Source organism: Zingiber officinale, chromosome 1A, assembly GCF_018446385.1.
Source record: "Zingiber officinale cultivar Zhangliang chromosome 1A, Zo_v1.1, whole genome shotgun sequence".
NCBI classification, from domain to species: Eukaryota; Viridiplantae; Streptophyta; class Magnoliopsida; order Zingiberales; family Zingiberaceae; genus Zingiber; species Zingiber officinale.
Genome location: NC_055987.1, coordinates 163,654,110 through 163,726,198, shown reverse-complemented (window position 1 = coordinate 163,726,198; position 72,089 = coordinate 163,654,110). Strand labels below are relative to the sequence as shown.

At 40.6% G+C, this 72,089-nt stretch overlaps 2 protein-coding genes and 1 pseudogene across 2 annotated transcripts; all 3 read right to left on the bottom strand.

Annotated features, from left to right (window-relative positions):
* Window positions 1–34,070: 34,070 nt before the first annotated feature.
* Window positions 34,071–37,879, bottom strand: LOC122038248 (receptor kinase-like protein Xa21). The gene is made up of 2 exons (XM_042597893.1): window positions 35,070–37,879; window positions 34,071–34,602 (listed from the first exon to the last, which is right to left on the bottom strand). Exons 1-2 carry the CDS (start codon window positions 37,177–37,179, stop codon window positions 34,223–34,225), a joined length of 2,490 nt encoding a protein of 829 aa, XP_042453827.1. The 5' UTR covers window positions 37,180–37,879; the 3' UTR covers window positions 34,071–34,222.
* Window positions 37,880–55,077: 17,198 nt separating this feature from the next.
* Window positions 55,078–55,449, bottom strand: LOC122006148 (receptor kinase-like protein Xa21). Its single transcript, XM_042561528.1, has one exon. The coding sequence runs from the start codon at window positions 55,447–55,449 to the stop codon at window positions 55,078–55,080; it is 372 nt and encodes a 123-aa protein (XP_042417462.1).
* Window positions 55,450–55,890: 441 nt separating this feature from the next.
* LOC122006142 lies at window positions 55,891–56,686 on the bottom strand (annotated as a pseudogene).
* Between the last annotated feature and the right edge of the window lie 15,403 nt (window positions 56,687–72,089).

Here is a 72,089-nt window from a genome sequence, read left to right as displayed (position 1 = left end):
TCTTCGTTGAATCAAAATTATGACTTGGTTCTGTTCATTTTTGCTGGGCGCAATCACGACTAAGTCGTGATCAGCGATAATAATCGCTGCCCTGAACGGAGTCGGTCTCTGTCTAGTTTTGTCGTAGCCGAGCAAGATTGCGTCCATGTTGCAATTTGCCACAGTCGCCGACATCAAAAGCAGCCGTAATCAACGACTGTTATAAGGCCTCGAATGAACACTCATGGAGTTTGTCTCTGTGTGTTGGCCGGCGGCGTACTCGAGGTTGCCTCTTGCAATTTCTGCACAAAAGGGGAGGCGGTGTGTGGCAACCAGCGTTCGTCGCTGTGAGATGGTGTGCGGCGTGGGTTCGTGGCGAAGAAACGAGCGGAGGCGGTATAGAACGTGGAGTTGCAGAAGATAATTTTTAGAGTTCATGGTATAAACTGAATTTTTATCAGTTTAATGCATGATGTGAAGAATAAAATACATTTAAAAAAAAATATAGTAATGTTTCATTATAAATCTGCATGCATTTACAATTAAGAAACATAATATATTTATGTTTTTAATTAAAATATATCTTTTGCTAAATAATGCCTACTGTAGCATTAATTTTGTTCGCTCGTTAATTAATTGAAAATTGAGTTCAATTAATTTCATCATTAATGATAAATGATCAAGAATAGTTTTGGTCCACAAAGATCCGGTTCAGGTTTAAATCATTAGTTGGTTTAACCGAACCAATTTGATCGAAACCCGAAATCAATTTGGGTTAATTAATTGGACTTTGACCAAATATGATCAAATGACCAGATTTGTTCTATTAGGTCAGATTTGATCAAAACAATTAGATTTGTTCTAATTGGTCGAACTTAAACCAATGGGTATTGGTTTGATCAAACGGACCTGAGTTTGATCAATAAGTCTGAAATTGGTAGAATGGACCTAGAGAAAAAGTAACAGAACATAGGCACAAAATCTCTGTCCAATTAGATTAGTTCTAATTAAGGACAATGGACCAAGCTTAGGAACTGGATCCCTAATCAACCGATCCGATGGGTCTGACCAATTAGATTAGTTCTAATTGTCGACTTAACTCCTGAAAATCGAGAAGATTTGTTTTTCTTGATTTATTATGTTGGTACTATTCCTGTATAAATTGAAATAAGCCGGTTTTGTACTGGTTAGTCGATTTTGTACTGACTTATTTATTTTCAATTTTTCAGATGGCACGGACGATTACCACATTGACTCGTCGCGAAGTGTGACGAAATCAGCTCAGGGAGGAGATTCAGGAGATAGAGTACAACTCTACTTATGGAGTCGACAGACACATTGGACGGCTCGATGATCTGTTTTGGAAACTTGAGCGAGAAGAGTTTCCAGTCCTGGACAGTTATAGGATTTGGGCTTTGATGCAATCATTGCTAGAAAATCCTAGGATGATAGCAGATATATTGGGGGGCGTCATCAAGGACGCATCACATATTCTGTATTATGTGAGGAGTTGATTCATCATATGACTGAAGAGGATCCGGAAGAGTTCAAAGAGGAACCAGAAATGCTCGAGGAGGAGCCAGAAGAGGATCCAATTGTGGATTCAATTGAAAATCTTGAAGCTGTCCTGCCTGGGATTACCCCAAATAAGTCCAGGCTGAGAGGAATTATTTTGGTCACTGCACTAGTGTCTGTCCTAGTGGAGTGGTAGTGGTAGTTGCCTATCTAGTTTATTAGAGTTCTGTTATTTTTATTGTCGTTTTGTATGAACAATAGTTAGTCCATTTTATTCATGTCAGTTAGTTATATGTTAACAATATGCAGCATAATTTTATATTAATGATATGTTCATTTATTTATGCTGTTTGTTTGACATGATGCATGATTAGTTCATGATGTATTAAATGATTAGTTCATTTAATTAAAAAATATGATATATTAAATGATTAGTTCATTTAATTAAAGAATTCATGATATTATAAATGATTAGTTCATTTGTTGGGATGTATGTAATAGAATTGATTAATATTAATTTGATTGGTCATACAGATGATGAGTGAAAATATAGTTGTCACTTGATTTTGTAAACCAACTCAAAGTAATATTAAGTCGATCATAAATTACATACATATGATATACACTGAATACTAAATAATGTGTTTATTTATGATAGATTATGGCAACCAAAAACATAATAGTTGAACTCAATAAAGGTGAAAAACTTAATGGGGATAACTACAAGATCTGGCACCTCAGGATACAATATGTACTTGAGGAACAAGAAGTTCTAGAGACTGTAAATCAGGTTATGGAAGTACCTGTAGATGGTCCCACTGCACAACACAGACGAGATCTTGATGCCTATAAGGCATGGAAGAAAAAGGACTCCACTGCAAAGGATATATTGATTAGTTTAATGGTAGACGACCTAGCTTTTGAGTATGAGTCATATTTTACGGCTCATGTAGTCTGGGTAGCCCTTAAAGAAAAATACAGTGGAGTAAGTCTGAGCAAGCTTCGACAGCTGACAATTAAATTTAACAGCTATAAAAAGCGTCCGAATGTGTCAATGGTTCAACACCTTAGGGAGATGTCGAACATGATTCGGGAGCTTAAAACTGCTGGTCATGAGTTGACTGATGAACAACAGGTTCAAGCAGTTATTCGTTCACTTCCAGATTCTTGGGAGACCATGAAGCAGACCTTAACTCACAGTGAGAGTATCAAGACTTTCACTGACATCTCACGCCATGTAGAATTGGAGGCGGAGAGAGTTGAATCCGCAAGGATTTCTGGACAAGTCTATATGGCTGTAGGTTCTGCAGGATCATATGGATCCAAGAAAAAATGGTTCAAGAAAGGGAAGGGAAAGAAGAAGGAAGTTGCCGTTGTGGGACATGGCCCAATCAAGAAGATAGTCAAGAAGACTGGAAAGAAACCTAAAAACAAGTTGACTTGTTTTAACTGTGGCAAAAAGGGCCACTTTGCTCGGGAGTGCACTGAGCCAAAAAAGGTAAATCCAAGTGTGTCTTCTTTTCAAGAGCATTTTGTTGCTAGTTCAGTGTTGTTAGCTGATTCTTATCCTTTGTGGATTATAGATTCGGGAGCAACCAACCATGTAGCTCGGGAACGAGTTACATTTGTTGAGTACCGTTGGGTACCAGCTGGCAACAAGTGGATCTATGTGGGAAATAATGCAAGAGTTGAAGTCAAAGAGTCGGCACTTATAAACTCAACCTACGTGGTGGTAGAGTTTTATTTCTACATGATGTCCTGTATGCTCCTGAAATTCGATGGAATCTTATTTCCGTTACATGTCTTTTTGATTTAGGGTATTGTATTAATTTTTACAGTCGGTCTGTTGAACTTAAGATTGACTCAGTGTCAATCGGATATGATTTTTTAACAAATGATTTTATGGTTCTTGATGTAGAACCAGATGTCAATTATGCTATTGATGGTTGTTTTTCAAATATTGCTTTAACTAGTGATGCAGATAAAACTGATGAGGTTTGACATGCTAGATTATGACACATAGGACAAGAACGTATGAATCAGTTAGCTAGAGAGGGTCTATTGGGCACTCGGGCTAAGATTCAATTGTCTATATGTGAGCATTGTCTTGCTGGAAAAACAACTAGGAAACCATTTGGTAAGGCTATTAGATCTGAATCAACATTGCAGTTAATTCATTCGGATATTTGTGGTCCAATGAATGTGAAGGCTAGACATGGAGCTTCCTATTTCATTACATTTATTGATGATTTCTCTAGGTTCGGTCATGTGTATTTGATTTCTCACAAATCTGAAGTATTAGATTGCTTCATTTGTTATATGAACGAAGTTGAGAATCAAATAGAACGTAAAGTTAAGGCTTTACGCACTGACCGTGGAGGGGAGTATTTGGCTGATATGTTCGAGACAATATGTAATGATAGAGGGATTATTATATAACACCCACAAAATTATAAGATAAGTATATGGGTGTTATTTGCTTTAGAGCATAAAAGTAAGAAGAATCAAAAGAAAAAGAAATAAGAGAAATAAAAAGAAGAGGTGAAGGTTTGAACCTTGAACCTCTCACAAAGAATAGAAATAAAATTATGTATGATAACCACTAGGATAATGAATAACATATGAATGGAAAATGATGGGAATTGTAGTCAAAATTGAGGATATAATTAAGTGAGGGAACAAGAGAAAATCAAGTAGTTTTTCTTCCTCTTGTTTACCCCTTGGTTAAGGAAAAGGAGTAAGCAAAAGACAAGTTGTCTTTTCTATTTTTTTTCTCCTCATTTTCGTGGGGATTAAGAGAGGGAGGATGAGGAGAATTAAGGGAGATGAATGAGGACATATTCTCATTAGAAAAGTATATACATGAATTAAGGAGAAAGGGAAGCAAAGTTCATATTTGTTTCTTCCACCCACTTAGCATAAAAAGGAAAGAAAGAAAAGGATTTCATTTTCTTTCTTCTTCCTCACCATTGCCGAAACTAGAGTCCTTCTCCCTCATCACCACAAGCCAAGTTTAGGTTTTCTCCCTAAGAGAAAACTAAATTACAAGAAGGAGCCTCCAAGGTGTACCCTTCCAAGCAAGAGAAATCAAAAGGAGTGCTAAAAGGAGAAGCTCTTCTTCCTCTTCACCAAGGGTACCATTTCCTTAAGGATTAACAAGTGAACACTAGGTAAGCTTCCCCTCACCTGTGGTACAATAGCTTATAAGGTTTTCCATGAAGATAGATTGCTTAAAAACCTAGAGATTGCTTTATGGAAATTTCGGCCAAGACAAAAGGAAGAGTCTAAGAAATTTTAAACTAGATATGCTTATTATTTTTCTTGTGACATGTATCTTATGTAGGAGGTTAATCTAATGGTTCCATGCTAAAATGATTAATTAGAACTTAGATCCATGAACCTTAGACTCTCGGCCAAGCATGAACAAGAGGACTAGGTAAGCTAAAGACTCAAACTAAACATGCTCCCTTGTTATTGTGTTATGTACCCTATGATAATAGTGTGGTTAACTTTTTTGTGTCTCACTTGTATGTTGATTGAAACTCTATTTTCATGCTCATGATTATTCGGCCATGGAAGAACTAAAGACCTAGGAGAGCTTTAAACCTAAAATTAAGCATTCTATGATTTTTCCTAAGACAAGATATGAAGCTAAAGTATTATGTCATGATTGTATGTTGGTTTTGAATTCTATTTCATGCTTATGAAGATTCGGCCATGTTGAGATTTGAGGCCTAGGAAAGTTTAAACCAAGTCTAAGATGCTCATGACCTTCTTGATGAAATGTTATGAAACTAGTTTGATGTTCCTATGGTTGCTTGTTACATAGAAATTTGGTTACATGTAACTTTCGGCCACACTAAGTTTTAGGGCTAGGATGCTTAGATTTTTAAACTAAGTTTACACATGTTGTTTCTTGTAATGATGCCATAAAAATTGTGTAGGGTTTCCATGCTTTTAAGCCACATGAAAAATAATTCCATGCTCACATGTTTCGGCCACCATGGGTTTAAAGGCCTAAGGAAATTTAGAACTCAACTTAGATATGCTCATGATATTTCTTGTGATAAATGCTATGAAATGTAGTTGTGTTTTCCTTGCTCTTATGCCACTAGAAACCTAGTTTCCATGCTCACATGTTTCGGCCACCATGGGTTTAAAGGCCTAGGGAAATTTAGAACCCAACTTAGATATGCTCATGATATTTCTTGTGATAAATGCTATGAAATGTAGTTGTGTTTTCCTTGCTCTTATGCCACTAGAAACCTAGTTTCCATGCTCACATGTTTCGGCCACCATGGATTTAAAGGCCTAGGGAAATTTAGAACCCAACTTAGATATGCTCATGATGTTTCTTGTGATAAATGCTATGAAATGTAGTTGTGGTTTCCTTGCTCTTATGCCACTAGAAACCTAGTTTCCATGTTTAATATGTTTCGGCCACCTTGAGTTAATGGGTTTAGGAAGTTTGGAACTTGAACCAAATGTGCTTATGATGTTCCTCATGAAATGTGTAGGATATTGGCTTAAGGTTCAACCTTTTCATGCTACATGTAACCTAGAATAAGGCTTGCTAGGGTTCGGCCATGATAAGGTTAGAAGCTTAGGGAACTTAGAACCCAAATTAAACATGCTCAAGTTGTTCCTTATGAAATATGATGTGATATAAGTTTAGGGTTTACATGTTTGCATGTTGCTTAGAACTTGATTGCTCTTTATGAAGGTTTCGGCCATGAAAGAATTAGGAACCTAGGAGGGCTTAAAAATTTAGGTTAACATGCTTATGATCTTTCTTATGATAGGATAAGAAGTTATCATGAGTTTCTTATGTTTGTATGTTGCCTAGAGTTCATGTCCCTACTCTTGACTTTCGGCCATAAAAGGTTTAGTGACCTAGATGTACCTCCCATGCTATGTTATGAATTAGGAGATGTTATTTAAATGATTCCATGTATGATTATGTCTTTCTATGATAGTGATATGTCTATTATGTACGTTTATGATCCATGCATGTGTTGTGTGTCCAAATATGCATGCCTTATGATGTGATAAATGACATGTTCATTATGTATGCTTATGATCCATGCATGTGCTGTGTGCCCAAATATGCATGTTTTATGATATGTTAAGAAATATGATATGCATAAAATGATAAGAACTATGATATGTATGACATGCTACTTTACTTTATGTATGGCTTGTACCAAGGGTGGGCTCCATAAGCGCCCCGGGGTCGATGGACTAAGAAACGGTCCTCGTTAGGGATGGGCTCCTAAGTGCCCCTAGGTCGATGGACTAAGAAACGGGCCTAGTATATATGCCTTGTAGGGTTCAAGACTTGCTACCTTGGACCTACATAGGACGCGCGCATTTATGTATGTGGTATAAGCCGGGGCCCTAATCATGTTGAGATTATGTTTAAGTATGTATATTATAAGTTTTCAAAAGACATGTTGCATATGTTTTATGATACATGATTAGGAATTCACCTTGCATATACTTTATGATTATGCCATGATATTTATGATGATGTTATGCTATATCAGAATACATTTGATGATCATGTTATATTATGCCATGATACTTTATGATGATTATATGTCATGATATGTTGCTTGATATGATAGATTTGGTTCCATGCATTATGACTTATGATTTTGATATGCTATGCGATTTTTGTGAGTAGGAAAGGAACTTACTGAGCCATGAGTGCTCACAGCTTACTTTCTTGTACCACAGATAAAGGCAAGGAATGGATGTACTAGGGGAGCAGCAGGAGGGGCTAGAAGGATGTGTGTGGTAGTGGCTTGGCTAAAAGGGAAAGACCTGCTTTTTGTTAATAAAGAAATATGTCATGTTTATGTTATTTCATTATGACTCCATGATATTAATTATGTGTTTGGGTATTATGACTCAAAATTCACGATAAGTATGCTATGTGGTTTTATATGTTCATAGTGATTTTAAAGTAAGGAAAAGTTTTTAAATTCTCTAAGTAAGACTTCCGTTGTATTAAGTAGGTATGTATGTCCAAGTAACCCCCGTCGCTTTAGCAGGAGGGGCGGGGTGTTACAGTTTGGTATCAGAGCCAGGTTAGCCTTTCCACTACACACATGTCAAGCCTCCATCCTGCCGCTCCAAGTAAGATTCTACAGGCTTAATTTAATTTTTGTTTTGATGCTTTAATATTATGCATGTTTATTTATTCTTTGATTTAGTTTAGGTATGCATGAAGGTAGGATAGGAATAGTAATGACCTTATGACAGTCGAGTAGGAATAACGATAATTTGTTGCTATTTAATGAAGATAAGCATGGCTAGGAGACACACTACCCGAGCGGGCGAGACAGTAACTCCACCAGATCTGATTCACGTAGTTACTGACCTCCAACGTCAGATCACGGAACAACAACAGCTGATCACGACCTTGATGGGTCAACAAGGAACTCCTACCACCCCGCCAGTGATTTAGAACGCAGTGCCCGTCGTACCAATAGTTGCACCAGTACCACCGGTAGCCCCTGCCCCAGTGGTTCGACAGTAGACCTACTTGATACAGTGGCTGAGGGTGAAGCCGGAGAACTTCTCGGGTACTTGCGAGCCGTGGGATGCCCAGACCTGGTTCAAGACGGTAGAAAGCACAGTGGAACTACTAGACTGGCCTGAATCAGAGAAGATCAAATGCGTATCTTTCTGCTTCTCCGGAGATGCGAGAATGTGGTGGGAAAGAGTTAAAGCTAAGAGGCAAGTTAATCTGATGAATTGGACTGACTTTGAGACAGAGTTCTTCGAAGAGTTCTTCCATACGCAAGTGACGAACCGGCACTACGACGAGTTCACCGAGTTTCGGCAAAGTGACTTATCAGTAAACGAAGCAGTAAAGCGCTTGAACCGTCTAGCACGCCTTTGTCCCGAATTAGTGCGTACAGAAAGAGAAAGGGTCAGACTGATGCTGAAGATGCTTCGACCCGATATAGCACTGAACGTGACCGGCGGAGTTAATAGACCGCAGACTACAGAGGAATTAGTTAGCAGCGCACTGATTACGGAACATTATCAGAAAGCAATATAATGAATGAGAATAAAGGTCAGACCCGAGCTGAAGGACAGAAATCCCAGAGTACCAAATCAGGCTGGAAAGGAACTTCTACCGGAAAAAGAAAGCAGTGGGACAATGCAAAAAGTGGGTCAGTGAATAAGCAACCGAGATACCCCCAGTGTTCTATTTGTGGGAAGCTGCATTCCGGGATGTGTCACAAAGGTACAAGAAAATGCTATAATTGCGAACAAGAAGGACATTTGGCCAGAGACTGTCCTACTCAGTTCCAGGCACCATTCCAGCAGAATAATCAGAACAAGAGTGCCCCTTCACAGCTACACCAGATGCAAACTGCTATAGAAGGGACTTCGATCAGCCAAGGGAGATTGGAAGCCTCGCCAGCGACGACGAATGCCAGGGTTTTCGCGATCACTAGTGAAGATGTGGCGAACGCCTCTACTATCGTTACAGGTCAGCCGCTTATCTCTAGCCAACGTACTAAAGTTTTATTTAATACTGAAGGCAAACCAGTGGTCGAATCTATCGGGAAACCGAGAAACATTTCGTGTCATGGGGTCGAGACTATGTCTGGGCGACTCTCCACCCTGACTATAGCACCCACCCTATTTGACAATATATTAGAGAAGCAAACCAGTGACCAAAGTCTCCAAAGGATTAAACAAGAGATCTTAGAAGGAAAGAATGATGGATTTCGTACCGCGGACAGCGGAATATTATACCTCAGAGATCGATTATGTATTCCCGAGGACCCCGATTTGCGAAGAAAGATATTAGAAGAAGCTCATTCAACGCCCTATGCAATGCATCCGGGATCCACCAAAATGTACCAGGATTTGAAAAAGAAATTCTGATGGTCCGGTATGAAGAGAGATGTGGCTCAGTACATCAGTGCCTGCCTGACCTGTCAGAGGGTTAAAGCAGAACACCAGAGGCCTGGAGGATTACTACAGCCTGTCCAAATTTCGGAATGGAAATGGGAGGATATCTCTATGGACTTTATTTTAGGATTACCCAAGACAACAAACGGCTATGACGCTATATGGGTAATCGTGGATAGACTAACCAAATCCGCCCACTTCCTGGCAATTAAGATGACTCATTCAATTGAGCAACTGGCTCAATTATATGTCAAGGAAATTATTAGACTACATGGGATCCCTAAGACCATCATCTCTGACAGAGATGGTCGTTTTGTCTCGCATTTTTGGGAATGTGTTCAGAGGGCACTTGGCACAAAGCTATTATTTAGTACTGCCTTCCACCCTCAAACCGACGGACAGACAGAGAGGGTGAACCAAGTACTAGAAGACATGCTACGGGCTTGTGCCTTAGACTTCAAAGGAAGATGGTGCCGATATTTATGCTTAGCAGAATTCGCTTACAACAATAGCTACCAGGCTACTACTGGGATGACACCCTACGAGGCTCTGTATGGTAGGAAATGCAGATCACCTATATGTTGGTATGAAGGCGGAGAAAAGAAAGAGATGGGATTTCAAACAGAGCTTATCGATAACACCACCCGTGTTATATAGAATATCCGCCAAAGAATAGAAACTGCTCAGAGTCGACAGAAGAATTATGCGGATAAGCGACGAAGGCCATTGGAGTTCAGTGTCGGAGACTCAGTATTTCTCAAGGTAGCTCCTATGAAGGGAGTAATGAGGTTCGGTAAGAAAGGAAAGCTAAGCCCGCGCTATGTGGGACCATACCTGGTTCTGAAAAGAATCGGCAAGGTAGCGTATGAAATAGAGCTGCCTCAAGAGATGTCAGCCATTCACAACGTGTTCCACGTTTCGATGCTAAAGAAATGTATTCCGAACACGGGCCAAGTGATCGAACCCCAGACAGTACAAGTGCAAGAGGACCTAACCTACGAAAGCCGACCAATTCAAATATTGGATCGAGACGTCAAAAGACTAAGGAATAAAGTACCCTTAGTGAAGGTCCTATGGCAAAATCAACAGTACGAAGAAGCCACGTGGGAACGAGAAGATGATATGAAACAAAAGTATCCGGAGCTATTTTAAGTTCGAGGATGAACTTTCTTTGAGGTATGGGGTACTGTAACATCCACAAAATTATAAGATAAGTATATGAGTGTTATTTGTTTTAGAGCATAAAAGTAAGAAGAATCAAAAGAAAAAGAAATAAGAGAAATAAAAAGAAGAGGTGAAGGTTTGAACCTTGAACCTCTCACAAATGATAGAAATAAAATTATGTATGATAACCACTAGGATAATGAATAACATATGAATGAAAAATGATGGGAATTGTAGTTAAAATTGAGGATATAATTAAGTGAGGGAACAAGAGAAAATCAAGTAGTTTTTCTTCCTCTTGTTTACCCCTTGGTTAAGGAAAAGGAGTAAGCAAAAGACAAGTTGTCTTTTCTATTTTTTTCTCCTTATTTTCATGGGGATTAAGAGAGGGAGGATGAGGAGAATTAAGGAAGATGAATGAGGACATATTCTCATTAGAAAAGTATATACATGAATTAAGGAGAAAGGGAAGCAAAGTTCATATTTGTTTCTTCCACCCACTTAGCATAAAAAGGAAAGAAAGAAAAGGATTTCATTTTCTTTCTTCTTCCTCACCATTGCTGAAACTAGAGTCCTTCTCCCTCATCACCACAAGCCAAGTTTAGGTTTTCTCCCTAAGAGAAAACTAAACTACAAGAAGGAGCCTCCAAGGTGTACCCTTCCAAGCAAGAGAAATCAAAAGGAGTGCTAAAAGGAGAAGCTCTTCTTCCTCTTCACCAAGGGTACCATTTCCTTAAGGATTAACAAGTGAACACTAGGTAAGCTTCCCCTCACCTGTGGTACAATAGCTTATAAGGTTTTCCATGAAGATAGATTGCTTAAAAACCTAGGGATTGCTTTATGGAAATTTCGGCCAAGACAAAAGGAAGAGTCTAAGAAATTTTAAACTAGATATGCTTATTATTTTTCTTGTGACATGTATCTTATGTAGGAGGTTAATCTAATGGTTCCATGCTAAAATGATTAATTAGAACTTAGATCCATGAACCTTAGACTCTCGGCCAAGCATGAACAAGATGACTAGGTAAGCTAAAGACTCAAACTAAACATGCTCCCTTGTTCTTGTGTTATGTACCCTATGATAATGGTGTGGTTAACTTTTTTTCTCTCACTTGTATGTTGATTGAAACTCTATTTTCATGCTCATGATTATTCGGCCATGGGAGAACTAAAGGCCTAGGAGAGCTTTAAACCTAAAACTAAGCATGCTATGATTTTTCCTAAGACAAGATATGAAGCTAAAGTATTATGCCATGATTGTATGTTGGTTTTGAATTCTATTTCATGCTTATGAAGATTCGGCCATGTTGAGATTTGAGGCCTAGGAAAGTTTAAACCAAGTCTAAGATGCTCATGACCTTCTTGATGAAATGTTATGAAACTAGTTTGATGTTCCTATGGTTGCTTGTTACATAGAAATTTGGTTACATGTAACTTTCGGCCACACTAAGTTTTAGGGCTAGGATGCTTAGATTTTTAAACTAAGTTTACTCATGTTGTTTCTTGTAATGATGCCATAAAAATTGTGTAGGGTTTCCATGCTTTTAAGCCACATGAAAAACAATTCCATGCTCACATGTTTCGGCCACCATGGGTTTAAAGGCCTAAGGAAATTTAGAACCCAACTTAGATATGCTCATGATATTTCTTGTGATAAATGCTATGAAATGTAGTTGTGTTTTCCTTGCTCTTATGCCACTAGAAACCTAGTTTCCATGCTCACATGTTTCGGCCGCCATGGGTTTAAAGGCCTAGGGAAATTTAGAACCCAACTTAGATATGCTCATGATGTTTCTTGTGATAAATGCTATGAAATGTAGTTGTGTTTTCCTTGCTCTTATGCCACTAGAAACCTAGTTTCCATGCTCACATGTTTCGGCCACCATGGGTTTAAAGGCCTAGGGAAATTTAGAACTCAACTTAGATATGCTCATGATGTTTCTTGTGATAAATGCTATGAAATGTAGTTGTGGTTTCCTTGCTCTTATGCCACTAGAAACCTAGTTTCCATGTTTAATATGTTTCGGCCACCTTGAGTTAATGGGTTTAGGAAGTTTGGAACTTGAACCAAATGTGCTTATGATGTTCCTCATGAAATGTGTAAGATATTGGCTTAAGGTTCAACCTTTTCATGCTACATGTAACCTAGAATAAGGCTTGCTAGGGTTCGGCCATGATAAGGTTAGAAGCTTAGGGAACTTAGAACCCAAATAAACATGCTCAAGTTGTTCCTTATGAAATATGATGTGATATGAGTTTAGGGTTTACATGTTTGCATGTTGCTTAGAACTTGATTGCTCTTCATGAAGGTTTCGGCCATGAAAGAATTAGGAACCTAGGAGGGCTTAAAAATTTAGGTTAACATGCTTATGATCTTTCTTATGATAGGATGAGAAGTTATCATGAGTTTCTTATGTTTTTATATTGTCTAGAGTTCATGTCCCTACTCTTGACTTTCAGCCATAAAAGGTTTAGTGACTTAGATGTACCTCCCATGCTATGTTATGAATTAGGAGATGTTATTTAAATGATTCCATGTATGATTATGTCTTTCTATGATAAGTGATATGTCCATTATGTACGTTTATGATCCATGCATGTGCTGTGTGCCCAAATATGCATGTTTTATGATATGTTAAGAAATATGATATGCATGAAATGATAAGAACTATGATATGTATGACATGCTACTTTACTTTATGTATGGCTTGTACCAAGGGTGGGCTCCATAAGCGCCCCGGGGTCGATGGACTAAGAAACGGGCCTCGTTAGGGTTGGACTCCTAAGTACCCCTAGGTCGATGGACTAAGAAACGGGCCTAGTATATATGCTTTGTAGGGTTCAAGACTTGCTACCTTGGACCTACATAGGACGCGCGCATTTATGTATGTGGTACAAGCCGGGGCCCTAATCATGTTGAGATTATGTTTAAGCATGTATATTATAAGTTTTCAAAAGACAAGTTGCATATGTTTTATGATACATGATTAGGAATTCACCTTGCATATACTTTATGATTATGCCATGATATTTATGATGATGTTATGCTATATCAGAATACATTTGATGATCATGTTATATTATGCCATGATACTTTATGATGATTATATGCCATGATATGTTGCTTGATATGATAGATTTGGTTCCATGCATTATGACTTATAATTTTGATATGTTATGCGATTTTTGTGTGTAGGAAAGGAACTTACTGAGCCATGAGTGCTCACAGCTTACTTTCTTGTACCACAGATAAAGGCAAGGAATGGATGTACTAGGGGAGCAACAGGAGGGGATAGAAGGATGTGTGTGGTAGTGGCTTGGCTAAAAGGGAAAGACCTGCTTTTTGTTAATAAAGAAATATGCCATGTTTATGTTATTTCATTATGACTCCATGACATTAATTATGTGTTTGGGTATTATGACTCAAAATTCACGATAAGTATGCTATGTGGTTTTATATGTCCATAGTGATTTTAAAGTAAGGAAAAGTTTTTAAATTCTCTAAGTAAGACTTCCGCTGTATTAAGTAGGTATGTATGTCCAAGTAACCCCCGTCGCCATAGCAGGAGGGGCGGGACGTCACAGTTTGGTATCAGAGACAGGTTAGCCTTTCCACTACACATATGTCAAGCCTCCATCCTGCCGCTCCAAGTAAGATTCTACAGGCTTAATTTAATTTTTGTTTTGATGCTTTAATATTATGCATGTTTATTTATTCTTTGATTTAGTTTAGGTATGCATGAAGGTAGGATAGGAATAGTAATGACCTTATGACAGTCGAGTAGGAATAACGATAATTTGTTGCTATTTAATGAAGATAAGCATGGCTAGGAGACGCACTACCCGAGCGGGCGAGACAGTAACTCCACCAGATCTGACTCACGTAGTTACTGACCTCCAACGTCAGATCACGGAACAACAACAGCTGATCACGACCTTGATGGGTCAACAAGGAACTCCTACCACCCCGCCAGTGATTTAGAACGCAGTGCCCGTCGTACCAATAGTTGCACCAGTACCACCGGTAGCCCCTGCCCCAGTGGTTCGACAGTAGACCTACTTGATACAGTGGCTGAGGCTGAAGCCGGAGAACTTCTTGGGTACTTGCAAGCCGTGGGATGCCCAGACCTGGTTCAAGACGGTAGAAAGCACAGTGGAACTACTGGACTGGCCTGAATCAGAGAAGATCAAATGCGTATCTTTCTGCTTCTCTGGAGATGCGAGAATGTGGTGGGAAAGAGTTAAAGCTAAGAGGCAAGTTAATCTGATGAATTGGACTGACTTTGAGACAGAGTTCTTCGAAGAGTTCTTCCATACGCAAGTGACGAACCGGCACTACGACGAGTTCACCGAGTTTCGACAAGGTGACTTATCAGTAAACGAAGCAGTAAAGCACTTGAACCGTCTAGCACGCCTTTGTCCCGAATTAGTGCGTACAGAAAGAGAAAGGGTCAGACTGATGCTGAAGATGCTTCGACCCGAGATAGCACTGAACGTGGCCGGCGAAGTTAATAGACCGCAGACTACAGAGGAATTAGTCAGCAGCACACTGATTACGGAACATTATCAGAAAGCAATATAATGAATGAGAATAAAGGTCAGACCCGAGCTGAAGGACAGAAATCCCAGAGTACCAAATCAGGCTGGAAAGGAACTTCTACCGGAAAAAGAAAGCAGTGGGACAATGCAAAAAGTGGGTCAGTGAATAAGCAACCGAGATACCCCCAGTGTTCTATTTGTGGGAAGCTGCATTCCGGGATGTGTCACAAAGGTACAAGAAAATGCTATAATTGCGAACAGGAAGGACATTTGGCCAGAGACTGTCCTACTCAGTTCCGGGCACCATTCCAGCAGAATAATCAGAACAAGAGTGCCCCTTCACAGCTACACCAGATGCAAACTGCTATAGAAGGGACTTCGATCAGCCAAGGGAGATTGGAAGCCCCGCCAGCGACGACGAATGCCAGGGTTTTCGCGATCACTAGTGAAGATGTGGCGAACGCCTCTACTATCGTTACAGGTCAGCCGCCTATCTCTAGCCAACGTACTAAAGTTTTACTTAATACTGAAGGCAAACCAGTGGTCGAATCTATCGGGAAACCGAGAAACATTTCGTGTCATGGGGTCGAGACTATGTCCGGGCGACTCTCCACCCTGACTATAGCACCCACCCTATTTGACAATGTATTAGAGAAGTAAACCAGTGACCAAAGTCTCCAAAGGATTAAACAAGAGATCTTAGAAGGAAAGAATGATGGATTTCGAAATCCTCTCTCATTTCCAAACTATGTTCTCGACCAACCACTCAACATTAATGCTATGAAAATAAGACAAGTTAGTTAACAATACCGAAATCTCATTCATAATTCATTTTGATTATTGCTGCTTCCGTCTTTATCCTGGTGCACCAGTTTATCAATCAATTGTGTGTTTTTTCACCTTATAGAGTGTTCTGATTGTTAAATTTTTGTGTTTCTCACGGACATCCGAATCATGTGTCTTAGCTTTTCCTTGCTAAAATCAGTTGACTCGTATAACAACCTATCTGCATCGAATGTTGAATTGGTAATTGGTTTAATTGTAGCTTTTGAATATTTTTTTTTTAGTTCCTCTTATGTACTTTGGCGTTCAAGTGTAAATTCAGTCCGCCTTATAGTAATTCTTAATTGATTGCTAAATGAGGCTTAGCTGTTAAATTTCAGAAAATAATCATCCAATCAAGCTTCCAAGCATCACCAAAAAGAAGACGAAGTTTTTTCTTTTTTTTTTTTTAAAAATGCCTCAGTCACAGATTCTGTCTATTTCTGTCATTTGCTTTTTTCAATTCTTTCATATGACTTGAAAGTTGCACCTGATCTTTAGGATTCTCTACTCATCGGATTTGCCAATTATATGATTCAAGCATGAAGCATGAATAAGGGCATAAACAAAGAAGGGGTACCACCATGAACAAAGAAGGGGAGTAAGTATGTAAAATTCAAACTTAGCATGTCCCTTCAAGAATGATTAGAAACATGTATCATGAATCATCTAAACCTCTAAGGACATTTACATTGATAGGTATTTTAACACTCACCGTCTCATTAAAAATCATAAAATTCACATGTCACATATATATTATATTAACACTTTCATCCTCTCATATTCATTTTAACATTAATATTCATTATTTATGGGTCACGTTGTCCGTTCATTTATCTTTATTTGTATTATACATTAAATAAATATAATTCCAATTTTATTTATATAATTTAAATAATTATTATTTAAAATAAATAATATTATTATTTAAATTTAAATAAATAATAATATTAATATATATTTAAAATTAAAATATTATTATAAATTTAAAATGAAGGAATACAACATATAAAAAAAATTATACTTGCATAAATGTAATATTTTTTAGGATTGTTATTGTATTGTAACCAAATATGTTCAAGAGTAGGAGATGTGGGACCCAGTAGTTGATGAGTTATGTGGACGTTATTGAGCAAGAGATGTGGGACCTCACGTATGGACAAAGAAAAAAAAAATCAATGAACGTGTTCATTGAAATGAACACATTCAGCGCTTTGGGTGAGTCAGCCTTGTTCAAACATTTTCACCTATTGGTTTTAACACCCATTGAACGTTAACACTCCATTAATTCTTTGAATGTGGATGCTCTAATCATGTAAAGGATCATTGGGTCGAGTCCTTAATAATTTATCTCTCTCACAGTTCGCATAATGTTGTATTGGAGAGGTCTGGATGAGAATTGTCATCTTTTTCTACAATGAACAAAGATGGGGAGGGAATACGTAAAATTCAAATTTAGCATGTATAGAAATATGTACGAAATGGAAGTTAGAAGAAAATCCACTTAAAGATCTAGAGACTCTCATCCTTGTGGGCAAGAACTATTGCTGTAAATTTTGGATGATCCAGTTAATTCTTTTCCCCGCCTATATGAGTCCAGAGGTGTAGCCAGGATTTTGAAATAAGGGGTTAGAAAATTAAAATCTTAAGCTATAAATCACTATATCATTTTTAACATAATATAAAAATTTAAGTACAAATTATAAGTTTCTCAATAAAATAAGTAAATGAGTGCATTCAAAGAATTAATTCAATAAAATTAGTATAGACTACATAGATTAGTGGAGATAAATCAACTCACGAAGTGAATGATTAACTTTTTTTTATAGAGACGTAGCTTTTTGCCGTTCTGTTTTGTGGAGTAGAAAATTGTGATAAAGTTTGGGTAGAAGAAAATAATTAGGTGGACTTTGGTAAAATATATGCCTATATATATAAAAAAAATGTGGAACTGTACATCAACGGTCCCCCTAGAGTCGGTCCCACGGATATAGAGGGAGGTAAATACAGGTACACAGGTGAAAAGTGCATGACGGAGACGTTAACCCCAGGCAGTGACACCCCGGGGATCGACTCATGGACCTTTCGGCCACAGAACCATGCACTCCCTAACTGTGCTACGCCCTGGGGACAAAAATATACATATATATATATATATATATATATATATATATATATATATATATATATATATATATAACTTGTTATTAATCTTACTAGAACTATATAGCCAATTCCATTTACCTCTGATTGAAGTATAAAGAATTGTGAGCAAGCAGTAAAATAGAGTAATTTGTCACGCCCCAGAGGAGTCCCTGTTCGAAAAAATTTCGGCAGTACCTCCCTTGTACGGCGGACAATCTGAAACTTTCTACAATCACTATATACCTCAGCCACATGCGGCTGGAATAATAACATGTAAATAAACCATCACCACGTAGTTTATATAGATATAAGCAAACCAAAGTAGTAATACCATGACTCAAAATCAACTCTACTCAACTACACTCGTAAAGCTCAAATCCGAAGAACTCACCTCTTCTGCCGTCCAGGCAGGCATGTAGTAGAACAAAACCAAATCATACTAAAATCCATCGACAAATATAATCCATACAAGCTCCAAGTATCTAAACAATACAAGATCAAAACATAATCTAAAACATAAAATCAAAAGATAAGTAAACAGTCTCGTGGCTGCAGGGGACTAGCACTACGTGCAGTGGGGACTAGCACTACATGCAGTGGGGACTAGCGATTGGAACTGCTCCGGACAGCCTCAACCTGAAAATATAACAACAATGGAGGCGGGGTGAGTCCAACACTCAGCAGGTACAACTGATATGCAAAATAAAATAAATAACAGACAACACTAATCATGCGTACAGTCTCCTGAATACGAGAAGGATAAATGCACCTGGAACAAAAACAGGAGAAAACTGTACTAACGAAGATCAAGGTATAAAGGTAACTGGGTCGTCAGACCGAGAGTGTCATAATCCTGTATGCATGTCAATCATATGCATCCAAATAAATGCAGCAAGTAAATGCAGCAAACACAAACAATAAATGCATCATGCATATGATGCCAATGACATGGTCACAGCGATCGACCATCTCACATAATGGTGAGTCCAGGGTGGGGTTGTGACAAGTGCAATCGACATCACGCACGATGGTGGCCGGTGAGCGGGATCTTTGTCGAGTACATACATACTCCTACCCCAAATCATAAATGGGGGCTGATGCTCTCGTCTCCGTACGATGACGGGGAGGACTCTCTGCCGGCTACCACGCTGAGTCACACTACCCATGAGCGGACCAACGGAGCCAAACAAAGTCCAACTGTCTGTCGGCTACAACGCTGCTACACTAAACCAACGGAGCCAAACAGAGCGGAACTGACTGCCGGCTACCACGCTGAGTCACCAGACTAATGGAGCCAAACAGCAGAACTGTCACACACCTGTTTGATATACCACTAACCCATGAGTGGTGGTGTGTACAGATACATGTAACTGGCGATGTGCTCGACAATAATGGAGCAGACAATCGCACAGCATGCAATCATGCAAGATGATGCATGACACTAAACATGGCAATATCACGAATAACATAGCATGCTCCATACATAAATATAAAATGTGTACCACAAGAGCTTTTGATACGCAAGTTGAAGGTTTGGGAATCAGATGTATGGTAGCAGTTATGACAGCTTAGTCTTTTAGTATAAGTGGGAGATTGTTAGAATGTATACTAAAAGCCTAGCTTTTGGTATAAACATTTATCTAGAAATAAGAATCACATTGGTCAAATGTCTATATTTATGATAAATGTAGTTGTTCAATTAATTTATATTATAGATAACATGGTGCGTGGTGTCACACACAGAAGATCATGTTATTAGTACCTTATAAATTATAAACAGTAGCTCACGGCCAAAATGGAAAGGAACAAACCATTGGAAGGTCGTAGTGTAATTAGGAATTAGTTTATCTTAACTATATAATTACACTAGTACACTCAAAGTGTATTGAGTAGGATCATTAGAGGTAGTTTCTTTTATACTAACTTTATAAAGAAACAAAGACCTCAGTTATTATGGAAGTGTGTGCTCTTAATCCTAATATAATAACAAGCACATGTATTTGATATTTATTTCTTTAATTTATCAAAGGGTGAGATTTAGTTCGATGAATCAATAAGCCCGATAAGTTGGGAAATGATATCACTTATAGTGTGTGTTGTTGATTATAGAAGGAAGCTGTGTCCTAGAGATACTAGGTTGATAATGTCCCCAAGAGGAGCTCATAAGGATTGTCATGTTAAACCCTGCAGGTGGACTTAGTCCGACATGATGATAAGGTTGAGTGGTACTACTCTTGGACTAAGACATTAATTAAATGAGTTGTCAGTAACTCACTTAATTAGTGGACATTCGATATCTTAAACACAGGGAGATTAACACACTCATAATAAGAAGGAGCCCAAAAATATAATTTGGGATTGGTGCGGTAGTTCAATAATAGTTCTCTAGTGGAATGAATTATTATTGATAAAATTAAGTTGTGTGTTCGGGGCGAACACGGGATGCTTAATTTTATCGGGAGACCAAAACCAATTCCTCCTCTCGGTCCCTATCGTAGCCTCTTATTTATAGAGTACTATACCCACCTTCATACCCATGATAAGGGGGCCGGCCAAGCTAGCTTGTGGTTCAAGCTAGGGCCGGCCAAGCCTTGATTCATGGGTGGCCGACCCTAGCTTGAACCCAAGCTTAGGTGGCCGGCCCCCATTAAATTAAAATAATTTTAATTTTAAATTTTTATTATGTGGAAGATATAATTTATTAAAGAGAATTAAAATTAAAATATCTCTCTTAAAAAGGATCTAAAAAGGTTAAAGAAAGAGATTAGATCTCTTTCCTTATTTGTAAATTGGAAAGATATTTTATTTTTTCTCTTTGAAAATTATTCACATGTTGAAAAATTAAAATTATAGAAATTTCTTTTTATCAACTATGAAGGGATTTTAAAGGGAAATTTTATTTTTTAAAATTTCTAAAGACAAATAAGGAAGTTTTAATTGTTGATTGAAACTCTCCTAATTTATCTATTTGAGGTGACCGACCATGATTAATTGATTAAAAAATTTTATTTAATTTTTCTTAATTAATTGTTGGCAAGGAAAGTTAAGGAAATTTTATTATAAATAAATTTCCTTATTTGCCAAAGCCAAGGAATATAAAAGAAGGGGTTGGGATGCCTTCATGGGTAACAACTTCTATTATTTTCTCCCTCTTTTCCTTGGTGTTGTGGCCGGCCATCCTCCCTCCCTCTCTTCCTCTTTGTGGTGGCCGAAACCTATCTCTTGCTTAGAGCTCTTGTGGTGGCCGGATACTACTTGGAGAAGAAGAAGGAGAGAAAGCTTGCATCCCTTGGAGCTTGGTTGGTGTTATTCTTCATCCTTGGTGAAGCTTTTGTTTTGGCCGAACCTAGCAAGGAGGAGAAGAAGGTGCTTAGGTGGTTTCTCATCATGGAAGATCATTGCCCACACAACGTCCGAGGTTAGAAGAGAAATACGGTAGAAGATCAAGAGGTCTTTCTAAAAGGTATAACTAGTAATTTTTCTTTCCGCATCATACTAGTTATTTTTGGAAATAATACCAAATACAAGAGGCTTACGATTCTAGTATTTTGAATTTATTTTCGATGTAGTGTTCTTATGTTTTCTTCTTTTCCTTATGATTTGATTGTTCCTTTCGGTTGACCTAAAGTTATTTTAGGAAATTAAATATTAGCTTTCCTTAAAAGGTTTTGTCTAATCGGTGGTGGTTGTTCCCATATCCAAGAAGGTCATGTGCCTCGCCACGTCAGTACTAGGAACCAATTATGGAAATTAATATTTAATGGAATTAATAACTTAGGTGATTTGGATCGAACGTGTTAAGTTCCGCAGGAGATCCAAGTCTAAACCTAAAAGAACAAATAGATTAAGTTTTGGATCAAACGTGTTAAGTTCTGCAGGCGATCCAAAATTTAATTTAAAAGAACACATGGTAGCTAGGAAAAGGTTCAAACCTTTGTACAAAATTTTTGTACAGTGGAACCTATAGGTTTTCCGAGTAGCAACCAACAGCAAGTAAATGCAGCAAACACAAACAATAAATACATCATGCATATGATGCCAATGACATGGTCACCCCTGACGCCAGTCAGCCATCTCACACACAATGGTGAGTCCGAGTGGGTAGGGCTGTGACAACCGTGCACTCTGACATCACTGCCCCTAATGAGTGACCGAGTGAACGGGTTGCTGTCAGAGTACATACATACTCCTACCCCAAATCATAAATGGGGGAGCGCAATGCTCTCATCTCCCGGTACACGATGACGGGGAGGACTGTCTGCCGATTACCACGCTGAGTCACACTACCCATGAGCAGACCAACGGAGCCAAACAAAGTTCAACTGCCTGCCGGCTACAATGCTGCTACACTAAACCAACGGAGCCAAACAGAGCGGAACTGACTGCCGGCTACCACGCTGAGTCACCAGACCAACGGAGCCAAACAGCAGAACTGCCACACACCTGTCTGATATACCACTAACCCATGAGTGGTGGTGTGTACAGATACATGTAACTGGCGATGTGCTCGACAATAATGGAGCAGACAATCACACAGCATGCAATCATGCAAGATGATGCATGACACTAAACATGGCAATATCACGAATAACATAGCATGCTCCATACATAAATATAAAATGTGTACCACAAGATAATGAATTAAATGGAAGGTACACAGACAGATAGGGTAACAAATAACCCTAGGTCCTGAACATAATGTATCATATGGTTGGGTCACTACTTAAAGCATGTATGGTTAGATAAATAATAACATGCAGTGCATAATAAGTAAACAAGCAACATGTAACCGATCATGTAGTGACCAACCGAAACAAATGGAAAACACAATCATTGCTATATGTTAAACACTTTATTATGCATATCAAAAGACATAAGTCAAAGTACCCGCCTCCGATAAAATGGTGCAAATCTAACTCCGAGATACTCGTCTCGCGTCAAAGTCCTGTGTCACATATAAATAAATATATTTTATTTAGCTACGATTTACATAAATAGCTAAACAAAATTCCTAAAACTATTTAGGGCAAAACCCTAAACCAAAAACACATAAACATAATCAATATACACATGATCGTCTAACTAAATCCTCCAATTCAGAACATGATCTATAACAGAACTCAAATACACCTAATCCTTACCCTAATTCACAATCCAAAAGATTACGGTGAAGGTTGCTTGCTGCTGAAATTTGAACAAGCAATTGTTTGTTGATCCACAGCACACAGAAACCCGCTGTAATTCTTCCTTCAATTCACAGCCCTCACTTCTGTGGACTAAGTCTACTGTTGCTGATCAAATAACGCCACAACCCCACTTCCTCACCAATTCCGTGACCTAAGTTAGTAGCAAAGAGAAGATCACGATCAAGATTGGAGATTCCTGCCAAGAATTAACCCAATTCCAACTAACTTATCTCCCAAGATCGATTAGGGTACGTGAAATGAACACACGGTGCCGGCTCGATCAAACTGACAGAGAGATCAGTGAAGGGGGTGCTCTGCCGAGGTGCGTCCGTGCGGAGATGGCCGAAGAAGAGAGGAGACACGAGCAGTCAGCAATCGGGCGGCGCCGGCAGTGGAGTCGGCAGTGTACAACAGGTGTGAGGCTCGGCGATGTGGTGGAGATGCTAGGGCTCGGCGGCTGGTGAGAGAAACTCGGCTGCCGGCGGTGAAAGGAATTCGGCTAGGGCAGAAGGGAGAAAGGCAGTGCCGACTTCCCTTGGTCCAGGGCTTATTCACGCGTGGGAGAGGAGGAGGGAACCGCCGAGTGGCGGTTAGGGCTCGGAGGAGAAGGCGTCGGCTCGGGTGCGCGAGGGAGAGGAACAGAAACGGCGTCGGGGAAAGAAATAAGAGAAAAAAAATAGAAAAAAAGAAAAGGAAATAAAACTTTTCCTCATTAAAACAGGGTAGCCTAAACAGACTTTTCTGAGCCCCGTTTTTATCCCCGTTAATTCGTCCATACGAGCTCCGAAAAATTCCCGAAAAATTTTCAAAAATTCCAGAAAATTCCCTTATTAATATTCGTCTATTTCCGGTATTTTACATAATTGATCATCTTGTATAAGATTTTTTAGAGGATGAAAAAAATAGATTTGACATCATATTAATATAAGTTAAATAAAAGTATGAGATGTAATTTATATTTGTATACCTAGACTTATGTCGCTCATTGCCTAGTAAGGCAATGGCTGCCTCATGTGTGGGTGCTCGTGAAGTTATTGTTTGTTGCCTTGAATGATAGTGTCCGCCTCATGTACAATTGCTTCGCGAGAGGCCGCAAGCGAAGTGGTTCCTGGTCACTTGATAAGGCAGTGCTCACCTCACGAGTACCTCGCCGACCACCTCTCAAGCGGCCAACACTAGTTGGCTCTTTGTCGGTGACAAAATTTTATTTTGTTGAATAAGAAATAAAAAATTTAGGTTACTTTTGAATAGTGAACTCCTTGTTTGTTACGAAGAGGAAAGGAAATGGTGGTGCGGAGAGAAAAACAGATCGTGCTACTGACAAATTTAGGAGAAAAAAAATTAAACAAGATATGTTTAATAATTTATAAATATAAAGACTTTTATAAAATTTAGCATTCTAATTTGATATTTTTTAAAAAAAATTAATTATTTTTAATGATTCTAATTTGATATTTTCTTGTGAGATTTCGATGCTTGATATTTCTTAAAGCTTCGCATTCGGACATGAAGCTTCTTAAAGCCCCTTTTTGCTGGAGGTTGAGTACTGACGTGGATATAATTTAAGAGCAAAGGAGGAAGTAGGAAGAGGAGGAAGGGTAATTTTGTCATTATACTATTTAGAGGGGGGGAGGACACGGTTCGAAAGGAGGTTCGCCTGGTTTTTGTGAGTGCCTTCATCACCTCCCTCTTCATGCAGCCGTTGTTACCACCTTCTTCCTCGTCGCCGGCGAGCCATTGTTCTCTTCCCTTTTGTCCTCCCGTCGCCGCTACCTCTAACCATAGCTTCACGCACGTTGCCTCCCCATGCCACTGCTAGCGTCACCGATGCCAATACCACCGCCACTCCAAACCTTCGTCCCTTCCTCCGCCGAGACCTCGCGGATGCCGCCGCCACTTCCACCGGTGGAGGGCTTCGGACGTTGCCCACCATGCTGCCGGCAGCAATATCTCCGTTCCTCTCCTTTCCTTCTCCTCAGCACCACCTCCTCTCCACGTTGAGGAGGCTATCACCTCCACCTCTTCTCACGCACACCGCCAAGGTCGCAGGTAAGGAGGGGGTCTCTTTCTCCACACTGATTGCCGACGTCACCGCTTCTGTTCTCCTCCGAAGCTGGCCACCTCCGAGGTCAGCTGCCCCTTTTCTCTAGCGCCTCTACCACCTCACGTACGCCGTGCGACCCCTGTCGCGGACGTCGCCACTGCTCCCTCTCGCGAAGTAGTAGCTTCCTCCCCTACTCACACGTCGTTTCCCTCTCCCTTCCAGCATTCGCAGCTACCTGCTGGTAGTCTTCTCTCCTTCGCCTGCAGTTAGCCATTGTCGGCACAACGCTGCCGTAGCAAACTCATCCACCTCATTGCCCTCTCTACTAGTTAGCCCTTTGCTAGTCGGTCACATAGTCTGGCATCTCTCCCTCCTCGGCGATATCCTCCTATCCCTCACACGGGAATATAGCTCCGGCCACCAGCACCGTTCCATAACCCCGACGAGCACTCCTCAGTTGTTAGCCCTATTGCTGGCACCTTAGATTTGTCGGTCCGGTTCTTCGGCTCTTAATCTATATTGTCATATGCCTCCGGTGTCGATCGGGGCCCCGAGCCCTTGCTATCATTATGTTCTGACCTCACATGTGTGATGTTTTTATGTTTCGACTTTCGTGTCGTTATTGTATCCCGGCCTATGTGTCGATGTCATATCCCAGCCTACGTGCCACTATTATCTCCTGACCTGCAGCTCATCTTCCAACTTCATGTCACGTCTTGCTCAGCTTCATCAGATCCAGTCCTTCATCTAGCTCAAAGTCATCTATCCTCTCTTCCGGGTGACAACAACTCGAGTAGTGTCCCATCCGAGGGCACCCCCTTGGGCCAGGGTACGTTCTCTATTCATGTTCTATGCATATTTCGTTATTATGTATATTAGTTTGTTACTTATATATTCGTTGGATATGTCTTGAGCCTCAGGGTACCAGAGACCGGGGTGACCCGGTCGCTGGCTGCTTCTGACGACTTGGTCAACATAGAAGCCATCTTAGTACACCCCCTCTGGGACATCGCAATTCAATCAACAGTCCATTCACCTCACCCGGCGGTTCATCTGACTCAGATTCCGGACAGGATCAATTTGGCGCCGTCTGTGGGAATCTTCTCCACCTGTTCTAGAACGTGAAAATGGGCGATGTCGGGAGGTTCTCCGCCATTATCACAGTCCCGGAGGATCCTGACGAACATATTATCTTCTACCCTCACTCCACGGGTATTTGGAAGTCGAGGGATTGAGTTGGGGCTTCAACTGGTCGACAGGTTAGTTTTTCCATTATATTTTTTCCTGACTCTATGGGTATTCGAGAGTCAAGAATCTGAGATGAACCTTTAGTCGGTTGGCACGACTCATTGATCAGGTACATTATGGGCTTTGCTCCCTTTTAATAGTTATAAGATCTGCTATAGCTCCTTGATAAGAGAGTAAGCCCCTAGTTCCTTGTCCAAGACTAGGACCTTCAATCTTTGATCGAACACTAGGGGCTCAGCTCCCTGATCACACATTAGGGACCCAACTCCCCGATCAGACACTAGGGACACAGCTTCACAATCAGTGACACAGTACAGCTTCCCGATCAGAATCTAGAAGTCTCGCTCTTTGATTACAAGCTAGGAGCCTTACTCTCCGATCAGGGACAAGAGGCTCAGCTCCCCGATCAGGTGTGTTACAGGCTCTACACCCTTCATCATTGGGTTCTGCATCCTCTTACTGCTATAGGCGCTGCACTCTATTACTACTATATGCTCTACATCCTCCGCCTATTTTGCATCCTCTTACATCCACAGGCTCTGCTCCTTTCACCCACAGTGCTCTGCTTCCTTATAATGCTATGAACTCTGCTCCCTTATATTACCATGGGGTTCGTTCCCTTTGACGATCAAGGCTCATATTATTATTTTCTCCCTAGCTCCGTGGGTATTCGAGAGTTGAGGGATTGAGATAGATCCTCAGTTGGTCGACACCACTCCGCGGTCAGGTATGATAAAATCTCTCCTCCCTCATATTACTACGGGCTCCACTTCTATGGAATTTAGGGCTTAACCTCCCTGGAGTATCACCACCAGTCTCGGATTGGAGTATCGCTAACAATCTCTCGGTCAGGCTTCCAGACCAATTCCTGGTCAAATCTCCAGATCAAATCCTAGTCAGACCTCCAGGTAAACTCCTAGTCAGACTTCTAGATCAAATCCTAGTCAGATCTCCAAATCAATTCCTGGTCAGGTCTCCAGGTCAAGTCCTAGTCAAGTCTCCAGATCAAGTCCTGGTCAGACCTCCAGATCAAGTCATGGTCAGACCTCCAGATTAATTCCTGGTCAGGTCTCCATATCAAGTCCTGGCTAGACCTCCAGGTCATCTCCTGGTCAGACTTCCAGGTCAACTCTTGGTCAGATCTCTAGATCAAATCCTGGTCAGGCCTCCGGATTGCTTCCTGGTCAAGCCTCCAGATCACTTCTTGGTCACGCCTCCAAACTCTCACCCCAATGCGACTTATAAGTGAACATGCTCTCACGCCTCCAGACTCTCACCCCAGCGCGAGTTATAAGTGAGCATGTTCTCACGACCAATGACCTCCTGGTCGGTGTTCCAGACTCTCGCCCCAGTGCGAGTTATAAGTGAGCATGCTCTCACGACCAACGACCTCTCGGCCGGTGTTCCAGACTCTTTCTCGGCCGGTGTTCCAGACTCTTGCCCTAGCGCGAGTAATAAGTGAGCATGCTCTCACGTCTCCAGATTCTCGCTCCAGTGCAAGTTATAAGTGAGCATGCTCTCACGACCAACGACCTCCCGGTCATTGTTCCAGACTCCCGCCCCAGCGCGAAAAAGTGGGAGCTGACCGGTGGATGGAGGAAGTGAAGGTGGTGGTGAGGGCTGTTTGGCATCAAGAAACCCTCCCCAGAAGCGATAGTGTGCATGAAGGTTATCAAGGGGTTCGGAGATAGGTAGATGCCGAGTGAAACTAAGGGTTTTATTACTCCCTACTTGATCCAACGGTTCATAACATCCTAGATTAAGATGATAACTTGACAATAGACAATACTTTCTAAAAATCGTTGTCGTAGACACTAAAAAATTGATAATAGACAACGCTTTTCAAAAAGCGTTGTCTTTAATCCAGAAAAATCACTAATAGACAACGGTTTTTTAAAAAACGTTGTCTATTAGTCAGAAAATAAGAGATAGACAACACTTTTCACTAAAAGCGTTGTTAAAAAAACAAAGACAACGCTTTTTAAAAAAGGCGTTGTCTTTTAAGTGTTGTAAAATCTCAATTTTCTTGTAATGAAGGCACCTTCCATGGCTATAGAAGGTGCCTTCCACAGGATAAAGTTTGGTCGAAGTCGTGGATAAGCACTGGGTTGTTCAGAATCGAACTTACCTCATTGGAGGCGCCTTCCATGCCTTTTATAAGGTTGTCTCGAGAAGGCATTGAAGAACCACAATTATACAAGCTACTACACGTTCATTTGACATTTTGTCTGCTTCGGGCTCCTACTACGACTTTGCTGCAAAGCTGTTGCGCCCAACGACTACTCTGAGGACTTCTGATCATAGCCGGCAGACTAACATCGACATGAGTACTCCCACTTTGATCTTTAAGTGTCGGTAATTTTTCTTTGTAATTAAATACTACAAAAGGACAAGTGCAGTGTATTACACTTGTTCAACCTTCTTGTACTTGATTCTCTTTTCCGGAGGTACCGGAAAATATTTTTAATGGATTACCCATTGATAGGTTCACGGGACCTGTGTCTTGGAGTAGGAGTCACCGAAGGCTCCGAACCAAATAAACCGACTGTGTCTGTTTCTACTTTGCTTAATTGTCTTTCTAATTTCTATTTTTCTTTTCCGCTGCATTCGTACTTTGATTTTAAAATCGAAAAGATGAGTTTTTGAAAACCACGTGATTCACCCCCTCTCACGTGTGTAATCGGTCCAACACAAAGAGACCGGCTTAAGGACTAGTCGGATTATATTCAGCCAATAGCATCATCTTAATAGGGTGGTCAACTTAAGGACTGGTCGTATTATATTTAGTTAACAACATCACCTTAACAAGACAGTCGGCTTAAGAATCGATCGAATCATGTTCAGCAGACAATATCCCAACAACTTGTCATAATAACAACTTTGTGTTAGAGAATATTAAAACAACTTTAGGGAACATCATGTCTCCATCAGCAGACCAATAATAACAACATATTCTTTCGGCAACCTCAGTAATAACATAAGAAGCTATAAATGATAAAAGAGGTATACATGTGAGTAAAATAAAAATTTCTTGGACGATTATGGTGAACTTCTTAACAAACTCTGACATATTTTGTCACCTCATGATTGCAGAGGTTACGTAAGGTGGTATATAGAAAGAGAGTTCTCTCCGTGACAAAAATAGGCTCACTGACATCTACAACTCCACTCTCGCACATACGTTCTGACGGTTCTTCCATTTGTTCGGACAGGGACTGACTTGAGCATCAGAGAGTTTTTGTTAGGGACTCTCCTTGGTTTCTAGGCACTGATGTTTTGTTGGATCGTCTCCTTGTGCGCAGGATCAAAGGAGAAGCTTCTTTTGGAGACAAAGGTCTTCTAATGGGCAATCACTGATCCACCATGCTCAACACGTCATCTTTGCAGGTCTCAGACAGGATCATACTCGATTACTCTACCGAGAGTTGATTGATAGATAATTTAGTGGATTATCCATCTATAAGTCTGAGGGGCTTAGGTCTTGGAGTAGGAGTTGTCAAAAGACCAATGGTCCTACGTAAATTTTTTGGGCCTAAGACGGGGTGTTACATGTTACACTCAATAATAAATATAGATATCTTAGCGAACTTCAATTTTATATATTGTGTGTTCTACGATTCAATCCTAGTCGAAAGTTATATCTATTCAAAGCTTAAGAAACAATAGTTGCTATAACGAGCCAAGCTTTAGATAGGAAATATAGAATTCATAGTTGCTATAATGCGCCCCCAATTCAAGATTTAGACGAAAAATATAAGTGAAAAATAATAATAATAATAATAATAGTATAGTAAAGGGTACTTGGGTAATTGTATATTGGGAGGGAGCATGTTGGGGGGTCACCTGATTCCAAAAAAACTAAGAGCGACCTTTTGAGTTTTGCTCTAAATAGGGATGTAAACAAGCTGAGTCGAGCCGAGCTTTGGGATGTACAAGCTTGTTTGATAAGGTGACCAAGTCGAACCGAGCCGAACTTAAAATGAACCAAGCTTTTGAAATGAGTGTTTAAGCTTGGCTTGGTTTATTTTTTATGAGCTTGAGCTTGTTTGAAGCTTGGCTTGAGCTTAGTTCGTTTAGATATTATAAAGCTGTCAATTCAAGCTTGGTTCGAGCTTGGCTTGAGCTTGGTTCGAGTTTGATTCGTTTAGATGTTATCAAACTCTCAATTCAAGTTTGTACTTTTAGTTATTTGATTGGTTATTGAGCTTGATAATTTAAATTTATTTATTTATTTTATTATTTATTTAGCATATTGAAAAGAGTTTTATTAATGAATATGGTTCGTGAACATTGTTCACAAACATTGTTCAAGAACGTTAATGAGTTGGACATATATGTGTTCAAGCTTGTTTATTTAGTTTAACGAGCTGTTCAAGTTTGTTTGTTTAATTAATCTTATGTATATTAAATAAATATAAATAAGCTCTTACCAAGTCGAATACCAAATTTATTTACGAACGCTTGGTTCATTTACAACCCTAACTCTAAATATTATATCAAATGATGTCTTAATCATCTCTTGTTTCCGAACTATGATCTCGGACAACCATTAACATTACTGATATGAAATAACGCAAGTTAGTTAGCATCAAAATCTTTCATTTTGATTATCATTGCTTAAGTTTTTATCATGGCGCACCAATTTATTAACTGCGAATCACAAATATAACAGTCAATTGTGTGTTTATTTTTAGAAAGGCAAATTGTTAATCTCCAATTAGTGAATTAATTACATTTCACACAGACTCAATCACACGGTTTTGTAAGACGATTAACTATTAGTTCTTCGCTGCGCTGACAAAAGAGCATTCGAATAATCTATGAAAATAAAATTAAGAAATTTTAAAATAAAATAAGTACTTGTCAAGGTTGTTGGCACTTTTACATTTTATTAGAAATCAATATGGTGAAAAAAAAGTTAATTTATATATAAATTATTTATTTTATTTTAAAAAAATAGACCAGAAATGGAGCATATAACTCCTAAATCCATTGATTTATTATCATCTCTATTAACAAACAAATGCCCCAAAATAAAATTCCCTACAAAAATCTAATAGATGAAACTCTTTCGATTTCTCTTTTTTTTTTTGTCCCCCTCAGTCTCGAAACCTCCTGTGCTAATCCCTCTGTTGTTTTCTTTCGGCGTCCACCGTAAACGACTCACTCCAACAAGATCCAAAAGGTTGATCCTTGCATATTCAGCTTTTCTGTCTGCATCAATCTCTTTCTCTACCAGTTCGTCGTCGCTTGAGGTATTTATCGCTCATCTCATCCTAATCACATCTCTTCATACCTATCTATTATCTACGGTTTTATGGTGGATCCCCTCACTTTGTTATCACTATTTCTTCCGGTTTTGGATTTTTGTTCAACATGTTCTTTTGGCTTTTGGTTTTCTTTCATTCATTTTCTTTGATTGAACTTCTTCCCCAATCTTGTGCATTTTACACTCAAGATAATTCTTCTAAGCTCTGTTTCTTTTAAAAATTACTTGTTAGATTAATATTTGAAATCTCAGAAACAAATCATAGAAAGGATAAGGAAATTTTGTGAGCGTACGCTGTTTAGACCATAACTGATATAGGCCCTTTGCGTTCGGCCTTCTAGATAAGCAGTTTCATAAACAAATGTAAAATCATACTTTCCACATAGGTCAAGGTTGATACATAGCTCATACATTATTTTCAAATTATAATCCTTTATTAGCAAAAACAGATGAGCTATAAAAGCATCAGGTAATTCTAACGAGAAAAGAAAAGTACAATTATATGGAATATCCACCATAGATCTATTCTGAAAGGTTCAAATAGGTAATGGCTTGTTGTTGATATCTTTCTTAAGGTCCTACAAATTTAAGTATGATTTTAGTTGGTATTTTTATATTGCATATATCCCATCAAGTATGCTGCTTGGTAGATCTATGATGCTCAAACAAGTAATGCCTTGCCATTGATGACTTCCTTAAGGTTCTAGAAGTTCATATGTAGTCTTAGCTACATTTTACACTGCATATAGTTTGTCAAAATAACTCACTTAAGTTAAAAATCTTTTTTAATGTAGATATAGCTCTCACTAATTTCATAATGCCCTTATTTGTCTAAAATAATAAAGTTTCAGCTTGAAAAGTAAAAAAGAAAATAAATTGGTTTGTCAAGATAAGGCTATTTTTTGACAAATTAAAAAGGAGCAGGTGAGAGATGAGACACCTTTTGAGAATTTTAAAAAATCATAGGGCACATTTTATTTAGGAAATTCTAGAAATATTTTAGAGTTGTTGGTTTGGTAAGGGGCATTTTGGGGACTACATACAGCAGTGTGCTTTGGGCATTTTGAAATTTCATAGTGCGTTGTTTTGGAAATACATCTTGAAATTTCATAGTGCGCATTTTGCAAATTGATTTACCGATCAATTTGCTATCTAAATACATCTTTAAAATTTTTTAAAACATTTTTGGAGTCACAAATACATGTTACAATTTGTGCTATTGTTAGAAACATAGAAAATTTTAGTGTGTCTAATTTTGGTCTCAAGCTGATTTACAAATCACCTTGTGACACCACTACATGCCAACGTAATGTCAAGTTTTAGGTTGCAAATTTGTTTTATATATTTGATTGTGTCCTATAAATTTAAGATTTGTAAGATTTCTGGAGTCACAACCTCATCTATGATTTATGTTGAAATCCGAAATTAAAAAAAAAATTATGATCTTATAAAATTCAACTCCAAGTTGTTTTGCTAATCAACTTGCATTATAAAAGTTGATACTATTTTCAAACAAAATGGTTGTAAGTCGATTTGTAAAGAGGTTGCTATTGAATTTTTGAAAGATTTGGATTTTTTAGGGGTTTGGCTTCTATAAAAGTCATAGCATGAGCTAGTAATTTTGATAAATATTCTTGTTGAAATTATAAGACTCAAGCTGATTTGTAAAATAGCTTGCACTATGAAACTTAGCATTGTGTTGGCACATAATGACTATTGAAATTTGAGGCACAATAACTTTTTTTTCGACTTTAACGTAAAATATAATGTGCTTGTCACTCTAAAATTATTAAAAAAAATTGAACTCTTAGGTCCTCAGCTTGCGCCTTGGAGATACCAAACGAGTTAGAATTTTTTACTAGAGGAGGGTATTTTGACAACTGAGTAAACCACATGACCCAATGGCTTGACAAATTTGCTCATTGATCTGATTTTAAAAACATTGTTATGGAGAAACAAATTAGTGTGAAGAAATATGTCACTGCTAAGTTTAAGAAATGATGTACCAAGGTTCTTCGTAAAGGTTTGGCCTTTGACTGTGCAATCTCTGAACAAATTATATATCAATACTATCCGGATAAGTTAAGTTTTCTCTATAGCTCTAAAGTAATTTCATGATATGTGATCTTCATTTATCAAAAAAACAGATGGCTTTTAACAATGCATCACATCATTCAAATAACGAAAGTAGAATAATTTTCCCCAAAAAACAGTGATGACATACAATAACCAAAGGTTTGAAATTTTCTGACCTTAAATTTTGCTTCAATCTATGTATTGAATATTATAAAAAAAAAAAAATCACATAATGGATGAAAATCTAATGCTTGGAAATAATAGCTTATAGAATGTTGCAAGCTACGAGCCTATACTTTAAACAGCCAACCTTAGAAATGCATCTTTGATGTTGATTAATTCGTTCATGGCATCTTCCATACGCGGTCGATATTTTGGTGATTCCTTGGAGCACAAAATGCCAACTCTAAACACTGAAGTAGAGCACTCTAGCATTCTCATTTTTGATTCATCTGTTGATACATCAGTGCCACTGGATTCTTCCATCTCCATCAAGAGGTATGGGTCTATTATCTCAGCGATTCGAGTAGGAAGTGCCATTTCAACAAATTTGTGGAGGTTAATTCCTTCTTTGAAGGTATCACTAGTAGGCCCCTTTCCAGTAAACATCTCCAGTAGAAGTATTCCGAAGCTGTATACATCCCCTTCAGCTGAAACTTTAGTGGTCATACCATATTCTGAAATGTATATAGAGCAGTGAGCAAGTTTTTGAAAGATCAAACTAGATGGGCAATAAGAGATTCAGTTGAAAGTTTATGTTTTCCAAGGAGTCTTAATAAGATGCCATGAAACACAACCTATTATATGCATCTTGAGAAATATAAAATGTTAAAAAAAAATTCATCTGGAGGAGCATGAATATGATCAAACTCAAACATTGTAGAACTCCACCAAGTAGTGAATTCCTATGAAGTAATTATACTAAAGATAGTATTCATGGATTGTAACAAATGATGATGATCTATACCAGTTATTTTATTCAAGACAAAAATAAAATAAACAGAATAAGAGTGTATTGACTAGGAGCATGTTCTTTTGTGAGATTATTCTTAGAAGATCAAAACACAGAAATAGGAAATTAACATATTAGCTAGTTTTGATGACTACCAATGTTCTTGAATCAAGGGGTAATTGAGAAACAGACCTGGAGCAACATATCCTATGGTCCCTTTCAATGTGGCTGAATTTGTCTGTCTTAGGCTTGATGAACTTGCAGTTTTGACAAGAAACTTGGACAATCCAAAGTCACTCACATGTGCAACCATGTTATGATCCAAAAGGACATTGCTTGGTTTCAGATCACAATGGATCATAGGGGTCTCGCCATGATGATGGAGGTATGTTAAAGCTGAAGCCACATCTATAGATATGTTCAATCTTTGGTTGAGACTTAACCTTTGTAGTGTGGCCTCATCGGCTTTAGGATAGATCCAATTCTCCAGACTGCCATTTGGTAAAAATTCAAACACTAAAGCTTTGAAATCATTCTCTTGGAAGTCAATACCAGAACATGATGTTAAAATTTTAATGAGATTTCGATGCTTGATATTTCTTAAAGCTTCACATTCGGACATGAAGCTTCTTGAAGCCCCTTTTTGGTGGAGGTTGAGTACCTTCACTGCAATTTCCTCATGGCCTTCCCAATCTATTTTCCCTTTGTATACAGATGCAAAGCTTCCCTTGCCAATTAGATTCGCAGGTGAGAATCCTTCTGTGGCTCTGAACAGCTCAGCAAAAGTGACCATCCGATATTGCTCCATGATGTGTGAGTCGACATCAGAAAAGCCTCTTGACTTTTGAAGCCAACGGCAAATTGCAAACAGGCAGACAAGAAGCATGAAGCAAAAAAACACTCCCGATATTGAAATGACTACAATAAACTTTTTGGTTAGACGTTTGCTCTTCGAGGTGCATGATGGCAAGCTGAGCTCTGGGAGGCCTCCACAAAGTTGACTGTTTCCTGACACTGAAAATGCAGTAAAATTTTGGAAAACCCCACTTACTGGTACTTCCCCTTCAAAATTGTTGTTGGAGAGATTAAGAAAAGACATAGTGTTAAATAATGGGATGCGCCCAGTTAATTTGTTGCGTGAAATGTCCAACACTTGAAGGCCTTTTAATTCACTGAATGAATGCGGAATTGATCCCTGGAAAAGGTTATTTTGCATGTAAAGATACTGCAGCACTTGACATTCAAGGATTGTGCTAGGCAAGTCACCAGACAGACTGTTATTTGAGACATCTATGGTTACGACGTTGTTCAACTTTCCAATATCTAAAGGCAGTGTTCCTGTCAAAGAATTGTTTGAAACATTGAAGATGATGGAGAGGGAGAGGATAGAGAGGATTTCTTTTGGTATGCTACCACTTATGTTGTTGGTTGAAAGCCTTAAGCTAATTAACGGGCAATTCCCAAGGCTAGTAGGTATCGGACCATACAATTTATTGTTGTCGAGGACTAAGGTAGACAATTTGGTAAGGTTGCCAAGATCTACAGGGATTTCTCCAGTCAGGAAGTTGTCACCCAGCCTTATTTTTTCTAACCTGTTGATGCTTCCAAGTTCTTTAGGAATGGTACCACTGAGTCGGTTGGACTGCATAATAATTGCTGATAAGTTAAGATTTCCAATTTCTGCAGGAAGGCTTCCAGTAATTTGGTTTTGAAAGAAGTTAAGCCCTTGGAGATTTTTTGACAAATTACCTATGGATTTGGGGAACATGCCACCTAGATTATTGGCGTTCGCTTCCAAAATTCTGAGGTGGGTGCAGTTGCTTAAAGCATCAATAAAACTCCACTCAGCAAAACTTGTTGCTTCTAGCTGATTACCACTAAGAATAAGCGTATCTAGATTTTTCAAGAAGCCCAAGCTTTTAGGAATGATCCCAGAAAGATGGTTGCCGCCCAGCACTAGAACTTGCATATTGACAAGATTCCCAATCTCTAGTGGGATAGTGCCGTTGAGATTGTTGAAATGCAGATAAAGTATAGTTAGTCTGCCAAGATTGCCCATGCTGGACGGGATGCTACCTGAAAGTTGATTACTTGACAGGTAAAGCTCAACAAGGGATGAAAGGTTACCTATTTCAGAAGGAATCGAGCCTCTGAATTTGTTGCCAGCTAATGAAAGTATTGTCAAGCTTGAAAGGTTCCCAATCTCAGGAGGAATTCTTCCGCTGAGATTATTATGCCATATGTTGAGGTCCTGAAGCTTTGGGAGGGAATAGATATCACTTGGGATCTCTCCTTCAAACATATTTCTTTCCAATCTAATGAATTGTAGGTCTAAACAGTTGCTAAGGTTTCCTGGGATGGTCCCATGCAAACTGTTGACACTCAGGTTGAAGTTTTGGAGATTAGAACAATTCTGAAACAGAGACAACGGAATCACACTTCAAGAGAATTTACGCTCAGATCGAGACTTTGAAGATGAGAAAGAAGGCCAAGGTCCTGTGGAATGGGACCTTTAAGTTGGTTCTCTCGGAGATGGAGCTTCTCGAGAAAAGTGAGGTTGGCTAACGATGCAGATATTGGACCTGCTAAGGTGAGGTTCTCCAGCTCTAAAGCTGTGACTCTAGCTTCACCTCCAAGGTTATGACATACGACTCCTTTCCAATCGCAAAAATGGATGGAAGTGTTCTCCCAGGAAGCTAATGCTTCGGATGGATCAGAGAGGAGAGATTTGAAGGAGATGAGAGCAAGCTGATCAATGGCTACTTGAGAGGAGGGAATCACGAACTGGGAGACTGATAAATATGCAAACGAAAAGAGCAAGAGGAGAAACAGGATGGGGCATGCCCATAGAGAAGATGAAGAGGTTAAGCATTTCACTCTTCTCGCCATGCAGATGAATTATCTCCTGAAATATGAAATTTTGTAAGAGATTGCAGAGGACGCAATGATTCGGATTGCTTGAACAATGGACAGTCCTGCCTTATAAAAGATCATGCTCATTGATTCGTTGTCACAGCATTAAATAAAAATAAAGTCTAAGCGATCTTATACCGTAGAATTTTCTATAGTACCCCAGGAACTGATATGCTGTCGGGAGTCCGAGTCCCTTCCCCATTGTCAAATCTTGTTAGGTCGGAAACTTAAGCCATTGATTGTCGCATTTGATGTGAGTCATTGATTGAGGGATCACTGGGTATAAGGACGCGTTATCATGATGTGATTTGCCTGAGGAACCTGAAGAAGAAACCAAAGTATACTTCGGCAAAAATTGGTTTATGGTTGGTAAAAGAAAAATATAATTTCCTGTTTGCAAATAATGATGGTAGGGCATATGTACATCATTTCAAGATGTGATTTGTCGAGAGAAAGCTGAACTTTGAGACAATTGTGATTTATGATTCAGCATACTTCTAGCTTCCAAGATGTAGGTTGGAATTAATGCTGGTATTAAAGTCAAATGACTTAACCCGTACAAAAATTATAAATGGATGCAGTTGTTAAAGGTGTATCAATAATCCGGTTAAAGTAACGGTCAAAGTCAACAGAGCCATTTTCTATTACACTCCGGTGAGGCCTTGCCAAACCCACTCCACGTGGTCCCCGTCTGAAGGGCTCCTGCTTCCGACTCCAAGTAATCTTGACTGGATAACTCCCCACTCCAAGTAAGGCATCTGTGAATGTTACAATTTTGAATGATTTTTTTTTTTTTTTTTGATTTTAATATATCATATTCATATTACAAAATTTTATTGAAATATCCATGTGGCCCCGTCTCTAGGGTCTCCGTCTTATGGTTAAAACTCTAAGTGATATTTTTTATGATATAATTCATAGCATGTAGTTGCATGGTTCCATGTATATACATCCATTTCAATACAAAAGAGCAACTTTGAGTTTTCACTACTGCTCTTAAACTATAAACCTCAAACCTCATATTTACAATGGTTCAAGTTTTTTTATTCAATTTTTTTAATTTTAAAAACCTCTCACAAACCTTGCATTGGAGATGCTCTAAGTCTTGACTGCATGATGATCTCAATTTAGGATCACCTAGATAAATCAGGGTGGCATTGACTGCTGGTAATTAAAGTGATAAACTGTCATTTGCTGAAGACAAATAAAATAACCGTTATCCTCCCCAAAGAATAAAGAAAACATGGCCATTTACCTCAAAATAAATGGGCAACCCATCCATTTATTTAGGGAATGTGGGTAAGGCTGGTAGGGATCTCAGGATATGTGGAGAATGTGAGAATGAACCACTACTCTATAAAAGGTCGCCTGTCCCTACGAGCACATATACACGCACACATGCATCTAAATCCTAACTACTATTCTTTGTTCTCCTTCCTCCGCCCTCATTGGAAACTGACATAGGCATCAGAGTGGTTGCGTTAGGAATGTTGGGTTGCAATGATTGTAAACAAAGTCCCACATTGAAAACGTATGAAAAGGATCATGGACTTATACAGGAAAAATATCTCCATTGGTATGAGGCTTTTTGGGTAGAACTTAAAAATAAAACCATGAAAACTTAGGTCCAAAGTGGATAATATCATATCATTATGAGGATATCTTAATTCTTTTGGTCCTAACAATTAGTATAAGAGCTCAGATTGTCAGAAGAACTAATCGCCGACTGTGCACAAGAGTCATGGTCCAATCAAGTCATGTTGGTGGAATATTAACCTCTAACGAAGGAAGTGAGGGCTTACATGTCTGGATCAAGATAACTAGACACTAGACAGATAAGTCTTAGTTCCGGCTATGCAATGAAGTCCTAGTGGGTCAATTGGACTGAGGGATAGGAAAGTCTTGGTGGGCCAAATATCAGATGACATCAATCGGATATGCTTGAGGGAGCGGTCCTTCGTTTAAAGGGGGATTGTTGAGTTACAATGGTTGCAAATAAAGTTCCATATTAAAAACGCATGGAAAGGATTATGAACTTATAAGAAAAAGATATAATAATATCATACCATTGTAGAGATTTCTTAATTATTTTGGTCCTAACAGGGAAACCTTCAGCTATCATTCTAATCTTCTCTCCCTATTTTCTCTCCCTAGGTCTTGTCAGATCTTTCCACCGATCTTCATCGTTGCTTGGCCCTTGACGACCCAATCAACATTGACATCTACTCACCTGTGGCTCATTTATCGATATTCTCAAGTGGGATCAAATTAATGTCGTTTGTAGGAAACTTTGAGTTAAGAACCAAACTAAGACGTTAAGATGAATGACACTGGAATACCTAATGTAGTTGTCATGTCAATAGATGATTTTAACAAGTTAGTTGCTGCCATGGTACAGGTGATGTTGCAGGGACAACTCTAGCAGTCAACATTGCCCAATCCCTCAATGGAGATGCCGCCCCAATTGATTGAAGCACCGCAAGCACCTCATCAAAAGTCGTCTCGACTTGCAAGAACACCCTACGTGGCATTCCCCACTCAAGTCGGTGTGTCAGTTGTGAGGGAGGAGTCTTTAGAATCCTGGAGGAGACCCTCATCGAAATTCGTCAAAGGAAAAAAGCCTCCACATCTGGTAAAGTGAAGGCCCCTTGAGGTCCTCTGTTTTTTGAAGAGCATCCTTCAGGACGAACTATCACAACATTTTCGAGCGTTACAAATTGGGGAATATAGTGGCGCGATTGACCTCGAGGACCACCTATGCTAATTCAAAAACGTCTTTCTGTTACATTAGTATATAGATAGTGTCAAATGTTGAGTCTTCCTAATGACCCTATCAAGCTCAGTACAAAGATGATTCAATCGTCTCCTCGCCTCCTCCATTCGGACCTTCAAGGATTTCAAGATCATGTTCATGCAACATTTCGTCACAAGGCCTGATATTGATGCTAATGATAATGATTCAATCATGTAGCTATGGATGCTCCCTTAGTTATTCCGGAGGTATAAGTCAGTGTCTTCTCGCAAGGCCTGATAGATGGGGATTTCTTTAGGTCTTTGGTAAAAAAAAAACCCAGTCAACTTTGATGAGCTGCAAGCCTGAGCACTCAAATATGTTAAGGTGGAAGAAGCCCAATTAGCAAAAAAAAAAAAAAGAAGAAGTACCGACTCTGACATCTGCTCCTGCTCATCTAGATCGTAGAGCTCCCCCTCTTCCCTTACGGAATCAGGAGGTCACACACCAAAAAGGGGAAAAGGCGGTGTAAATGGTGGATATGACCCCAACTCCTATTTTAGAGTTTGGTCAAGGGCTCCATGAGGGAGATCACTATTGTGTCTATCATCAGTCAAACACTCACTCCACTCGAGACTGTCACCCGTATGTGAGGAAATTAAAATGAGTGGCTATTCAGCAGAAAGCCAATCAGAGTTGACATAGTAAGAGAAGCTCCCTCGAGATGTACAAGCGTGGTCGTTGTCCTGACCAAGATGTTGATACTAATTGCCATTCCGATCGGTGATCTCACTCTCCTAGGGAGCTCTTAGGTTCCTCTCGATCTTGTCGAGAGGCAGATGAGGGGAAGGACACAAACAAAAAGGGTAAAGGCAAGATTGATCCCCGAGGGACTATGAACATGATTTCAGGAGACCCGAGAGATGGAGATTCCACTCAAATCCAAATGGCTCATAGTAAAAGGTTGGAGACCTATGCGGTCAGTACCAATCGGGGAAGAGGAAAAATCCCTTTAATTAGCTTCGGGCTCGAGGATTTGGCAGGGATTGAAGTTCCTCATGATGATACTTTTGTGATTAAGGCTTTCATCGCTAATTACCAAGTGAAAAAATGTTGAGAGGAACTCCATCCTATTCATGCCCGCCTCTATACAAATTCACAGGGCATGAGCTGCAACCACTTGGCCAAATTGACCTCTCCCTTTTCTTGGGGAAGGAGCCACTGATGTGGATTCGGCGTGCACCTTTCATTGTTGTGAACACGACTTTCATTTATAACATCATACTGGGGAGTCTGATACTGAGTGTCTTTCAAGCACCAGTCTCCACTTTCTAGCAGAAAATTAAAATCCCTGTGGAAAGCCGGGTTGGGGAGGTGAAAGGTGACTAGTCGATTATGAGAAAATGCTATCTTGATATAATCCGAACTGACCCACATAAAGCCCACCGAACTAAGGATACGACAGTACAAGTTGTCCAAGAGGTGTCATTGTCCTGACCAACGGAAGGTCATAAAGATATGCTAATTCATCCCCATAAATTGGACGAGGTCACCCAAGTAGTCGTATATCTCAACTCGAGGCTCAAACAAGATGTGATTGCGTGCCTCTCACACAACCAAGATGTCTATGCCTGGTCATTGAAGGATGTGGACAGAAAAATTAGACTTTCTCACCAAAGCAGAACCAAGTGATTCAAGTAGAAATTGACAAGTCAATGAAAGCTGGACACATACAGAAGGTTCAATTCCTGACCTGCTTTACCAACGTGATGCTGGTGTCCAAGTCAGGAGGCAAGTGGAGAGTCTACATCAACTTCTGCAACCTCAATAAGGCTTGTCCCAAAGATTGCTACACTCTTCCCCACATCGATCAGTTGGTGGATTTAACTTCCGGCTGTGAACTCATGCTTGCTAGATGTCTATCAAGACTATCATCAAATTCCCTTGGTATCCGAAGATCAGGAAAACGTTAGTTTCATCATTGCTAACGAGACATTTTGTTATACTATCATGTCATTCCGCTTAAATAATAAGTGGAAACTCATCAACAACTTATGGATTGAGTTTTTATGCACCAAATTGGGAGGAACGTCGAGTTATATGTGGACGATATCTTAATCAAGTTTGTTTAATTTGAAACCTTGATCTCGAATATTGAAGAAATATGTTGTATGTTGAGATAATATGGGCTCAAGCTTAATCTCACCAAATGCCTATTTGGAGTCAGGAGTGGGAAAATTTTCAGATACATCGTAACCGAGCGGAGAATCAAAGTTAATCCCAATAAGGTCCAGGTGCTTCAAATTATATTGCCTCCTCACAATCTTAGAGAAGCATAGTGACTAGTCGGTCACATCATGACGCTCTCCTGATTCATCTCTCGCTTGGCCGACTAGAGTCTACCTTTCTTTAAAGTGCCGAAGAATGCTTAAAAGTTTGAATGAGATGAAAAGTGCAATAAGGCCTTTGTGGAACTAAAGGAGTATTTGTCCTGTTTACCGCTCCTCTCAAAGTCAATAACAAGCAATATGCTATGGGTGTACCTGTCGACATCCGAGGGGGCAGTCATCGTGGTCTTGTTGCGCCAAGAGAACAATGTGCAACACCCGATGTATTTCTTGAGTCATCTATTAAAAGATGTCGAAAGCATGTATACCAATTTGGAGAAATTAGCATTTGGACTAATCCTCATTGCTTGTCGATTAAGACCGTATTTGCTCACTCACTTGATCACAATCCTCACTAACATCACCTTAGCCCGGGTGCTAAGTAACCTAGAAGCCTCTAGGAGATTGATCAAGTGGACCACTGAGTTGAGTGAGTATGACATTCAGTATCAACTGAAGGCTGCCATTAAAACTCAAGCCTTGATGGATTTCCTCACTGAGGTTCCCGACCTGGAAGTTAGTGGAACATGAAAAATTTATATGAATGGATTGTCCACTCGACAAGGTAATGATGTCGGGATATTATTAATATCCCCATGGGAAGATATACTCTAACTCTCTGTTCGACTCGACTTTCAGGCATCTAACAATGAAGTTGAGTATGAAGCATTGCTCGTGGGACTTTAGGCTGCCAAGCAGGTCAGGGCTTCCCGAATTGTCATATACTCGGACTCTCAGTTGGTAGCATAGTAGCTAGAGGAAAACTTTAAGATAAAAAAGTGATCGATTGCGCCGCTACACAGATATTTTTGAGAAATTAAAATTGGGCTTCCGAAGGTTACTCTTCAGAAGATTCCTGAGTCGAGAATTAAAAGACAGATGAACTGACCAAACTAGCGAGTGCACTTGCGACTTGGAATGTGAATGGCCTTGTCTTCATATTCTGTTGGTTTCACAAGTCGATCAAGCATCAAGTCGGGAGGAGCCCGCCGATTGGAGGATATCTATCATTGTATATCTCAAGAGAGGGACTTTGCCTGTCTATCTAAAGCAAGCCAAGCGAAGAGTTCCCTGTTTCACTCAAATTGGAAATATACTCTACCGACGATCCTTCTCGCGGCCCCTCATCAAATGTTTTGGTTCCAATGATGCAAAGTATGCCATGCAAGAGGTTCATGAAGGTATTTGTGGAAATCATATTAGGAAAGGGCACTCGCTCTGAAGATGTTACTGGCCAGGTATTTTTGGCCAATTATGCAGGCAAATACTGTCTGATTCATCACTGCCTGTATTTATTACCAAAAGCACCAGAACCTCTCTCATTGTTCGACTGAGTTCCTGAAGACCTCTAATATATCGTCTCCTTTTGACCAGTGGGGCATAAATATTGTAAACCCCTTTTTAATTAGGTCTCAATAGAAGAAATTTCTCCTAGTGGTCGTCAACTGCTTCTCCAAATATGTAGAGGTTGAAGCCTTGACCCAAATAACTGAAGATGTTGTCAAGAAGTTATGTGGAAGAACATTATCTATCAATATAACATGCCATATAAGCTCATCTTGGATAATGGTTGTCAGTTTCATGATCTCCATTAAGAGAATGATGTGAAGGATTCGGAATCCAACAAGCCTTCACCTCAGTAGCTTACCCACATAGCAACGGGTAAGTGGAGGTGACCAACTGAGAAATTGTTTGCAGGCTCAAAATTAAACTTAATCATGTTAAAAGCAATTGAGTGGATGAACTGCCGAGTATCCTTTAGGCTTATCGGATTACTCCTCGGGAGAGAACGAGAATGACTCCCTTCCACCTTATTTATGGCGGGGAGGCAGTCGCCCCGGTGTAAATTGGGGAAGAATATATTTAGAGAAGTACCTATGGATAGGACAATTCTGAACTACGGCTTTTGGACCTCGACCTGATAATGGAGACTAGAGAAAAAGTACTTGCCTGACTAGTCACGTATCGACAGTGAATGTGTCTCAATTGCAATAAGTGGGTCATTCCCCATGCTTTTCAAGTCGGAGACCTAGTCTGGAAGAAGGTCAAGCCAGTCGACGACGTTAACAAGTTGGAACCACAATAGGAAGGACCATGTTAGGTGACCCGTAAGCGGAGTTCAGGGGCATAATATTTGAAAGATGCAAGTGGTAAAAATCCCGATTGCCCATGAAGTGTCAATCACCTAAAGTCATACTCTTCTCAAGTAGCTCTCATATCCTTCATTATCTTTTAAGCGTTAATAAAGTTTTGTACTTTCCAATTTTTTATCAATGAACATGCATTTCTATCCGATTCAGATCTTGCCGCCTAAACTCCCTTGACCTGGATATAGTCGAGGTCAAAATCTTGGCTGTGATATCAACATTCTTTTTGCACAAGGGTTGAGTGCATATCATATTGTCACTATTCTTTTCAAGATCCAAACTCTCCTGACTCGGAGATTATCAGGGTCGAGATCCTGGGTGCGATATCAACCTCCCTTTTGCACAAGAATCAAGTACATATTGTATCATTATTGCCCTTTGTAGGGCCTAAACTCCTCCAACTCGGGTATAGTCGGAGTCGAGTTCCCGTCTACGATATCAACCTTCCCTTCGCACAAGGGTTGAACATATATCATATTGTCATTGTCTTTTTTAAGACCTAAACTCCCCCGACTCGAATATAGTCGGGGTTGAGATCCTGACTGCAATATCAACATCTTTTTCACATAAGGATCAAACGCATATCATATCACCATTGTCATTTTCAAGGTCCAAATTTTCCCTATTCAAACAGAGTCAGGGTCGAGATCCTAGCTATGAAATTAACCTTTTATTCGTATAAGAGTCAAGCGCATATCGTATCATCATTTCCCTTTTTAGGGCCCAAACTCACTCGACTTGTACATAGTTGGGATTGATATCCCAACTGCGATATCAACCTCCCATGCGCACAAGGGTCGAGCACATATCATATTGTTCTTGTCCTTCTTAGGGCCCAAACTCCCCCTACTCGGACATAGTTGGGGTCAAGATCCCGGTTGCAATATTATCCCCCCTTTCATAGGGGTCAAGCATCTATCATATCGCCCTTGTTCTTTTCATGATCTAACCTCTGCACACTCGGACATACTTAGTAGTCTTCTCAAAGTTGATTTCTTGATTCCCTCTCCTGACTGTCAGAGTCATACCTCTCGACTCTACCTTGTGATAAGCCCGAATGAGTAATTCCCCTCAATTTTTGATGGTAATCAGATTTATCCTGAAAGGTGTAAGGGATTCTCCCAAGTAATATAGCTAAATCTCAAGCAATATAGCTGAATTTCCTTTTGAGAGGATAATGGAAATAGCGAGGCAATATTCTTGAAGTTTGCAGGCAATCTTACATAGAGTTAGCTGAGTAATCTTATGAGTATAGCTGGACAACATCCTCGAAACCTGCAGAGCAATATTACTCAGAATTAACAAAGTAATCATGCAAATGATTGCCGAGCAATAACTTTGAATTCCACATAGAAACAATCTCACAAAGGATTGTGGAACAGTAAGTCTACGTTCCACAGAGCAATCTCACAATAGATTTCTGAGTAATAACTCTACGCGTTCCCTAGAGCAACCGCATAAAGGATTGTTGAGCAATAACTTCGCGTTCCATAGAGTGACCTTACGGGATGTGCAGAGCAATAACATTGTGCTATGTAGAGCAACCTTAGGAAGGATCGCTGATCAATATTATAAGATTAGTCAAGCTAAAGAACTCACAAGGCAATAACGTAGGGGTTCACAGAGCAATGTGGTTAAGTAAGTACTTCATCATCAAACTTTGATTGTCAATACATGATGATAATTGAATGGAGGAATGTCAAAAGCGGTTCCCTTGATTCCTTCTTCAAAATATGTGGCAACTAGTGAATAGTAGACAAACATTGATTGTTAGAGATGACCTCCTCAAAATCTCCTTCATCTTACATGGCAGTCATGAATTGGGTGCACGATAATGAACCATTAGAACTGCGTCTTCACTAACTTAGACAAGAAGAAGTGGAAAGGTTTAAAATAAGAGTGACCTAAAAATTCCTTTTCTGACAGCTATATAAATACCTCATAATATAATTCCTACATATGCTGATCTTCTTCAAGTCCTTCCTTTACTGTTTTCTCTCCTCTTTTTTTGATAGACCAGAAATGGAGCATATAACTCCTACATCCATTGATTAATTATCATCTCTATTAACAAACAAATGTCCCAAAATAAAATTCCTTATCTGTTCATAATCATTTTTTCAATAACTTAACTTTGATTAACAAAAATCTAAATAGATGAAGGCTTAAGTCCCGCTAATTCGACTCTTTTTATTTCTCTTTGTTTTCCCCTCAGTCTCGAAGCCTCCTGTGCTAATCCCTCTGTTGTTTTCTTTCGGCGTCCACCGTAAACGACTCACTCCAACAAGATCCAAAAGGTTGATCTTTGCATATTCAGCTTTTCTGTCTGCGTTAATCTCTTTCTCTACCAGTTCGTCGTTGCTTGAGGTATTTATCGCTCATCTCATCCTAATCACATCTCTTCATACCTATCTATTATCTACGGTTTTATGGTGGATCCCCTCACTTTGTTATCACTATTTCTTCCGGTTTTGGATTTTTGTTCAACATGTTCTTTTGGCTTATGGTTTTCTTTCATTCATTTTCTTTGATTGAACTTCTTCCCCAATCTTGTGCATTTTACACTCAAGATAATTCTTCTAAGTTCTGATTCTTTTAAAAATTACTTGTTAGATTAACATTTGATATCCCAGAAACAAATCATACAATGGATAAGGAAATTTGGTGAGCGTACGCTGTTTAAACCATGACTAATACAGGTCTTTTGCGTTCCGTCTTCTGGATAAGCAATCTCATAAACAGGAGTAAAATCATACTTTCCACACAGGTCAAGGTTGATACTTAGCTCATACATTATTTTCAAATTATAATCCTTTATTAACGAAAACAGATGAGCTATAAAAACATCAGATAATTCTTACGAGAAAAGAAAACTACAATTATACGAAATATCCAAGTAAAAATTGTTCAATCAACTGAAAATTTTATGCCTCAATTTGTTAGGTTATACAAGATTATTTAGAGTGATTTGCTAAATCAACCATATTTGATTATCTAAATGCAATATCAAACCTTGACTAGATTTGGATCCTTAAGATACTTTTGGACAGAGGTAATTAATGACTCTATATTGCTTAAATTGGTAATATCTCACCATAAATCTATTCCGAAAGGTTCAAATAGGTAATGGTTTGTTGTAGATATCTTTCTTAAGGTCCTACAAATTTCAGTATGATCTTAGTTGGTATTTTTATACTCATATATTCCATCAAGTACGATGCTTGGTAGACAGACCTACGATGTTCAAACAAGTAATGCCTTGCTGCTGATGACACTCCTTAAGGTTTTAGAAGTTCATATATATTCTTAGCTAACATTTTACACTACATATAGTTTTTCAAGGATTTACCCACCATAAGTGCTTAGTGGATCAAAATAACTCATTTTTGTGTTAAAAATATTTTTCTAATGTAGATGTAGCTCTTACCAATTTAATAATACTCTTATTTGTCCAAAATAACAAAGTTTTAGCGTGAAAAATAAATTGGTTTGTAAAGCTAAGTCTATTTTTGACAAATTAAAAAGGAGCAGGTGAGAGACAAGACACCTTTTGAGAATTTAAAAAATCATAGGGCACATTTAATTTAGGAAATTCTACAAATATTTTAAAGATGTTGATTTGGTAAGGGGCATTTTGGGGAATACATACAGCAGTGTGCTTTGGTCATTTTGAAATTTCATAGTGCGCAATTTTGGAAATACATCTTTAAATTTCATAGTGCGCATTTTGTAAATTGATTTCAGATCAATTTGCTCCCTAAATACATCTTTAAATTTAATTTTTTAAAACATTTTTGGAGTCACAAATACATGTTACAATTTGTGTTTTTGTTAGAAACATAGAAAATTTTAGTGTGTCTGTAATTTTGGTCACAAGCTGATTTGCAACTCACCTTGTGACACCACTACATGCCAATGTGATGGAAGTTTTAGGTTGCAAATTGTTTTATAAATCTGATTGTGTCCTATAAATTTAAGATTTGTAATATTTCTAGAGTCACAAGCTCATCTTATGATTTGTGTTGAAATCAGAAATTAAAAAAAAGTGATCTCATAAAATTTAAATCCAAGTCGTTTTGCGAATCAACTTGCATTATAAAAGTTGATACTATTTTCAAACAGAATGGCTGTAAGTCGATTTGTAAAGAATTTGCAATTGAATTTTTGAAAAATTTAGATTTTTTTAGGGTTTTGGCTTCAATACAAGTCATTTTATGAGCTTGTAATTTTGAAAAAATATTCTTGTTGAAATTACAAGGCTCAAGCTGATTGTACAAGATCTTGCACTATGAAGCTTAGCATTGTGTTGGCACAAAATGACTAAGCTTAGCATTGTGTTGGCACAAAATGACTATTGACATTTGAGGCACAATAAATTTTTTTATTGACTTTAAAACAAAATATAGAAGGGGAGTCTTGGCACAACCATAAAGTTACCACTACAAAAATACCTGCAAATAACGACTGAATATTCTGTCGGTATTCCGTCGGTAAATGTGTTTTCCGACGGAATACCGACGGAGTTTTATCTGTCGGAAAGAATTGGGTCGGTAGTCAATTTACCGACGGAATATATATTCCGTCGGTAATTACCGACGGAATTATAAATTCCGTCGGTAATTGTTACCGACAGAAAAGTTTCCCGTCGGAGAAATCACCGACGGAATTTATAATTCCGTCGGTAAAATACCGACGGAATTTATATTTCCGTCGGTAAATTGCCGGCGGAATTCATAATTCCGTCGGTGATGTATCGTAAATGTCTATTGAAAATTCTATATTTTCCGACGGAATAGAAATTTCCGTCGGTGGGTGCCGACGGAATTCATAATTCCGTCGGCAATCTACCGACGGAAGTTAAATTCCGTCGGTGATTGTATCGCAACTACCTGGTACAATTCTATAGATTACCGACGGAATGAATATTTCCGTCGGTGATTTCCGACGGAATATAAATTCCGTCGGTAATATCCAGTATGTTTTGAAATGTCTGCCCTGCATTTTCCAATTATCATACATACAAATTTTATACAATAAAAACCATCACAAACGATGGTAACACAAACTCAAATCATATATAATAACAATCCATACAATACACAACCAACACAACATACAATATGCAACCAAACAAATAATAAAACTGTCTAAAAAACAATACAAAACATAGTAACAAGCATATCTCCAAAATTCCAAATATCCAAAACATACTGACAATCACAAATATCCAAAAGTACTAACAAGTTAACATCAAATACAACATATCCAAACTTACAATGATACATCACCTACACATATATCCAAATATAATCATGTAAAAGTCAAATATAAAAGATTATAATCAGACTGAATCGATATAAATGTAATATATACCTCAAGAATTGTAATATATAAATAATTTTACATGTAATAAAATACCTGGATTATATTGTAGATATCCAATGATAGTACGGTGGTGATTGTATCAATATGAACTCCTGCAAAATGTAATACAATTTAAGATAAATATCTAAATTTGTTAAGAATCTAAAACCTAACAAGAATATGAAATTGTTATGACTACTCTATCTTATAAGAGATAAGGAAACAATTAATCATATTCAAGCATTAGTGGAAAGCAAGATGTATGCAACATACTCATGGTAGTGTCAGATTTATTTTCAGCATGCATTTGATATTTGAAATTTGAAAATACACAAGACATAGCAAAAACTTGGAAGTATGTATCTTGATACAATAGTGCTATCATTAATGAGTAATAATAGCTTTGTTAGCAACTACTATATATACCATAAAGCAATTGAATAAGCTTACTATAAGTTTTAATAGTTGTGTTATAATAAGAGCAATTTAACTTTACAGATATTTTAGTCAGAGGTGATGGGATTTTCAAATCCTTCCTTTACAACAATATGCAAAACTGAAAGTGATATAAATTAAACTCATGCTTTAACTAAAAATGAAACTTAAGTTGTACACAGCACATTAGTGGAACATGAGAAGAAAAATTAAAAATACAATGAATAAACATTAGAATAAGACAAATGACAGAAAAAATACTATGATTTAAAAATATAAACAATTAATCCAAATGGTTATTAAATGTTTATGAGAAATTTTATGATGGGGAAAATAAACCATATGTTCGGTTCACAATCAAACAACACTAATATTGAATTAATAACAACTAGAATGATTGCACTAAGAAAAAAATTTAGTTGTAATTGATTGCATACCTCAGAAGAAGCTAATCATCAGCAGGGTCTAATGGGTCTCGAGTCTCCTGTGACTCAATATCATGCTCTGACTGGGGATCCTGTGACTGGGGCGGCTGTGATCGGTCCCATCTAGCAATGACTGCTCGCATCTGGGACAATGCCTCCTCCTGAGCAGCCCATCTCTCCTCCCACCTCTGATCCATGGTAGTCATCTGAGTCTTCAATTCTTTATTTTCTTTTCTTAATGACTCCACCTTAGAAGAAGAAGAAGAAGAGGAACTGGCACGACCCCTAGGAGTCCTCAAGCGATCAAATACCACCTTGGCCTGGGAGCCAAGACCATAGAGGGAGGAGTTCTTTGTCCTTCCACCCACAACATCATAATAAATTTCATTTATTTGCTGGGTGGATAGATCCTGTGACTCCCCTCCCTCTACTGGTGGCTGAGATGCCTGAGCAACCCTGCTTGTCATTTCCTCCTATGTAGAAAAAATATACAAATTATATCTTATACACAATTACTAGAGTTATTTAATAATGAATAACGATTAATTATAATAAAGTTAAAAATACAAACCCCAATGTTCTTTGATCGAAGATCTACGTATGTGCCATCCTTTCTCTTCCCTTTCCAAACAATACATCACTTTCCAAGCAATATTTTTCTTTTTCTTCCCTGGTATGCGAGTACGATGCTTAAAACGCGGGTGAGTACATATTTTACATTCATTCAAATCACTATCTTCATTCCAAAATATCATGCAGTTGTTTATACAACAATCAATCTTCTGTACAGGCAAACCTAAACCTCTGATCAATTTCTTTGTATCATAGAAGCTATCAGTCATTATGTTATCAGCAGGGAGCAACTCTGACATCAATTGACAAATGTCATCGTAACACCTTTCTGAGAAATGATGTTCTGCTTTCATATTCAATAACCTTGCAGTAGCTGATAGTTGAGAATGACCAGAAGGAATACCTTCCCACACTTCTCTTTCACTAGCCTGTAACATTTCATATAGTTGCTGATATTCAGGGGTTGGTATTTCATCTATATTTGAATAATCAGCTGCATTCATCGCATCTTGAACCATTGATTGCATTGAAATATCAATATTATTTGATGTTTCAGGAGCAGTAATAGTAGTCCCAGAAGATGAACCAGCAGAAGGCCCAATTGGTTCATATAAATAAGCCTCTCCGTGACAGTACCAATTGTAGTAATTTGGCACAAAATCATTTCTACATATGTGCATTTTTACAGTATCCTCATCACGAAATGCTCTATTTTGACATTTTTATGATTGCAGGCGCACCGTAACTCAGCACCATTCATACATTCTGGATGACTTTTAGCAAAGGTCACAAACTGGTCAACTTCAGCAATAAAATCCTCTCTAATAAAACCATTATCTAATCGATTGTACATCCAAGCTTTGTTCATATACATTGTTATAACCTAAAGAGAATATAATTTGAAACATTATTAAACTTATATCACTTAAAATAATTTTAAATGCGCACAATTTCATCTCACAATCATCGTATCATATTACAATTAATCTCCTCCACACTAAAGCAAATAAATGAAACTAATATATCTCCGAAATGCAAACTATAAAGTAATGCCCGTTTCGTTCAAAACCAATACGAAGGGACTTCTTATTGTTGTTGAACAACTAACATATCATATATCCGAATTCAAAGTGAAAGTTTAAGCAACAATTTCTTTCCAAGCATTAGAACTTTATACAACTAAAGAAAGAAATAAGGGCAGGTTACAATAAAACACTAGAACCAAGGAAGAGAGCTAATGATCCAGTGATCCATTACATAAGCAGAATCAAATGATATATCGTAGTGCAGCTGAAGATTTGCTACAAGACAACTTTTTCTAATTATAACATTAAAAGAGAATACAAGCTTTCGTGTACATATCAAATTAGGCAGCGAGCAGGTGCCTGCGACCGCTGGGATGCCGCAAACAAGGGAAGCTGGGCTGCGGCAACTGGCTGCCGCGAGGACCTGCCTGCGGTGGGTGGCTTGCCGTGAGCTGCCCGCGCCGGCCAGCTGGCCGCGAGCTGCCCGCGCTGGCCGCAAGCAAGCCGCGGCGGCCAGCTGGCCGCGAGCAAGCCGCGACGGCCAGCTGGCCGCGATCAGGCCGCGCCGGCCAGCGGGCCGCGAGCAAGCCGCGGCGGCCAGCTGGCCGCGATCAGGCCGCGCCGGCCACCATTATTCTTCCCGCGATCAGGCCACGCTGGCCCCGAGCCGGCCGCTGCGCCCCGCTCGCCGCGAGCAGGCCGCGGCGGTCGCCGGCTGTGTGAAAACGGAGAGAGAGAGGGGCACGGAGCATACCTGACTGCTAGTTGCAGATGCCGGTGAACGGGAGGAGAGGACGCGCTGGAAAATCGCCGATCGTGGATGGAAATCGCCGAGAGAGGAGGAAGCAGATCGCGCGAAGAGGAAAGCGACCGATTCGGTGCCCTAATACTGAAATACCGACGGAATTATAATTCCGTCGGTAATTGCCGACTGATTACAATTCCATCGGTAATTACCGACGGAATAATTAATTCCGTCGGTAATTAATTATAATTCCGTCGGGAATTATAATTCCGTCGGTAAGTAGTAAAGCTTATCGGTATAAAATTTTAACGGGTTTAAAATTAGCGGGTGCGGGCGAAAAATCACCGACGGAAATATAATTCAGTCGGTGTTTCCCGACTGAATTCTAGGTCCGTCGGTGATTTACGAAGATCGCTAACCCGGATCTTCTAGATCCGTTGCCTATCGTTCGTATTCCCGACTGAATTAAATTCCGTCGGTACTTGCCGACTGATTATTTATATCAGTCGGTAATTACCGACGGAATATAAATTCCGTCGGTAAATTCTCGACGGAATATACATTTCGTCGGTAGTTACCGACGAAGATATAATCCGTCGGTATTTACCGACAGAATTTAATTCGGTCGGAATATACCGACGGAATATAAATTCCGTCGCTACTCCCGTCGTTAATTACAGGTATTTTTGTAGTGTACTATCATATGACCTAGAAGTTACGAGTTTGAGTCTCAGAAATAACCTCTTGCAAAGTAGGGTAAGGTTGCGTACAATAGACCCTTTCTCGGAATCGAACTTTGTGCACCGGGTTTTTTTTTTTAACACAAAATATAATGATTTTATTTCTCCGAAAATATTAAACTTTTTGAACTTTTGGGTCCTCAACTTGCGCCTTGGAGATAACAAATGAGTTAGAATTTTTAACTGGAGGAGGGTATTTTGAAATAGAGTAAACCATATGACCCAATGGGTTGACAAATTTGCTCATTGTTCTGGCTTTAAAAATATTGTTCTGGAGAAACAAATTTACTATGTCACTGCAAATTTAAAATATGATTTACGAAGGTTCTTCGTAATGGTTTGGTCTTTGACTATGCAATCTCTTAACAAATTATATATTAATGCTATCTGGATAATTTAAGTTTTTTCTGTAGCTCTAAAGTTATTTCATGATATGTGATCATCATTTACCAAAAAACAAATGGCTTTTAACATGTATCACATCATTCAAATAACATAAGTAGAATACTTTTCCTCAAAAAATAGTGATGAATAACCAAAGGTTTGATATTTTCTGGTTTTAAATTTTGCTTCAATATAGTATTGAATATTTAAAAATTATAATAATAATCACCGCGTGGGTGAAAATCTAATGCTTGGAAATAATAGCTTATAAGATTTATGATCCTTCTTTCTTGGAACCATTATTCAAATTTCAGGCTACGTGCCTACTACTTTAAATAACCAACCTCAGAAATGCATCCTTGATGTTGATTAGTTCCTTCATGGCATCTTCCATATGTGGTCGAGCTTTTGGTGACTCCTTGGAGCACAAAATGCCAACTCTAAGTACTGAAGTAGTGCATTCTAGCATTCTCATTTTTGATTCATTTGTTGATACATCTGCGCCACCTGCTTCTTCTATTTCCATCAAGGGGTATGGGTCTAATATCTCAGTAATTCGTGTAGGAAGTGTCATTTCAACAAGTTTGTGGAGGTTCATTTCTTCTTTGAAGGCATCACTAGTAGGCCCCTTTCTAGTTAACATCTCCAGTAGAAGTATTCCAAAGCTGTATACATCCCCTTTAGCTGAAACTTTAGTGGTCATACCATATTCTGAAATGTATGTAGAACAGTGAGCAAGTTTTTGAAAGATCAAACTAGATGGACAATAAGAGATTCAGTTGAAAGTTTAAGTTTTCCAAGGAGTCTTAATAAGATGCCATGAAACACACCTATTATATGCATCTTGAAAAATATAGAATGTTAAAAAAAATTCATCTGGAGGAGCATGAATATGATCAAACTCAAACATTGTAGAACTCCACCAAGTAGTGAATTCCTATGAAATAATTATACTAAAGATAATATTCATGGATTGTAACAAATGATGATGATCTATAGCAGTTATTTTATTCAAGACAAAAATAAAATAAACAGAATAAGAGTGTATTGACTAGGAGCATATTCTTTTGTGAGGTTATTCTTAGAAGATCAAAACCCAGAAATAGGAAATTAACATATTAGCTAGTTTTGATGACTACCAATGTTATTGAATCAAGGGGTAATTGAGAAACAAACTTGGAGCAACATATCCTATGGTCCCTTTCAATGTGGCTGAATTTGTCTCTCTTAGGCTTGATAAACTTGCAGTTTTGACAAGAAACTTGGACAATCCTAAGTCACTCACATGTGCAACCATATTATGATCCAAAAGGACTTGGTTTCAGATCACAATGGATCATAGGGGTCTTGCCATGATGATGGAGGTATGTTAAAGCTGAAGCCACATCTATAGATATGTTCAGTCTTTGGTTGAGACTTAACCTTTGTAGTGTGCTCTCATCGGCTTTAGGATAGATCCAATTCTCCAGACTTCCATTTGGTAAAAATTCAAACACTAAAGCTTTGAAATCATTCTCTTGGAAGTCAATACTTGAACATGATGTTAAAATTTTAATGAGATTTCGATGCTTGATATTTCTTAAAGCTTCACATTTGGACATGAAGCTTCTTAAAGCCCCTCTTTGCTGGAGGTTGAGTACCTTCACTGCAATTTCCTCATGGCCTTCCCAATCTATTTTCCTTTTGTATACAGATGCAAAGCTTCCGTTGCCAATTAGATTCGCAGGTGAGTATCCTTCTGTGGCTCTGAACAGCTCAGCAAAAGTGACGATCCTATACTGCTCCATGATGTGCAAGTCCACATCAGAAAAGCCTCTTGCCTTTTGAAACCAATGGAAAATTGCAAACAGGCAGTCAAGAAGCATGATGCGAAAAACACTCCCGATACTGAAATGACTACAATAAACTTTTTGGCTAAACGTTGGCTCTTCGGGGTGCATGATGACAAGCTGAGCTCTGGGAGGCCTCCACAAACTTGACTGTTTCCTAACACTGAAAATGCAGTAAAATTCTGGAAAACCCCACTTACTGGTACTTCCCCTTCAAAATTGTTGTTGGAGAGATTAAGAAAAGACATAGTGTTAAATAATGGCCCCCAAAAGTTAGGGTCAGCCTTAATTCTGAGGTGGGTGCAGTTGCTTAAAGCATTAATAAAACTCCACTCAGCAATACTTGTTGCTTCTAGCTGATTACCACTAAGAATAAGCGTATCTAGATTTTTCAAGAAGCCCAAGCTTTTAGGAAGGATGCCCGAAAGATGGTTGCCGCTCAGCACTAGAACTTGCGTATTTGTTACGGTGGTCAAAAGGGCGAGTCATGGGCGGGGAATGTGGTCAACATGATGGTCAAAATCAAGGTGGTCAAAATCAGGGTGGTCAACACCGTGAAGCCGATGGAGCTCACCAAATGGGGCCGAGCAGCTCCAAGCTATCACCGTCGATCGGGCCTATAGGGTCCGATCAGCTCGCATGCCGTTAGGACGAATCGTTCAGCCGAGCGGGATGACTACATAGAGGAGCGGGATGACTACATAGAGTACACTAGAAGTTCAGAATAAACCAAAGGAAAGCTAACCCAACCCGATCACCTGTCCGACCGGGCAACGGGCGACCAACTGAGCCGAGTGATCATAGAGTCTAGCTCGACCGAACCGCTTGTCCGGCCAGGCACGAAGCAGCCTACTACAGAGAGGCCGAGAAAGAAACTGTGAATGGTCGGGGGAGGATCCCGGTCGAGCGGCTCCACCTCTCAGTCAAACAGTGGGACCCTCGGCTTAACACATCATATCTTTCTGGGAGTTAATGTCGCTGACAACCAGGCATGAGCAACATGTAAATTGTACGATGGAAGCTTCTTCTGTTATGTGAGGGATTTGCACATCCTGTTAAAATATGATGTCAGAGATACTTTCCTTATAAGTCTTTTCATAGGAAATTTTGGAAAGTGTGCCCCTACTTAGGGAAGTGGGCATGCGAGCTACAATTGCTCTATATAAAGAGGGGTCCAAGCACCGACGGAGGTACGCGCACACAATTCTCGCCTATATCTTCATTAGTCCACTGTTCTTTTACTGTTCCGATGATTGACTTAAATGTCGGAGGGTCAACGCTAGGGACCCCTTCCCTGACCTGACACGCTGCAAAGCGGAGTGGAGTCTTCACGCGGTCAATCAAGGAGTCACATCCCCAGCTAGCCGTCTTCATCATTTTTCGGACTCTAGATTGACAACATCGACGCCAGTCGGATGAGCAAAGAGAAGAAGAGAGGTCGGCGGGCGAGTAACGTCATCGTCAGCCTCAACGGAGGAATAACACAAGTCCCTCCCGAGTTTCCGCTGAGCGGACTAGACCCTTGGCTTGGGAAGAGGAAAATCGGAGCAACGCTACTTACGGTGAAATCGGAATAATCGCCGGTGTGCCGACCGGCGGTGATTCCAACCGAGCAAGGAAGTCGCACGCTCAACGACTAGAGATAGATGCTGTGGGATGCAACAAGGAGAAGGTCAAGGGATCGAAGATCAGCTTTGGCCCTCGGGACCTAGAGGGAGTAGAGATCCCTCACGATGACGCCTTAATCATCCGGACGGTGATAGCTAACTATACTATTCACCGTACTTTTGTTGATACAGGTAGCTCGGTGAATACAATCTTTAAGAAGGCGTTTGACCAGCTGCAAATCGACTGAAGTGAACTTGAGCCCATGACAACCCCGCTGTATGGGTTCACAAGCAATGAGGTATTGTCGATCGACTATACTCGGTTGGCCATATCGCTCGGAGAGGAGCCTCTCAAGAGGACCAGGACCACAAATTTCATTGTGGTGAATGCGTCATCGACCTGCAATGTCATACTAGGCCGACCGACCCTAAATGAGTTCCTAGATATGGTGTCTACCTTCTACCAAAAAATAAAGTTCCCGGTGGATAATGAGGTGAGCGAAGTTAAAGGCAACCAGTTGATCATTCGGCGGTGCTATGTCGAGATGGTCAAAATAGAGGCAAAGGATGTGCAAAAGATATAGCGTTTGGAGGTGAACACCATCATGGAAGAACCTCATACGAAAAAGGAGGAGGTTCAAATCCATCCAGACCGATCGGAAGCCACTACATTTGTCGCCGCTAACCTAACAGATGAGAAGAAGGTAGAGCTGGTTGTCTGCCTTAGGCGAAACCATGATGTGTTCGCCTGGTCGACACATGAGCTCCTGGGTATCTCGCCAAGCGTGGCTCAGCACAAGCTTCACATCTGACCGGACGCTCGACCAGTGAAATAGAGGAAGAGGGACTTCAGCTCGGAGCAAAATCAGATCATCCAAGCAAAGATAGAAAATTTTTTTGAAGTTAGTCACATCCGTGAAGTACAATTTCTGAGCTAGTTAGCCAATGTCGTGCTGATCTCTAAATCGGGCAACAAGTGGCGAGTTTGCATCGACTTCCACGATCTAAATAAAAGGCTGTCGAAGGACTTCTATCCCTTGTCCCGAATAAATCAAATGATGGATTCCACAGCGGGTTGTGAACTGATCTGCATGCTCGACGCATACCAGGACTACCACTAAGTGTCGCTCACCCGTGAAGATTAAAAGAAGGTCAGCTTTATCACTACTGACGTGACATACTACTACAACGTCACACCGTTCGGACTGAAGAACATAGGCGCCACTTATCAAAGATTGATGAACAAGGTATTCCGACGACAGATCGGCCATAACATGGAGGTATATGTCGATCACATCTTGATAAATCTCTTTGAGCCACTGACGTTTGCACAGATATCGAAGAAACCTGCCGGACTCTAAGGGCATATGGAATCAAGCTGAATTCAAACAAGTGTCTATTCGGAGCAAAGAGTGATCGCTTCCTACGCTATATTGTCACCGAACGGGGGATTGAAGCAAATCCGAGTAAGGTGAAGGCGTTGTAGGACATGCCTCCCCCTCGTAACTTGAAGGAGGCCTAATGGTTGACCAGACATATCACCGCATTATCAAGATTCATTTCCAAATCGTCTAATCGAAGCCACCCATTCTTCAAGGTACTGCATCGTGCGCCAAATTCCAGTGGGACACGGAGTGCGATAAGGCGTTGGAGGAGCTTAAGGAGTACCTTAGCTCCTTACTTGTATTGGCAAAATCCAATGCCGGTGAGCCGTCTAGATTTTTTTATCATCTACAGAATATGTGGTTGGCTCGGCGTTGGTGGGACAGAATGACTCTGAGAAATAGTCGGTGTATTTTCTAAGTCATATATTAAAGATGCAGAACCCTGATAGTTAGCTTGTAGGCAATTCGGCATGTAGGAGCTACAAGAGTCCTGATCCACTCGGATTCTCAGCTGGCAGCTCAACAGCTATTAGGCGCGTTCAAGATAAGTAACGCGTTTCTCAAGCTATACGTTGAAGCTTTCAAGAGGTTGAAGGTAGGTTTCCAAGAAGTGATTGTACAGAAGATTCCCTAGTTGGACAACCAGTTCGCGGACGAGCTGGCTAAGTTAGCCAATTCGTTATCACTGATAATCATCGATAAGCCGATCGAGCAAGTCTCACTGGTGGCACACATCAACAGGACAAATGAAATGACCTTCCCGAGCGACTAGAGGACGCCACTAATAGAGTTCCTCCAATTGGACGTTACACTAGCCGATTAAGAGGAAGCTCGTTTGTTGAAAAAAAGAGTCGGGTGGTTCACTCTGATTGGAGAACAGTTGTATAAAAGAGCTTTCTCAAGACTGCTTCTCAAGTGTGTCGAATCGGAGGACATTGAGTACATCTTATAAGAGGTTCATCAAGGCTCCTGTGGCAGTCATCCAGGCAGCAAATCGCTAGCCCGAAAGATCTTGTTGGCAGCGTACTTTTGGCCTACATTACAAGACGCCGCCGCTCGAATGGTAGCCACTTGCTTGCCATGTCAGAAGTATCATAACATTCCTCACCTATCCACCAAGGAGATGAAAGCATCCACAGTGTCCTGTTCATTCGACCAGTGGAGCATAGACATCATGGGACCGTTTCGCATGGCAATCGATCATCAAAGATTTCTACTCATGGCAATAGATTATTTCTCAAAATGGGTGGAGGTCAAGCCGCTAGCCAAGATAATCGAACATATGGTTATCAAATTTATATGGCAAAACATCTTGTGTTAGTTCAGCATCCCTCGTCGGCTCGTCTCGGACAATTGAAGACAGTTTGTAGGATGGAGGCTCAAGGAGTGGTGTGAGGGTTATGACATTGCATAGGTTTTCACATCAGTGGCCTACTTGCAAAGTAATGGTCAGGCGAAAGTCACCAATAGGGAGATCCTGAAAGGACTTCGGGCTCGACTCCACCACGCTGGAGGCAGCTGGGCCAATTAATTCCCTAGTGTATTGTAGCCTCATCGCACCATTCTAAGAGAGGTGACCGACATAACCCCGTTCCACCTAGTATACGGGAGTGAAGCAGTTGTTATAGTGAAAGTCGGAGTAGAGTCCAACCGGGTGTAGCTTTATGATGATGGAAATGTTGATCAGAGACTCATGGAGTTTAACTTGATAGATGAGGCGAGAGAAAAGGCCACGATTCAGTTAATGGCATACTAGTAGCACATGAAGCAAAACTATACTTGGAGGGTGATCCTAAGGTCATTCCAAGTTGGTGACTTGGTCTGGAAGGGAGTGAAGTCGATCAGTGATGTCACTAAGCTAGAAGCCCCATGAGGACCCTATAAAGTTATTCAGAAGCTCCGTTCGGGAGCTTATTATTTGTAGGACGAAGAAGGGAGAAAGCTTGAGCGGCCCTAGAGCGCAAACTACCTCCTGCCTTATAAGGCAAAGTGAGAGGTGCGTGGTTAAATTTAGATACACTTGTAAAAACATATATCCTTGAATTACAGGGGAATGATAAATAAAAATCACAAGTATCCCAGACTCTTGCGCCGATCAGCCAAGTTCAAAGTCGAGTGGCAACTATAATGTCACGCCCCCAGAAGAGTCCCTGTCCGAGAAAATTTCGGCAGCATCTCCCCTGTACGGCGGACAATCTGAAACTTTTCTACATCCTCAATACCTCAGCCACAGGCGGCTGGAATAATAACAGTAAATAAAATCAATCACCACGCAGTTTATATATGTATTCAGCCTCTGGCTGTCACAACCACGCAGTTAATAAAATAAACAACATAGTAATACTCTGACTCGAAATCAACCCTACTCAACTACACTCGTAAAGCCCAAATCCGATTTTTCTTACCTCTTCTGCCGTCCAGGCAGGCATGTAGTAGAGTAAATCCAAATCATACTAAAAGTCCATTCAACGAAAAGATTCCATACAATATCCATATGTAAGTCCAAAACAAAACTAAAACAAAGTCTGATAGCGAAAAGCTAAAATGAAACAACAACTCAAAAACCGGCAGCGGAGTAGCACTACGTGCAGTGGGGACTAGCGACTGGAACTCCCTCCTGACAGCATCAACCTGAAAATAACAATAATGGAGGCGGGGTGAGTCCAACACTCAGCAGGTACAGTTGATATGCAAAGTAAAGAAATAACACCTAGCACTAATCATGCGTACAGTCTCCTGATAAAGATAAAGGTAATCACAAACCGAAGAAAACAGGAGAGAATCTGTACTAACCAGGACCCGGTAAAAGGACAAACAGTCCGAAAGGTATAGAAGACCTGTATGCATGTCAATCAAGGTATCCAAGCAATGTGCAGCATATAAGTGCAACAAACACAAACACAAACAATAAATGCATCATGCATATGATGCCAATGTCATGGTCACCCCTGACGCCAGTCAGCCAACTCACAACATAAGTGGGACCAAGTGGGTAGGGCTGTGACAACCGTGCACTCAGCAACACTACTCTTGATGAGTGATCGAGCGGACGGGATGCTGTCGGAGTACATACGTACTCCTACCCCAAATCATAAATGGGGAGCGACTGCTCTCATCTCGACGCTATGACGGGAGGAATCTCTAACGTGCTACACGCTGCGTCACACTACCCATGAGCGGAGCACCGGAAGAGTCAAACTGACGTGCTACCACGCTGTGTCACGCTACCCGTGAGCGTCACAACGGAGCACCGAACAGTGATGGAAACTGGCAAAGTGCTCGACAATAATGGAGCAATCTATCGCACAGCATGCGATCATGCAAATGGTGCATGTCACTAAGCATGGTAATATACTAAACCAACCTCTGGACATATAATAATGGGCACCATAATGAATAGGTCATATCAAGACATACTGATCAATAAGGTATCAAACCTAGGTCCTGACATGGTAAAATATGGTTATATCACTACCCGTGAGCATGATAAATCAGGTACAAGATCAATAAGAGATGAAATCAAACAACCAATCAAACAGGTAACATGTATTGGGCAGTGATTAACCGAAACAAATATGAAACACAATTAATGCAACTTATTATTTTCATTACTAAGCATATCAAAGACAAATAGTCAAAAGTACCCGCCTCCGAAAATAGAAAGGTCCAATCTGACTCTGAAATACTCGTCTCGCGTCAAAGTCCTGTGTTAAATCGCACAGTTTAGCTAATTTAATTATAAACAAATAGCTAAACTAATTTCTAATCCACTGACCAGTTAGAGTTAGTTTCATTAATCCAAACTACACCGTTATACAACTTCTAAACCTAAATCAATAATTATTGCTAACACAACTAGCAATCATCTACAACGAAAAATCAAATTCCTCCACAATACCTCAACCAGTGATGTTACTGCCGAAACAGGGATAGTTGCTGGAACCCAAGAAATAACCTGTGATTCACTGTCCATATCAAAAATGGAACTCAAGAAATCATCACACCAACGATAACCAAACTCTAGATCAATCTGTGCTCCTTACCTCTATTCACAGCTAAGAGTGGTGGCTAAAATAGGGTTGCCGGCTACTGCGATTCCAGGTAAACAGCTCTACGGTGGCAGCAAGCAACACAGAAGCTAGTAGTGGCACTAGATCCAAATAAGTGGCTCGGCAGAACTTGATGGCCGGCGATGGTCAGAGGCGCACTGTGGGTTGCGGCCACCAATCGGCTACAAGGGATGAGAGTGAAGTCGGCTAGGGCAGGGAGGAGTCTTGGCCGCGTCTACTGTAGGGGTGTCGCCGCTGTCCCGTGTGGTGGTGGCGGCAACGGAGCGACGCTAGGGAAGTCGACAGTGGGTCGGCAATGGCTCACGCGACGCCGGTGCTTGGAAAAGGAGAAGGGTCGGCGCTAGGAACTCCACGGCAAGGGCTCGGCTAGGGCACGGGGTGGCCGGCGGTGGCGCCGGCTCTGTGCAGTGGTGCTTGGCGTCAAGGCGGCAGTGAGGAGAGGCGTCGGCGATTAGGGCAAGGAGGAGAGTAGGGTGTGAGCGCGAGGGAGATGAGAAGAAAGCAGAAAAGGAGGTGGCCGAGGGTTTTAGGCTTCGGCGAGGAAGGAACCGCTGACCCGGCGGTTAGGGCTCGGAGGAGGATCGGACGGCGTCGGGGAGAAAAGAGGGCGCGCGGGTGGTTTCGGGGAGAAGCAGTGAACGGCGAGAGAAATAAAGGAAATAAAAGAAATTTAAAAAGAAAAAGGAAATATAAACATTTCCTCACTTAAATAGGGTAGCCTAAACAGGTTTTCCCGGGTCCCGTTTTTATCCCTGTTAACTCGTCCATACGAGCTCCGAAAAATTCCCGAAAAATTTCCATAAATTTCGAAAAATTCCCTTATTAATATTCGCCTATTTTCCAGTATTTTACATTCTCCCCCACTAATAAAAATTTGGTCCCCAAATTTCGTTATCTACCATCAGTAAGTACTAACAACAGATATAGAGTATAAATGCTGAACGGTAAACTGAATCACATACCTCAAGTAAAAAGATGGGGATATCGAGCTCGGATAGTATCCTCGAGCTCCCAAGTAGCCTCCTCGTCTGAATGATGCTGCCATCCGACTTTAACCAGCCGGATAGTCTTGTTCCGCAACTGACGCTCTTTCCGGTCGAGAATCCGTACCGGAACCTCCTCATATGTAATGTCAGGCTGAACTGGAACTGGAATATCTGCCAGCACATGTGTCGGATCAGGTACGTATCTCCTCAGCATCGATACGTGGAATACATCATGAACGCCTGACAGGGACGGTGGTAGTGCTAGTCGGTAAGCTACTACTCCGATCCTCTCCAATATCTCGAAAGGACCAATATACCGCGGAGCTAGCTTACCCCTGAGGCCAAACCTCTTCACCCCTTTCGTGGGTGAAACTCGCAGAAATACATGGTCACCGACAGAGAACTCTAGTGGTCTGCGTCTCCGATCAGCGTAACTCTTCTGGCGATCCTGCGCTCTGACATCCTCCGTCTGATAGTACGAACCAACTCTGCATCCTGCTGAACTCTATGAGGTCCCAACAACTGGACCTCTCCAACCTCATCCCAAAGGATAGGTGTCCGACAAGGTCTACCATACAACGCCTCAAACGATGCCATCTGGATAGCCGAATGGAAACTGTTGTTGTAAGCAAACTCTACTAACGGCAGATGGTCCTCCCAACTGCCTCCGAAATCCATAACACATGACCTCAACAGGTCCTCTAAAGTCTGAATGGTCCGTTCTGACTGTCCATCTGTCTGTGGATGGAAAGCTGTACTGAAACGGAGCTGTGTGCCCAAGGCCTGCTGCAGACTCTGCCAGAAACGTGACGTAAACCGTGGATCTCTATCCGAAATGATACTCAACGAAACACCATGTAATCTGATGATCTCTCGACAATACAGATCTGCCAATCGATCCAGGGAATCAGTCTTCCGGATCGCTAAAAAGTGTGTGGATTTAGTTAATCGATCAACGATTACCCAAATCGTGTCATGGCCTCGTCGTGTCCTAGGCAAACCCACCACAAAGTCCATGGTAATATGTTCCCATTCCACTCAGGAATAGGAATCCGCTGAAGTAATCCTGCAGGTCTCTGGTGCTCGGCCTTCACCTACTGACATACAACACATCTCGCTACAAATTCTGCGATGTCTTTCTTCATACCGTTCCACCAGTAGGAACGCCTCAAATCTCGATACATGCGAGTCCCGCCTGGGTGGATCGTAAATCGAGAGTGATGAGCCTCCGAGTAAGACCGGATGAGACCGAGGTACGCATAATGTCGGAAGTATATAATACCCTCCTCGTCTCGTGTAAACTCTGCCTTGGGAAGCTATCCGACCGCCAATAAACCGCAATGCCTTGATCACCGCTGGGCCTCGGATCTTCGTCTCCGATCGACGATCGAGCAACCATGGTAACCAGAATACCGCTGCCGGTCCCTCGCCTCAAGATCTAACTCAGAAACTCGAATCAAGTCCGTGATGAAGTCCGGTGGCAAGCCAAAGTCCTCTGGACTTCTGCCGAAGTACATCTGCAACCACATTAGCTTTCCCGGGTGATAGCTAATGGTACAATCATAGTCCTTCAGAACTCCATCCATCTCCTCGGAGATTAAGCTCCTTCCGAGTGAAAATATATTTGAGACTCTTATGATCAGTGAGGATCTCAAATGTGACACCGTATAAATGATGACGCCAAAGCTTAGAGCAAAGATGATGGCTAACTCCAAGTCATGAACTGGTAGTTCTTCTCATGCTCCTTCACCGACGAGAAGCATAAGAGACTACTCTGCCGTGCTGCATAAGACCAAACCCCGAACAGATGCGTCGGTGTAAAGTACAAATCCATTCTCTCGAAGGTAAAACCAAAATGGAGCCGATACTAATCTTCGCTCACTCCGAAGCCGGGTCTCGCAATCCTCGGACCATATGAACTTCACGCCTTTCCGGTAGGTCAGTGGCATAGCAATACGCGAGAAGCCCTCGACAAAACGCGTCGGTAATATCCGCTAATCCCGAACTGCGGATCTCTGAATCGACTTGGTTGCTCCCAACCGTGACCTCGATCTTCGAGGATCAATCAAATACCTCGCTAGAAACCACGTATCCGTAAACCCAATCGAGGATAACCGAATGCACACTTGTCAACTTCGCTGATTGATGTCGTCAAGAATCTCCAAGATCGTGCGAAGATGTCGCATGCTCCTCCTGAACGAGAGTAGACCAATATGTCATCAATGAAAACGATAACAAACTGATCCAGATACTCCGTAAAGATGCGGTTCATCAAATCCATAAACACCGGAGCATTGGTAAGCCCAAATGGCATTAAAACTCATAATGACCGTACCGTACGGAAAGGTCTTCGGACATCGGAATCTCGACTCTCAACGATGATATCCCGATCGCAGATCAATCTTAGAATACACCGATGTACCTCGGTGATCAAACAAATCCTCGATCCGTGGTAATGGATATTTATTTCGATGGTCACCGCTTCACTGTAGTCAATACACAACCTCATAGTACCATCCTTTTCTTGACAAATGTCTGGAGAACCCCATGGTGAAACACTAGGGCGAATAAATCCCCTATCCAAAAGCTCCTGGAGTTGAACCTTCACTCGTTCAACTCTTTTGGTGCCATACGATACGGAGCTTTCGATTTCGGTGCGGTTCCCGGAATCACTCAATAGCGAACTCCACCGGCCTTCGGGAGGCAAACCGCAGCTCCTCTGGAAATACATCCGGGTACTCCCGGACAACAGGAACGTCGGAGAGCTGCGAACTACTGCTGACTGATCAACGATAACAGAAAACCATGACAGCAGCTTCTGCGCCTGAATCGCCGAAATAATCGAGATACCGTCGTCTCTGATGCCAGTGAAACTCCACGAGGGTTGGTTCGGAGGCTGGAAGGTAACCACCCTCGTCTGGCAATCAACGGTAGCATGATAAACTGATAGCCAATCCATGCCAAGAATAATATCAAACTCGACCATCTCCAATACTAGAAGATCTACCGTAAGTATCATGTTGCCAAAGTCTAACGGGCAACCTCTGATCTCCTGGGTGACTTCTAAAGCATCACCGGATGGTAGCGAGACAGTCAATCGCTGGGGTCTGCAAGTGGGTAATCTACCAATCTCCCGCATAAAGGTACGGGATATAAAAGAGTGCGAACTACCAGTATCAATCAAAATATCAGCGGAGAATGCATAAATGGAAATCATACCGCGGAAAACGGATCCGTCGGCTCGCTGCGCATCCTCCCTGGTAATCGCATGAACACGTCCAGTCTCTGGCGGAGGAGGAGGGGCAGAAGCCTGCCACTGAGGCGGTGCTGGATAATGAGCCAGAGAAGACTGAGAGGATGGTGACTGATACTGTGCAGCTGGCTGGGACTGAGTCTGGTACTGCCCCTGAGTCGGATAATAAGATCCTGGAACAAAACTCTGGGGTGCTACAGAAGCACTGGAGTACTCCTGTCCAAGCATGCCAAATGCTGCTGCAGAGGGAGCTGCTCCCTGCTGACGCTGTGAGGGTGTGAATCTCCGCCCTCCTCGTCGAGACACTGACTGACTAGACTGTCCCCTCTGCTCTGACCCTCCGGAAGCCGTGTGCTGAGCCTTCAGCTGACAATCTCGGCTCTGGTGCCCAGGCAGTTTGCAATAAAAGCAAACTGACTGTTCCAGAGTGCAGGCTGAAGTGATGTGGTCTCTGGAACCACATCGGAAACACTGTATATCGCTGGTGGACTGTTTCCGATCCTGCCGAGGAGACCGGAAACGTCCTGAGGAAGACTGTCCTGACTTCTGAGGCCTACGAGAAACCCCAGAAGAACTCTGACCTGATCGTCTGCGACTACTCTGATGCTGTCCTGTCGCCTGTGTCTGACCCGTATGCTTTCTTTTCCTGTCCGGATATGCTGTCTGCCGAGCTAACTCTATCATCAAAGCTCGATTCAATGCATCAGAATAAGATGTAATCCCTAATCCGGCAAGCTGTACATGCAGATAACCATCCAATCCCTGTATAAACTGCATCATGCGAGTTCTGTCCTCCGCAACTAACTCTGGACAAAACTGAGCCAACCGGAGGAATTCAGTATTATACTCGGTCACTGAGCGATTATTCTGCCTCAGACTCATAAAATCCTGTCGGCGAGCCATTTGATAGGACAGTGGAAAGAAACGCCTCTCTGAACCTGGTCCATGTGACGTTGCGCTCACCAATAATAGAACGCTGAGTAACCCACCAGGCATTAGCTTCATCCCGTAAATGGTAAGCAGCCAGCTCTGCTTTCTCCCACTCGGAGCAAGCCATATAGAAGAAAGTCTGCTCCATAGTCTCTATCCATGACAGAGCCATACTCGGATCGAGATCTCCGCGGAAAAGAGTGAAACGAGTCTTCATCGACTCAGCCAGTGCTGGAATCCTAGCTCGTGCAGCGACAATATCCGTGAGCTGTGTCGGGACGGCTGCAGGAACTGGAGCTGATACTACAGGTGGTACCGCGGAATATACCGGAGGAGGAACTCCCGGTGCTGCTGTATATACCGGAGCATATGCCGTCGGGGGTACTGCCTGGGGAACAAAAGTGGTGGCAGCTGGAGGTATGGTAGGTAATGGTACCGGATATGGTGCAGCTGTTGCTACTGTAGGCACTGGGGCATAGGTGCCACTGGTGTCGGGTACACTGTAGGTCCAGGTGGCGGTGATGCCGAGTACGTCGTAGGCTGCTCTGGTGCAAATGTCGGGTACGCCAATGGTACACCTGATGGTACCGTAAATACGGTAGGAGTGGATACCGTCGTTGTGGCCAAAGTAGGTATCTCTACAGGAGCTATCGGGATTTGAGAGCCCGATGCTCCCGCTGCATCCTGAGTCTGTCCCTGACTGACAGGCTCACTAACAGTGGGCATCTCTGGCATATCCAGAGATCCCGTGGTCCTCGCACGTGGTCGTCCAGCACCACGTCTCGCAGCAATACGAGTAGATCGTCTCATATTTGTTAAATTAAATTACAGATATCAATACCAATATAACAAACATAAAATAACAACATACCTATTTGCCGTCTGGAGATGTTCCGTCGCTGTCCGGTCCCCAATTTGACCTCAAAATTCCAAACGAGCATATCGCCGGAAATCCAAATAAATCCGAAACGGAAATCCGAATATAACCACAACAGAAATTCGTATAAATCCAAAATAAATGCCCAGTTTGACTCGCAAACCTGGCTAACCAAATACCCAGAATACCAACAACAGGTATCCGATAAATCTCCAGAACACCAAAAGCAGGTATCATAACCCGCTCTGATACCAATAATTTGGTATCAGATAAATCTCGAAAATCCATAATACAAAAATCCAACAAGTATCGCCAAACTTGGCGCTCTGATACCAAGTAAATAAATTGGTATCAGGTTATCCCAAACATCCAAAATACGAAAACAAAAGATCGTGTAACTTGGCTCTGATACCACTGAAATGTCACGCCCCCAGAAGAGTCTCTGTCCAAGAAAATTTCGACAGCATCTCCCCTGTACGGCGGACAATCTGAAACTTTTCTACATCCTCAATACCTCAGCCACAGGCGGCTGAAATAATAACAGTAAATAAAATCAATCACCACGCAGTTTATATATGTATTCAGCCTCTGGCTGTCACAACCACGCAGTTAATAAAATAAACAACATAGTAATACTCTGACTCGAAATCAACCCTACTCAACTACACTCGTAAAGCCCAAATCCGATTTTTCTTACCTCTTCTGCCGTCCAGGCAGGCATGTAGTAGAGTAAATCCAAATCATACTAAAAGTCCATCCAACGAAAAGATTCCATACAATATCCATATGTAAGTCCAAAACAAAACTAAAACAAAGTCTGATAGCGAAAAGCTAAAATGAAACAACAACTCAAAAACCGGCAGCGGAGTAGCACTACGTGCAGTGGGGACTAGCGACTGGAACTCCCTCCTGACAGCATCAACCTGAAAATAACAACAATGGAGGCGGGGTGAGTCCAACACTCAGCAGGTACAGTTGATATGCAAAGTAAAGAAATAACACCTAGCACTAATCATGCGTACAGTCTCCTGATAAAGATAAAGGTAATCACAAACCGAAGAAAACAGGAGAGAATCTGTACTAACCAGGACCCGGTAAAAGGACAAACAGTCCGAAAGGTATAGAAGACCTGTATGCATGTCAATCAAGGTATCCAAGCAATGTGCAGCATATAAGTGCAACAAACACAAACACAAACAATAAATGCATCATGCATATGATGCCAATGTCATGGTCACCCCTGACGCCAGTCAGCCAACTCACAACATAAGTGGGACCAAGTGGGTAGGGCTGTGACAACCGTGCACTCAGCAACACTACTCCTGATGAGTGATCGAGCGGACGGGATGCTGTCGGAGTACATACGTACTCCTACCCCAAATCATAAATGGGGGAGCGCAATGCTCTCATCTCCCGGTACGCTATGACGGGGAGGAATCTCTAATGTGCTACACGCTGCGTCACACTACCCCTGAGCGGATCAACGGAGCACCGGAAGAGTCAAACTGACGTGCTACCACGCTGTGTCACGCTACCCGTGAGCGTCACAACGGAGCACCGAATAGTGATGGAAACTGGCAAAGTGCTCGACAATAATGGAGCAATCTATCGCACAGCATGCGATCATGCAAATGGTGCATGTCACTAAGCATGGTAATATACTAAACCAACCTCTGGACATATAATAATGGGCACCATAATGAATAGGTCATATCAAGACATACTGATCAATAAGGTATCAAACCTAGGTCCTGACATGGTAAAATATGGTTATATCACTACCCGTGAGCATGATAAATCAGGTACAAGATCAATAAGAGATGAAATCAAACAACCAATCAAACAGGTAACATGTATTGGGCAGTGATTAACCGAAACAAATATGAAACACAATTAATGCAACTTATTATTTTCATTACTAAGCATATCAAAGACAAATAGTCAAAACTACCCGCCTCCGAAAATAGAAAGGTCCAATCTGACTCCGAAATACTCGTCTCACGTCAAAGTCCTATGTTAAATCGCACAGTTTAGCTAATTTAATTATAAACAAATAGCTAAACTAATTTCTAATCCACTGACCAGTTAGGGTTAGTTTCATTAATCCCAACTACACCGTTATACAACTTCTAAACCTAAATCAATAATTATTGCTAACACAACTAGCAATCATCTACAACGAAAAATCAAATTCCTCCACAATACCTCAACCAGTGATGTTACTGCCGAAACAGGGATAGTTGCTGGAACCCAAGAAATAACCTGTGATTCACTGTCCATATAAAAAAATGGAACTCAAGAAATCATCACACCAACGATAACCAAACTCTAGATCAATCTGTGCTCCTTACCTCTATTCACAGCTAAGAGTGGCGGCTAAAATAGGGCTGCCGGCTACTGCGATTC

Coding starts and splice junctions, on each gene's coding strand:
- LOC122006148 (XM_042561528.1), bottom strand. CDS start 55,449: ATGACCACTAAAGTTTCAGCTAAAGGGGATGTATACAGCTTTGGAATA.
- LOC122038248 (XM_042597893.1), bottom strand. CDS start 37,179: ATGTTTGAAGGAGAGATCCCAAGTGATATCTATTCCCTCCCAAAGCTT. Junction 34,603..35,069: donor CATAGGATATGTTGCTCCAG/GTCTGTTTCTCA, acceptor TATACATTTCAG/AATATGGTATGACCACTAAA.